The sequence below is a fragment of the Bos grunniens genome, chromosome 6 (assembly GCF_055505025.1).
Source record: "Bos grunniens cultivar Pamir isolate PY7600 chromosome 6, Bosgru_T2T1.0, whole genome shotgun sequence".
Lineage (NCBI taxonomy): Eukaryota > Metazoa > Chordata > Mammalia > Artiodactyla > Bovidae > Bos > Bos grunniens.
In genome coordinates, this window is record NC_141170.1 from 33,279,859 (window position 1) to 33,351,947 (window position 72,089).

A 72,089-nucleotide genomic window follows, 5' to 3' on the forward strand; every position below is an offset into this window, starting at 1 on the left:
TCTTACATAATATAATTGATTTGCGTGTAAAAGTTCATTGACTTTTAGATTGGTGACAGCGGTGATAAAACAGTAATAAACACACTGCATAATCTCGAAGTGTTCTATACTTTCCCCTTTCACCTGATTTCCACATCTGCTGACTATATGTGTAATCTATTTACTTTACGCATAGGAGTTATAATTTAACTTCTGATTGATGTCTTCTGGATATAAGCCTGAGCAATAGAAAAAGTCTTCAGTAATTGCTTAAAGTACTGCATATGCACAAGATGTCTATGCAATGGCTCTCACTTCTGCTGCTGCTACAACTGACTTGCTACTTTAATTCTGGAAGTTGTGGAAAGGTGCTGGTGTGGCCAATGGAATATAGTCATTGGATGAATATGAAGACAATTCTGGATGAACTTGTGACAAGGGGTCATGAGGTGACTGTTTTGACACCTTCAGTTACCACTTTCATTGATCCCAAAAAACCATCTTCTCTCAAATTGGAGACTTTCCCTCCATCTTTAACTAAAGAAGAAAGTGAGAATTTTGTCAAACTTTTTGTTGAGGCATGGATGCATGCGGTGAGAGACTCCTTTTGGAATCATCTTTCAATGGTACAAAGTTTATTTTGGGGATATTCTGATATTTTAATGAAGATGTGTAAAGAAGTTGTTTCAAATAAAAAACTTATGACAAAACTGCATGAAGAAAGGTTCGATGTCATTTTTGCAGATGCTGTTGGACCCTGTGGTGAGCTGCTGGCTGAGATACTTAAAATACCATTCATGTATAGTCTCTACTCCACACCTGGATCTTCAGTTGAAAAGAAGAGTGGAAGGCTTCCATTCCCACCATCCTATGTACCTGCTATGTTTTCAGAATTAAGTGATCACATGACATTCATGGAGAGGGTCAAAAATATGATATATGTACTGTATTTTGACTTCTGGTTCCAGGCATACAATGAGAAGAACTGGAATCAGTTTTACAGTGAAGTACTAGGTAAGTCATGTGTTTAGTTGGTAGCATTAAGTCCTATCTTTATAGAGCCTTGGAGTGTGTTTATATAAATATAAATTTACTGAAATTTGTCTCAAATAAGTGAAACATTCAAATAAAAATATAAAATACCCATCAATCTTATAAATATCATGAAATGAAAACACTTAAATTATAGGGTGAGGTACAACCTTGTAGTCCTTTACTAGTACTGGATACCAGGAAGTCATTAACCACAATTTGAAGCACGTAGGACTTTTGCAAGTGACTATCTATCAACTTACAAAATGTCTTTCTTTTTAACTTAAAAATGTAAGTCACTAAAAATCTCATAAAATGTTTTGGCAAATGAAGACATGTACACTGAGAATTAAACACATATTTGTAGCTCAAGTATCTAGGTAGCATTTAGAAATTGTTTCTACTTGTGAAGTTCAGTTTCCAAATAGTGTTATATATCATGTTATCCTATCTAATGTTGTATATTTGTCAAAGAACAGTTACATTGAAACATATTTGGTCACATCATCCCAAGGTCCTTTATAAAACTTACCTAATGTATATACATGGGCTTCCCTGGTGGCTCAGATGGTAAAGAATCCACCTGCGATGCAGGAGACCTGGGTTCCATCCCTGAGTTGGGAAGATCCCCTGAAGGAGGGCATGACAACCCACTCCAGTAGTCTTGCCTGGAGAATCCCCATGGATGGAGGAGCCTGGACGGCTGCAGTCCATGGAGTCGCAGAGTCAGACACGACTGAGTGACTAAGCATAATATATATATATATACACACACAGCAATATTCTCATTTGATCCAACATTTGTTGTTGTTTTTGTTTTTATTTTCACTTTCAGGAAGGCCCACTACATTAGTTGAGACAATGGGGAAAGCTGAAATGTGGCTCATTCGAAACTATTGGGATTTTTCATTTCCTCGCCCACGGCTACCAAATTTTGAATTTGTTGGAGGGCTCCACTGCAAACCTGCCAAATCCCTGCCTAAGGTCACCTACTCCTCGTTGTTATTCTTTGTTAACTTTGTGTTTTCAATAGGCATCATCCTGCATTCTTTATTTAAAATGTTTGATTGCAATGAGTCAGATGTGGGAAGCTGGATACAGTGAACTTCCAGTTAGAAATTGATATTTCTATGTCAACACAAGTATTTGAAACTTATTAACATCACAGAATAAACAGAACATGCTAGAGACTTTGAGAATATGTTAAATTATGACTTCACTTTTCAACACATAATGAAGTATCAGACATTTACAGTTATATTATTATATAAAAATATAGTAAATATATAATGCATATTTTAATATTAGCATAATGTTAGTTACAATTATAGTAGCATAATTATCCTACTATAGGATAATTATATATATAACTTATTTGGGGAGAGCTAATATAGAGAAATATATAGACAGTTTCTGCCACCTGACACTCCACCTAGAAAGACAGAATACAAGGAAGTCATAAAAAGTATGTAAAAGCATTATAAAAGAAAAGACCACTGTGCTAAAGAAACATCCAGCATGAATCATAGGAACATCTGAAAGATGTTCATGAATAAACAGAAGGAATAGGGTTGGGATGGAAGAAGATAGAAAAGAAAAGCAGGTAGAGTGATAATGACAGTTCCCAAGAAGTACAAGTTCAGTCTACACAAGAAGAGACTAAGTAAAGAGGCTGATAATGCTGGTAAGGTGAATTGGAAACAGATAATTATTAACATGAGAAACATCTAGCAGGAGCACCTGCAAGAACATTGAAAGGGATAAGAAAGAGATATGGTCACATATCCTTCAAAAAAAAACCAGGATGTAGTCATTGGGTTGAATTGTAAACGGTAGAGTGGGAAAGGAGAATATTCAGCAGGTTGTTCAAGATACAGGCAACATATTCACGGATAGGACAACACTAAATCTTATAATAGTAGCAACCTCATATTGTCATTGAGGGAAAAATTGTAAGTACATGTGAAACATCCAAAATGTCAGTAGCACCTAATGATCCAGAAGAAATACTAACTATCTTCATTATTCTTATTTTGTTACTATAATATACTATCACTAGCCCAATGTTTGCCAGGAATCTTACTGAAATTGAGATGACTTTCCTAATTGAGATTATATTACTCAGAAAGCTACTAAAGTAGATACTCCATTGTTGCTGTCTAGTTGCTAAGTTGTGTCCGACTCTTTTACGATACGACGGACTGTAGCCCACCAGGCTCCTCTGTCCATGAGATTTCCAAAGCAAGAATACTGGAGTGGGTTGGCATTTCCTCCTCCAGGGGACATTCCAGACCCAGGGATCAAACTTGCATCTCCTGCTTTGCAGGCAAATTCTTGTAACACTGAGCCACCAGGGAAGTCCTATGGAGTTTTTTAAAAATAAATTTAAAAAGTTTACTAAATTAAAAAAATTAAGTTAATGCAAATAATTCAATAAATTTAATAAAGTTTACTAAAGCAAATTTAATTTAACATATTAAAGTTAAAATTTTTAATTTAAAAAAAGAATATTTAAGGTTTGGCAATCAGGTGAGCAAGATGACTAAAATATTTTTGTAAGTTATAAGGCTCTAGCTAAAATGAACAACCTTCTTCAACAATATAAATGAATATATGTATAAATCTATATTTTCATAAAAATGCTTAATTACACTAAATCAGCTATAATGCAATATTCAGATGTAAAATAAGAAATATTAAAAGGTCACAATTTTCCTGAAGGTTAAAAAAGAATGTAAGCTAGAATTACAATTTTCATGATATATGTCATAATTCATATTTCATTATAGAAGTAGATAAAGATTAGAATTAAAGCACAAATTTTAGCATCATGTCTTCAAGGTCCATCTATGTTATTGAAATTGGCAAGATTTCCTTCTTTCTCATGGGATTTACCCATTAATGGGCACATAAGTTGTTTCTTAGCTATTGTGAATAATGCGACAATAAACACGGGAGCATATATATCTCTTTGCTATCCTGTTTTTATTTTTGTTTTTTGGCTGCATACCCAGAAATGGGATAACTGGGTCATACAGCAGATCTATTTTTAATTATTTTATGAACTTTCATTTTGTGTTCTCTAAGAGCTGAACAGTTTACATCCCCACTGACAGTGGGACACTTTTCTCTACCTTCTCACAACACATCTCTTCTTAGTTTCAGACTTTCTAACAGGTATGAGGTAATATCTCATTGTGGTTTTGAAATACATTTCCCTGATGATTAGTGTTATTGAGCATCTTTTCATATATCTGGTGGTCATTTGGACATTTTGTTTGGAAAATGTCAATTTGATAATCTGCCCATTCTTTAATTGAATTTTGTAGTATAAGTTCTATATATATTCTGGATATTACCCTCCTCGCTCAACATGTGATTACAAAACCATTTTTGTTCCATTCTGCAGGTTGAATTTTCATCTTGTTGTTTGTTTCTTTTGTTATGAAGAAACTTTTAAGTTTCACACAGTCCAATTTGTTGATTTTTTTCTTTTATTGTGATTGTGATATCAAAAAATCATTTTCAAAATCAAACATAGGGAGATTCATCCCTATGTTTTCTTGTAGGTAGGAGTGTCATAGTATCTGGTCTTATGTTTAAATCTTTGATTCATTTTGAGTTATTTTTGTGAGTGGTGTAAGATAAGGGCCTCATTTCATTTTTTTGCTTATGTTTATTCAGTTTTCTCAGAAAATAAAGAAGTGACTGTTATTTACCCATTGGGTATTCTTGTTTCCTTTGTTGAATATTGGTTGACTATATTCTCAGGATTTTGATTCTAAATCTTGAATGCTGTTCCATTGGTCAATGTGTCTATTTTTTGCCAGTACAATATGATTTGAAATATTGCAGCTTTGTAATATAATTTAAAATTGGGAGGTGTCTTTGAAATTGCCTTTGGCTCTGGGTAGTGTGAACATTTTCGGAGAAGGCAATGGCAACCCACTCCAGTGTTCTTGCCTGGAGAATCCCAGGGATGGTGGAGCCTGGTGGGCTGCCGTCTATGGGGTCGCAGAGTTGGACACGACTGAAGCGACTTAGCAGCAGCAGTGTGAACATTTTAACAATACTAATTCTTCTGATCCATTAACACAGGACAACTTTCTATTTATCTGTGTTTTCTTGTATTTCTAAAAAAAATGCTTGTAATAACTGTACAGATTTTTCACATCATTCATTAAATTTATTCCTAGTTATTTTCTTCTTTTGATGCTGTTGTGACTGGGATAGCTTTTTTCAGAAGTTACATTGTCAGTACATAAAAACAGAACTAATTTCTGTATGTTGATATTATCAGCATATAACCTTAATGCAGTTTTATTGAATTTATTAATTAATTCAGGTTTTTAGCTGAATCTATGAGATTTTTTGCACAAAAAAAATGTCTTCTGCGAAGAAAATGAAAATTTTATTTCTTCCTTTCTATTTAGGATGCCTTTCATTTCGTTGTCTTGCCTAGTTGCTCTAGCTAGGACTATGTTGAATCAATATGACATTTAGCATTCTTATCTTGTTCCTGATCTTTGAGAAAAAGCTTTCAAACTTTCACTGTTGAATATAATGTTAGGTCTGGGTCTGTCATGCATCTCTTTTATTACATTGTAACTCTTTTATTACATTTTTACAATGTAACTTTATTACATTGAGTTACGTTCTTTCTTCCCTATGTTGAGGGTTTTTATCATAAGAGAATGTTGTATCTTACCAAATGTTTTTTGTACATCTATTGAAATAATAAAGTTATTTTATATTTCATTCTATTCATGCTGCTGCTAAGTCACTTCAGTCATGTCCGACTCTGTGAGACACCATGGATGGCAGCCCACCAGGCTCCCCTGTCCCTGGGATTCTCCAGGCAAGAACACTGGAGTGGGTTGCCATTTCCTTCTCCAATGCATGAAAGTGAAAAGTAAAAGTGAAGTTGCTCAGTCGTGTCCGACTCTCTGCGACCCCATGGACTGTAGCCTACCATGCTCCTCTGTCCATGGGATTTTCCAGGCAAGAGTACTGGAGTGGGTTGCCATTGCCTTCTCCATCTATTTATGCAGTGTATCACAATTATTTGGATACACTGAAGCATCCTTACATGTTAGAGATAATTCCCACTTGGTCTTGGTATATAATTCTTTTAATGTGTTCTTGAATTTAATTGCTGATACTTTGTTGATAATTTTTGCACCTATACTATAGTCTGGACATTGGCCTGTAGTTTTTACTTTTGTACTGTTCTTATCTATTTGGTATAAGTGTAATGCTGGCCTTGTATCCTCTTTTTTAATTTTTAAGATTTTCTGAAGAACTGGATTAATTATCCTATACTGATTTATAGAATTCCTCAGTGAAGCCATCTGGTCCTGGTGTTTTATGTGTTGGTTAGTAGTTAGTTCATTCACTCAGTCATGTCTGACTCTTTGTGACCCCATGGACTGCAGCACACCAGGCTCCCCTGTCCATCACCAGTTCCTGGAGCTTGCTCAAACTCATGTCCATTGAGTCAGTGATGCCATCCAACCATCTTACGTGTTGGTAGGTTTGTGATTACTGATTTGACTTCTTTACTCATTATGGCTATTCAGATTTTCTATTTCTTCCTTACTCAGTTCTGGTAGATTGTGTTTTTAAAAAGTTATCCATTCTTCTTGGGTATATAGTTTGTTAGCATATAATTATTCATAGTAGTCCCTTTGGATCCTATATACTTTTGCAGTATCAACCTTAATGCATCCTGTTTCATTTATAATTGTATTTATTTGAGTCCTCTTTTTCTTTGTAAGTCTAGCTAAAGGTTTTTAATTTTGTTTACTTCTTTGAAAAGACAGAGAAAGATAAATATTGTGTGATATCACTTACATGTGGAATTCAAAAATGCTGACTCATAATAATAGAGAGTAATATGGTGGTTTCCAGGGGCTGCTGCTGCTGCTAAGTCACTTCAGTTGTGTCTGACTCTGTGTGACCCCATAGCCAGCAGTCCACCAGGCTCCCCCGTCCCTGGTTGCCATTTCCTTCTCCTTTGAAGGCCTGGTAGGTGGAAAATAAGAGAGATGTTGTTCAAGGATACAAACTTGTAAGTTTTCTTAGTAAATAAGCCCTAGAGATATAAGGTACAAAATAGTGAATATAGACTACAATATTTTATTATAATCATCATACTTGCTAAGAGGCCAGATGTTAATTTATCCAGCCACCAAAAAAAAAAAAAGAAATCATAATGATGAAAATTTGAAACATCAGTAAAATGGCAATCGTATTACAATAATAGATGTATCAATCATCATGTTTTACATCTTAGCTTACATAATGTAATATGTCAAATACATTTTCAACATTTTCTAAAAACATATGAATTTGAAATTAAGAATATCTCAGAATAGAGAGTTTTAGTAAATCTTACTCCCTTTTAAATAATTTTTCATACTTTTGCATATTTTCTTGCCATGAACTTATATTATTTTTTTAAGATATCAGAGAAAGATGAACCAGTCCATATCAGTAATTGATTTGTAGAGATAAGATGTATTACAATAACACTAATTGGATGCATTTTTTCACAAAATAGATGAAAAATTTTGGGTAGCAAGCCAATGAAGCAAAACATTGAAAATGAGTAACTTTAAATGCTACTACAGCTCACTGGAAATACAATCATTACCTGGATATACTATGAGAATCTTAAGAGAGTTCGGTGTCTTAATATTAAGACTGATATCACCAGGGTGAAATTATACTTTTGAAAAAGCTCATCAAATACAGTCTTCAAGGTTAAGTTTAAAAAATTCCTTCTTTTCTTTTTTAGATTATAAAATAGTTTTGTAAAGAAGTTTTACAAAATAATTAGTATTATTAAGTATACATTTTATGATGGAAGAATTGGGTCATTATTTTCCAGATAGAAAAGAATAATGAACCTAAAATAGAAGAAAGAACTAAGAAAATATGAGTATGTGATTTTGATCAAATATCTAGAAAAAATTTGCTCCTCTACATTTTAAAACTAGAGAACATTGATCACAGTAGACTTACTCTAGTATAGAAAGTAAGTTTTTAATTAGAAAGGATCAAGGATCACAAGACAAAATAATTCAGAAACAATTCCAGGCAAGTTCAGATTCGAAAGGAACTTTATTTAGTTTGAAATGAACTACTCAAAAGGTGACCTGATCTCTGCTGCAGAAAGCCCTGGGGCACCTTTCCCACTGTGGGGTAAGTGCACTCTGGGGGGACTAATGTAGGTGATACTGAGGGTCCTTCAACACAGTTGGATATAGCACATCGTACCATGACATCAATTATACAATATAGTTTTGACAAGGGGTGCCATATGTAAACAAACTCAGAAATATGGTGGCTCAAATAAATAACTATGCAAGTACATCTCTGGGTTATAAATAGGACTTACAGAACTGTTTCACAGAATTTCCAAAATACAATGTCAGACTCCTCCATGTCTCTGATTAGAAATTTAGATAAAGAGTTTGGGAAATTATGACAAAGTTGAAGGTAAGGGATAAGGATTACAGAGCTGAGTGAATGATAAACATAAAGTAATTCAAATAATAAATTTTTCATGTACTAATAGGGAAATGAAGTACTAATGATGAACCTAAAATAATTCTCAAAAACTCTGCCTGAAATAAATAAATGATTTAGTAGACGTAGAATAATAAGGAATTACAAGTGAATTAAATACTGCAGTGTAGCTTCTAAAAATCTGTTAGTAATTAACAACATAACTGAGGCAGAGGCTGAGTATAATACTGTTTAACAGCACCTCCTTGTCACTACTATGTACTGGCTCTATCTCATTTCCTGCTTATATGCAAACACCTTTGCACAATTATACATAATAAAAGAAATGACCTCATATGACCCATTTCCCTCCAAAGGGATGAAGTCTGTTTAAAAAACAAAAAAGTCATTACTGAAAATCATATACAGTTTACTCAAAATATTTTTTAGTGTTAAATACTTATTAGCACATGTGACCAAAGTCCAAGATGCGAAGTTAGCATGTTCAAGAACATAGTGGGGTGCAGGGAAAGGGAATCAGTCTATAAACTAGCTATATAGCATGCAGTAAGAATAATGTACACTTTCTAGTATAAAACTTGTCTATCTATACAGCTTAGCAATTCCTCTGGGTGAGATATTTGCACAAGTAAGTAAAAGCTGTATTCCCAGGACCCAAGAAGTTGGGCAACCCAAGTGTCCATCAAGAGACAAAACAATAAACAAAATGTCATATGCACAATGATGAAATATTGCTTATCTTTAAAAGGAAATTCTGACATGTCACAACACGAATGAACCTTACACTGAGTGAAATAAACCAATCAGAAAAAGACAAATACTGTAGGATTTACTGTATAAGAAGTATCCAGACTACTTACATTTGTAGAAACACAGGGTAGAGAAAGAGGAAACTGAGTTTCTTAATGAGCATAGACTTCCAGTTTTTCTCCAGAAAAAGTTCTGGAGATTGGTTGCATGGTGTGAATATACTTTACACTACAATACTATACATTTAGGAATGATTAAGAAAGTAAATTTTCTGTTATGTGTATCCTTCCACAATATTTTTTAAGAAGCTACTACTCTAGTTTCTTCAGACTATATCTTATTTTCTCCCTTTAGTTGCTTGCATCAATCCCTTCAATAATGTCTGCTATGCTGCTGCTCTTTTGTGATGGAACAAATTCTTTTTTTCACAGGAAATGGAAGAGTTTGTGCAGAGCTCTGGAGAAAATGGCATTGTGGTGTTTTCATTGGGGTCAATGGTCAGTAACATGTCAAAAGAAAGAGCCAATGTGATTGCATCAGCTCTTGCCCAGATTCCACAAAAGGTACACACAGTAACTTAATAGTGGACAACTATTTAATGAGTCTGTTAAACTTTATAAAAGGTCTGATTTTTCTGCCAGAAAGGTAACTAATATAGCTCCAATTTATCTCATATATATATATATATATGTATGCATTATATATATATATATATATATATGAATATATATGGCAGGTGCTATAGCCATGCAGGGACTGTCTTTGATAGATAATAATTTTAAATTATTACCTTTACCTTAACAGGTTCTATGGAGATACGATGGCAAGAAACCAGACACCCTAGGACCCAATACTCAGCTGTATAAGTGGATCCCCCAAAATGACCTTCTTGGTAAGACTTGGCAGAAAAAAAAATATTGAAAACATGAATAACAGCTGAGCAGAGGGATAGTACTTCAAAGGGAAACAAAGATATAGAGAATTATTGAAACACTCAAAAAGAAAACTTTACTGCTTCATTTCTATTTATTATGTTAGGGGAAATGGGGACGGTTGGCAGGGCTTCCCAATCTGCTCAGTGGTAAAGAATCTGCCTGCCAGTGCAAGAGATACAGGAGAAGTGGGTTCTGTCCATGGATCCCCAAGATCCTCTGGAGAAGGAAATGGCCACCCACTTCAATATTTCTGTCTGAAAAATCCCATGAACAAAGGAGCCTGGCGAGCTTCTCTTCATGGGGTCACAAAGAGTTGGAGAAGACTGAGCGACTTAGCATACACACCCATAACAATTGGCATTTTACTATACACAGTCATATCCCTTATGATCAGAATCTTTATTTTAGCTGTAATTATTTCTCACCATGAACGTTTCAATAACTTCTTGGATTGTTGTTCTGTCTCTGAATTCTTTCGTTACATCTATCTTTTCCCTTCTGTAGGGGTATGCTAAATGCTACTGAAAATAAGAGCTCTCCTTTTATTACCAGTGACTCTTCACTTTCTGTAAGAAAAAAAAAATTCATAATCATTTTTATGAGGTGATAAAACACTCCAAGATAAAAGGTTACTTTTCCTTCCTCTGGTTCCAGTGCCTCTACCATTACCCTTCTCTTCCCCGACACCATTCCTAATCAGACTAAATGACTCCACTACATCTTTAAGAGAATAATTTCTGACATGCTCTCCTCTTTTTTTGCACATGTGGTTTCTTTTACCCAGAATGCTCTTTCAAGTTGTTCACCTGCCAATCCTGGATTCATTTGTGAAGTCCAAGTGACTCAGCACTTCTTTCATGAAGTCTTCATTTACCCCTTCAGCAGATGCAGCAGTTACTTCTCTGAGTTCTCAAAGCAATTTAAAAGGACTTTCATATGTGTAATAACCTGTTGTTGAAGACACTGTTTCCTTCAGTTACCTTATAATGCACTTTTCTCAGTTTATTTCTAAGACTTAAAATTAATAATTTTATTGAAATTCACTCAATCTTAGGTCATCCAAAAACCAAAGCGTTTGTAACTCATGGTGGAAGCAACGGCATTTATGAGGCCATCTACCACGGGATCCCTATAGTGGGCCTTCCTTTGTTTGCTGATCAACCTCATAACATTGTTCACATGAAGGCCAAGGGAGCTGCTGTCAGACTGGACTTGGAAACAATGTCAACAGAAGATTTGCTCAATGCATTGAAGGAAGTTATTAATAATCCTTCGTGAGTATATTTTTTTTTACTAGATACTCTTTCTGGAGAAGTTCTCATATGAAGACTCATTAGTCTTCACATTAAGTAAGATTCACTCAATTCATATTGAGTCATCAATAACCTATTGTGCTGCTACTGCTGCTGCTGCTAAGTCGCTTCATTTATGTCTGACTCTGTGCGACCCCATAGACAGCAGCCCACCAGGCCCCACCGTCCCTGGGATTCTCCAGGCAAGAACATTGGAGTGGGTTGCCATTTCCTCCTCCAATGCATGAAAGTGAAAAGTGAAAGTGAAGTCGCTCAGTCGTGTCCCACTCTTCGCGACCCCATGGACTGCAGCCTACCAGGCTCCTCCGTCCATGAGTGTCACATTAATATTTTTTCATGGTTTTACAGGAAAGGTTTGTCAGTGGTTTAAAGACAGTGGAGAAATTTTGAAAGATCTAATCATTATAATGAGAAGAATCACTGAAATGGGAATAGAAGAATTAAGAAGTTTGAGAACGAAGTTAAAGTAGGGAAACATAGATGTCCACTTTACTTTCTTTCAGCAAGTGAATTCCAAAAATGTTTTAACCTCTTCTAACAATTTATTTTCAGTAAACAACCTTGATATAATCAATCTGAAATTCCCACTACATTCAATATCTTCCAAGTTTTCTATGCTATTATTTAGACCCGATCACTGATAAATGGTAAATAGTTAGTACTTTCTAATTAGCCAGTTTAAACTATGAAGATATTATTTATAAATGTAGGTGTATTCTTAGGCTTTTTGATTGCTGCCATTTTTGTCTTGTTTGGAAGAATTATAAAATTTAAACAAAATCGACTTGGAAGTGATATGTTGGGATAGTTCTCTTTTAAAAATTTACACAATTTTTAAATATTACTTTCCATGTAAAACTAGTAGAAAATATTGGTTCTATTTCCAGTGTTGTACAATGCATCCTTGAGCTTATATACTTCTCAGTAGTTTTTCCCTCCTACTCCCCCACCCATATATTTCTACCCCCCTAAATATGGTAACCAACAAATTGTCCTCTATGTCTGCAAGTCTGTAATAATATTTTGGTTCCATCACTGATAAATGGTAAAAAACTTTATTCAGTTACAGCTATGTAGATACTATTTACAAAGGTAGGTATAATCTGAGTTCCTTTCAATTGTCCTTGTTTTTGTCTTATTTGAACAGGTATTTTGGTTCAACATTTTGAACAGATATTACTATTTAAAAGCCAAATTTATGAAACCAAAAATATCTGATTTCCAAATCATTTCAGAATATACATGAATTTTAGTAACACAACTAAATTAACATCACAAATATGATGTATATGTTTCCCCTTTTCTTCATAATGTCTTTATAAAGAAAACATTTTGAGAATTTGTCAGTAATTGTAGCACAGTGTATATCTGTGTTTTATAAGCAGTGTTACGTAAATTTAATCTTAGTACAGCTATTGTCTTAAATGAACAGCAAAAATATTACATTCAGTTCAGTTCAGTTCAGTCGCTCAGTTGTGTCCGACTCTTTGCAACCCCATGAACTGCAGCATGCCAGGCCTTCCTGTCCATCACAAACACCCAGAGTTTACCCAAACTCATGTCCATTGAGTCAGTGATGCCGTCCAACCATCTCATCCTCTGTCGTCCCCTTCTCCTCCTGCCCTCAATCTTTCCCAGCATCAGGGTCTTTTCAAATGAGTCAGCTCTTCGCATAGATGGCCAAAGTATTGGAGTTTCAGCTGCAACATCAGTCCCTCAAATGAACACCCAGGACTGATCTCCTTTCGGATGGACTGGTTGGATCATCTTGCAGTCCAAGGGACTCTTAAGAGGCTTCTCTGACATCATAGTTCAAAACTATCAATTCTTAGGCATTCAGCCTTCTTTATAGTCCAGCTCTAACATCCATACATGGCTATTGGAAAAATCATAGCCTTGACTAGACAGACCTTTGTTGACAAAGTAATATCTCTGCTTTTTAATATGCTGTCTAGGTTGGTCATAACTTTCCTTCCAAGGAGTATGCATCTTCTAATTTCATGGCTGCAATCACCATCTGCAGTGATTTTGAAGCCCCCAAAAATAAAGTCAGCCACTGTTTCCACTGTTTAAATGAACAGCAAAAATATTACATTATTTTTCTCTTTTTTAAAAGAAATAAACCTTTCATTTGCCGATTTTATATAAATGTACATCTCTCTAGTATCTTTATTGATTTTTACTTAATAATGTAAAACTGGTGTCAAAAAATGAAGATGATTTATTACCTGCTATATACTGAATATTCATCATCTGCTACATATTGTATTTAGTAACATACTGTTGTTACCATTTTTGTGGCAGTTGTTCAGTCACTAAGTTGTAGCCAACTCTTTGTGACCCGATGGAATGCAGCATGCCAGGGTTCCCTGTCCTTCACTATCTCCTGGAGTTTGGTCAAACTCATGTCCTTTGAGTTGGTGATGCTATCTAACCATCTCATCCTCTGCTGCCTGCTCCTCCTTTTGCCCTCAATCTTTCCCAGCATCAAGGTCTTTTCTAATGAGTTGGCTCTTTGCATCACATGGCCAAAGTATCAGAGCTTCAGCATCAGTCCTTCCAATGAATATTCATGGCTGATTTCCTATAGGATTGACTGGTTTGATATCCTTGCAAGTTTGATCTCCTTGCAAGTTTGGTCTCCTCAAGTGATTCTCAAGAGTCTTCTCCATCACCAAAATTTAAAAGTATCAATTCCTCAGTGCTCTGCCTTCTTCCTGGTCCATCTCTCACATCTGTACTTGAAAAATCGTACTTTGGCTATATGGGTCTTTGTCAGCAAAGTGATGTCTCTGCTTTTTAATACACTGTCCACATTTGCTATAGCTTTCCTTCCAAAGAGCACGTATCTTTTATTTTCACGGCTGCAGTCACCATCCCCAGTGATTTTGGAACCTAAGAAAATAAAATCTGTCTGTTTCAACTTTTTCCCCTTCTATTTACCATGAAGTGATGGGACAGGATTCCACAATCTTAGTTTTTTGAACGTTGATTTTTAAGCTCTAGGTGACTACACCATTGTGGTTATCCAGGTCATTAACACCTTTTTTGTATAGTTCTTCTGTGTATTCTTTGGCTGCAAAGAATATAATCAATCTGATTTCGGTGTTGACCATATGGTGATGGCTGTGTGTTGAGTCTTCTCTTGTGTTGTTAGGAGAGGGTGTTTGTTATGACCAGTGCATTTTCTTGGCAAAACTCTATTAGTCTTTGCCCTGCTTTATTCCGTATTCCAAGGCCAAATTTGCCTGTTACTCCAGGTGTTTCTTGAGTTCCTACTTTTGCATTCCAGTCCCCTATAATGAAAAGCACATCTTTTTTGGGTGTTAGTTCTAAAAGGTCTCGTAGGTCTTCATAGAACCATTCAACTTCAGCTTCTTCAGCATTACTGGTTGGGGCATAGACTTGGATTACCATGATATTGAATGGTTTGCCTTGGAAATGAACAGAGATCATTCTGTCGTTTTTGAGATTGAATCCAAGTACTGCATTTCAGACTCTTTTGTTGACCATGATGGCTACTCCATTTCTTCTGAGGGATTCCTGCCCGCAGTAGTAGATATAATGGTCATCTGAGTTAAATTCACCCATTCCAGTCCGTTTCAGTTTGCTGATTCCTAGAATGTCGACATTCACTCTTGCCATCTCTTGTTTGACTATTTCCAATTTGCCTTGATATATGGACCTGACATTCCAGGTTCCTATGCAATATTGCTCTTTACAGCATTGGACCTTGCTTCTATCACGAGTCACATCCACAGCTGGGTATTCTTTTTATTTTGGCTCCATCCCTTCATTCTTTCTGGAGTTATTTCTCCACTGATCTCCAGTAGCATATTGGGCACCTACTGACCTGGGGAGTTTCTCTTTCAATATCCTATCATTTTCCTTTTCATACTGTTCATGGGGTTCTCAAGGCAAGAATACTGAAGTGGTTTTCCATTCCCTTCTCCAGTGGACCACATTTTGTCAGATCTCTCCACCATGACCCGCCCATCTTGGGTTGCCCCATGGGCATGGCTTAGTTTCATTGAGTTAGACAAAGCTGTGGTCCTAGTGTGATTAGATTGACTAGTTTTCTGTGAGTATGGTTTCAGTGTTTGTCCTCTGATGCTCTCTTGCAACACCTACCGTCTTACTTGGGTTTCTCTTACCTTGGGCGTGGGGTATCTCTTCAGAGCTGCTCCAACAAAGCACAGCCATTGCTCCTTACCTTGGATGAGGGGTATCTCCTCACAACCACCCTTCCTGACCTTCAACATGATATAGCTCCTTTAGGCTCTCCTGCACCCATGCAGCCATGGCTCCATGGACGTGGAGATGGTCCTCCCAGCCACCTCCCCTGGCCAGAAGCTCTATACGGTCAGCAAAAACAAGAACAGGAGCTGACTGTGGCTCAGACCATGAACCCCTTATTGCCAAATTCAGATTGAAATTGAAGAAAGTAGGGAAAACCATTAGAGCATTCAGGTATGACCTAAAGCAAATCCCTTATGATTATACAGTGGAAGTGAGAAATAGATTTAAGGGCCTAGATCTCATTGATAGAGTGCCTGATGAACTATGGAATGAGGTTCGTGACATAGTACAGGAGACAGGGATCAAGACCATCCCCATGGAAAAGAAATGCAGAAAAGCAAAATGGCTGTCTGGGGAGGCCTTACAAATAGTGGTGAAAAGAAGAGAAGTGAAAAGCAAAGGAGAAAAGGAAAGATATAAACATCTGAATGCAGAGTTCCAAAGAATAGCAAGAAGAGATAAGAAAGCCTTCCTCAGCAATCAATGCAAAGAAATAGAGGAAAACAACAGAATGGGAAAGACTAGAGATCTCTTCAAGAAAATCAGAGATACCAAAGGAATATTTCATGCAAAAATGAGCTCAGTAAACGACAGAAATGGTATGGACCTAACAGAAGCAGAAGATATTAAGAAGAAGAGGCAAGAATACACAGAAGAACTGTACAAAAAAAGATCTTCATGACGCAGCTAATCACGATGGTGTGATCACTCATCTAGAGCCAGACATCCTGGAATGTGAAGTCAAGTGGGCCTTGGAAAGCATCACTATGAACAAAGCTAGTGGAGGTGATAGAATTCCAGTTGAGCTATTCCAAATCCTGAAAGATGATGCTGTGAAAGTGCTGCACTCAATATGCCAGCAAATTTGGAAAACTCAGCAGTGGCCACAGGACTGGAAAAGGTCAGTTTTCATTCCAATCTCAAAGAAAGGCAATGCCAAAGAATGCTCAGACTACCGCACAATTGCTCTCATCTCACACGCTAGTAAAGTAATGCTCAAAATTCTCCAAGCCAGGCTTCAGCAATATGTGAACCATGAATTTCCTGATGTTCAATTTGGTTTTAGAAAAGGCAGAGGAGCCAGAGATCAAATTGCCAACGTCTGCTGGATCATGGAAAAAGCAAGAGAGTTCCAGAAAAACATCTATTTCTGCTTTCTTGACTATGCCAAAGCCTTGGTGTAGATCACAATAAACTGTGGAAAATTCTGAAAGAGATGGGAATACCAAACCACCTGATCTGCCTCTTGAGAAATTTGTATGCAGGTCAGGCACCAACAGTTAGAACTGGACATGGAACAACAGACTGGTTCGAAATAAGAAAAGGAGTATATCAAGGCTGTATATTGTCATCCTATTTATTTAACTTATGTGCAGGGTACATCATGAGAAACGCTGGACTGGAAGAAACACAAGCTGGAATCAAGATTGCCAAGAGAAATATCAATAACCTAAGATATGCAGATGACACCACCCTTATGGCAGAAAGTGAAGAGGAACTGAAAAGCCTCATGATGAATGTGAAAGTGGAGAGTGAAAAAGTTGTCTTCAGTTCAGTTCAGTTCAGTCACTCAGTCGTGTCCCACTCTTTGCAACCCCATGAATCGCAGCACGCCAGGCCTCCCTGTCCATCACCAACTCCTGGAGTTCACCCAGACTTACGTCCATCGAGTCAGTGATGCCATCAAGCCGTCTATCTCATCCTCTGTTGTCCCCTTCTCCTCTTGGCCCCAATCCCTCCCAGCATCAGAGACTTTTCCAATGAGTCAACTCTTCTCATGAGGGGGCCAAAGTACTAGAGTTTCAGCTTTAGCATCATTCCTTCCAAAGAAATCCCAGGGCTGATCTCCTTCAGAATGGACTGCCTGGATCTCCTTGCAGTCCAAGGGACTCTCAAGAGTCTTCTCCAACACCACAGTTCAAAAGCATCAATTCTTCAGCTCTCAGCCTTCTTCACAGTCCAACTCTCACATCCATACATGACTACAGGAAAAACCATAGCCTTGACTAGACCGACCTTTGTTGGCAAAGTAATGTCTCTGCTTTTGAATATGCTATCTAGGTTGGTCATAACTTTCCTTCCAAGGAGTAAGCGTCTTTTAATTTCATGGCTGCAGTCACCATCTGCAGTGATTTTGGAGCCCAAGAAAATAAACTCTGACACTGTTTCCACTGTTTCCCCATCTATTTCCCATGAAGTGATGGAACCAGATGCCCTGATTGTCGTTTTCTGAGTGTTGAGCTTTAAGCCAACTTTTTCACTCTCCACTTTCACTTTCATCAAGAGGCCTTTGAGTTCCTCTTCACTTTCTGCCATAAGGGTGGTATCATCTGCATATCTGAGGTTATTGATATTTCTCCCGGCAATCTTGATTCCAGCTTGTGCTTCTTCTAGTCCAGCGTTTCTCATGATGTACTCTGCATAGAAGTTAAATAAGCAGGGTGACAATATATAGCCTTGAAGTACTCCTTTTCTTATTTGGAACCAGTCTGTTGTTCCATGTCAGTTCTAACTGTTGCTTCCTGACCTGCATACAAATTTCTCAAGAGGCAGATCAGGTGGTCTGGTATTCCGATCTCTTTCAGAATTTTCCACAGTTTATTGTGATCCACACAGTCAAAGTCTTTGGCATAGTCAAGAAAGCAGAAATAGATGTTTTTCTGGAACTCTCTTGCTTTTTCCATAATCCAGCAAATGTTGGCAATTTAGAAACGAAGATCATGGCATCCGGTCCCATGACTTCATGGGAAATAGATGTGGAAACAGTGTCAGACTTTATTTTTCTGGGCTCCAAAATCACTACAGATGGTGACTGCAGCCATGAAATTAAAAGACGCTTACTCTTTGGAAGGAAAGTTATGACCAACCTAGATAGCATATTCAAAAGCAGAGACATTACTTTGCCAACAAAGGTCCGTCTAGTCAAGGCTATGGTTTTTCCTGTGGTCATATATGGATGTGAGACTTGGACTGTGAAGAAGGCTGAGTGCCGAAGAATTGATGCTTTTGAACTGTGATGTTGGAGAAGACTCTTGAGAGTCCCTTGGACTGCAAGGAGATCCAACCAGTCCATTCTGAAGGAGATCAGCCCTGGGATTTCTTTGGAAGGAATGATGCTAAAGCTGAAACTCCAGTACTTTGGCCACCTCGTGTGAAGAGTTGACTCATTGGAAAAGACTCTGATGCTGGGAGGGATTGGGGCCAAGAGGAGAAGGGGACAACAGAGGATGAGATGGCTTGATGGCATCATTGACTCAATGGACGTGAGTATGAGTGAACTCCGGGAGTTGGTGATGGACAGGGAGGCCTGGCGTGCTGCAATTCATGGGGTCGCAAAGAGTTGGATGCGACTGAGCGACTGATCTGATCTGTTTATTCTTGCTACCTCTTCTTAATCTCTTCTGCTTCTCTTAGGTCCTTACCATTTCTATCCTTTTTTTTGCCCATCCTTGCATCAAATGTTCCCTTGATAATGCCAATTTTCTTAAAAAGATTTCTAGTCTTTCCCATTCTATTGTTTTCCTCTAATTCTTTGCTTTGTTCACTTTAATGGCTTGGTACTTTGCATTCTTTGGAACTCTGCATTCAGTTAGGTGTATCTTTCCCTTTCTTCCTTGCCTTTGGTTTTTCTTCTTTTCTCAGCTATTTATAAAGACTTCTCAGACAACCACATTGCCTTCTAGTATTTCTTCTCTTTTTTTTTTGTTGAGCACATAGAACTTCTCCATTTTGGGTGCAAAGAATATAATCAATATGATTTTTACTCTGATCATTTGTTTCCAGATTATTGCAATCCTCTCAAAAACCCAGTGCGCCTCCTCTGTTTTGACAGAAAAGGGAGGAAAGTTGCCTCCATTGCTATTGCTTACAGTGTCATCTTGTAACACTTTGTGATTTAGAGTTCTTGAGCTATATCTCTTTATTCTCCCTTCTTTCTTGTCTATTAGTCTATTATCATTTCAACAGTAGAAATGAATGTAATTGCAATGCCTGGAAGTAAAATGTTGAGCCTTCTCCAGAGTCTTTTAGAACAAGAACCACAACAATGCTAGCAAATATTTACTACAAGTATACAACATGCTAGGCATGCCTCTAAGAATCAATACAATATTCTCAAAGTATCTCAAAAAAATTATCTCAAAATAATCAGATAAGGTACTGCAAGGAGATCCAACCAGTCCATTCTAAAGGAGATCAGCCCTGGGATTTCTTTGGAAGGAATGATGCTAAAGCTGAAACTCCAGTACTTTGGCCACCTCATGCGAAGAGTTGACTCATTGGAAAAGACTCTGATGCTGGGAGGGATTGGGGGCAACAGGAGAAGGGGACGACAGAGGATGAGATGGCTTGATGGCATCACTGACTCGATGGACATGAGTCTGAGTGAACTCTGGGAGTTGATGATGGACAGGGAGGCCTGGCGTGCTGCAATTCATGGGGTCGCAAAGAGTTGGATGCGACTGAGTGACTGATCTGATCTCATCTGAAGGTACTATTCCTATCCATTCCATAGAAAAATGAAAAACTGAGGAATAGATCATATCATGAATGACCCCTCCAATATAAAAATAAAAATGTTTTAAAAATATAATAAACTTAAAGCAAATAAAACTGTGGGACAAAAAGAATAAAAAAGCAGCCAACAGGATAAATGTCAGAATCAGGAGTCAAGCACAGACAATCCACTTCAACACTTTGGAACACTATTTCACTAAGGTAAGATCAGCCCTGCCTGGACATGTCTTGGAACCTCATCATAGACTTTCCTGCTATCTCTAGATTATGACAGCATTTTAACACATTTCTATCAGGTCTTTACTAGATAATTCAAACTTTGAACAACAAACCATGATTTTTGTTTTGTTGTTTTCTTTCCTTTTGGGACTTAACTCATTCCATTCTTTAAACTCCACAAACCCCTCCCATTTTCTTTCTTTCCTTTGTAGCTTGAAATGTTATACATTTAAGAAGTCCTAGCTCTTAAGCTAAGATATTAAGAATCACCTCACAGGAAAGTTATCTATTTTTCTTTAAGTCTGTAATGCATTCTTTGTTTCCATCTGCAAGAAAATTTCACAAATTTTCAATTATAGCTCATTCTATATATCCATGTCTGTTTGATTTTCCTTCAGCTACAAAGAGAATATGATGAGGTTATCAGCCATTCATCATGATCGGCCTGTAAAGCCCCTAGACCTAGCAGTCTTCTGGATTGAGTTCGTCATGCGCCACAAAGGAGCCAAACACCTGCGACCAGCTGTCCACAACCTCACCTGGCTCCAGTACCACTCTCTGGACGTGATTGGGTTTCTGCTAGCCTGCGTAGCAACTGGTGCATTTGTCATCACAAAGTGTTGCCTGTTTTGTTACCAGAAGTTTGCTGGCAAAGGAAAGAAGGGGAAAAAAGACTAGCTTTTTCTGAGACCTCAAGCAGGTTTGTCCCATAGATAGCACTCCTCCAATTTATTCCAGTTGGAAAAATTATGATAAGTTTCCCATCCTCTTGTGACAAAATATAAACTTCATTTTCAAGGGATTTTCTACTTGAGTTAGAAATATGGCTTGCCAAGGAAAAACACTGGCAAAAAATTGAATGAAAATAAAACTGTAAGCTTATATATTGAAATTTATTACTTTAATTCTAAGTAAGTAAGTGTTAGTCGCTCAGTCATGCCCGACTCTTTGCGACCCCATGAACTGCAGCCCACCAGGCTCCTGTGTCCATGAGATTTTCCTTACTTTAGTCAATGCATCTGCCAAAGCACTTCCTTCATGTAAAGGGCCAGGCAAGCCGGAATGGGCTCTAATATGTCCCACAAAATATTTTTTATCTCTGTGTTTAATCTCTTTCTTACTGGGAGCCTGGTTCGGGCATCACTTACCGGGGTCCAGCCCCGGTTGGATCCAGGGATTCCCTCAGGAGGACAGCATTGGCGACTGAGAGAAATAGAGAAAGAGATAAGGAAAGAATTTTGCAGTTAAGAAAATAGAGGAGAGAAAAGAGGCTGATATTCCTTGGTTTATGCAGAAAGCCAATAAAGCCCCAGATTGGGACTTGGTCTGTTCACATAGGCCGCAGGTGCCCTCTCAAATAGCTGAAGGTGTCCCACCTTAGGCACCTTCTAGAGTGGGTCTTAGAAGCCCAGGCAGGAAAGTGAACGCAGAGGGCCCTTGCACTCCAGGGAATCAGCCTGAAAAGGAAATAGAAAGAACAACATGGGGAGACCAAGCTTGATGAGCATGGCCCACACTTTATTTTCCAAAGTAGTTTTTATACCTTAAGTTGTGCATAGAGGATAATTGGGGGGTGGGGGGGTGGGTAGAGTCATGCAAGGTCAGCAGTCCTTGATCCTATTGAAGCCAGGCTTTCTTTCTGCAAACTTATCATATGCAAAAGCTTTAGGTGATTTACATTATCTTCTGGCCAGGAGGCTTGTTAACATTTTATGACCCTTTCTTCAGAAAACTTATCTTTCTCTAAAGGTGATTATTCTAAAGTCAGGTGCCACCCTCCAAAAACATTAGATAAAGTTGTATTCCTATAGGGCAAAAGTGTGGTAGGCTATAACAAGAAAAGAATTAACTCAAGGGTCCAAGGTTACAAACATTAAAACTACTACTTACATTTCTATATACCAACTATATTAATCAATACACTCCCAGGGACACAGTAGGTAAGGGATATGGAAACTTGGCAGCAAGCATTAGCTCAAAAAAGAAATCCTCTACTAGTTCTATTCTAATAATTTTAATTCTCTGAGAATCTCTGCATTATTAGAATATCTTAAGCTTCCCGTGCCTCTCGTGGTTGGGAGGCTATGAACAATCACATGCATAGCTGCAGGAGTCCGAACAAACCTGTCAGGCAAGCTAGAAAGTCATCAGAGGGGTTTGAATTGAAACACTCCTATTATGCCCAGGAGACTTATTAACTAGAGCTCTAAATTGATTTTCTTCAGAGAAAGGTGGTCAGGGATAGCCCCCTGTTAGTGTCAGAAAAGCTGGTGAAAGTCGTGAAATAGTATAACAGACAAATTTTGGTTTTGGGGTAGATGCTCAGGCAGGTCCAGGGGGCCTCTCAAGCCCTGACTCACCTTGCCCATCAGGGCTCTCCCGCATGACCTTGTCATGGGTGGGAACTCCCGTGCTGGCTCCTGGCAGAGTGGGTTGCCATTTCCTTCTCCAGGGGATCTTCCCAATCCAGGTATCGAACCCGGGTCTCCTGCACTTCAGGTAGATTCTTTATCGACTGAGCTTCTAAAGTTATACTAAAAAGAAATTAACAAATGTAATTATATTTAACATATCAAGAGTAAAAACAAGGACAATAGCAAGTCTACTCATAGCATCCACATTATTTTGTAGATTTTCAGAATTCGTAACTTCATTTTGATGTAGAATTTTTAGTTTCTCCTTGCTATAGAAATTGCTCAATAATTGGAATTCTGTAAAAAGATATGTCTTTTAATTTTATTTGAGAGGTCATTAACAGTTCTTCATTTTCACTGTGCACTCAGCCTCAGCATCACTTCTTAAAGTTATGGCAAGACATTTGACTTCATCCAATTTAACTCATTTCCCAGAACAGTGTTTGTGGAATTAGAAATACAGCAACTACTACCTATTTCCTATTATAAGACTGAGATATTTGCAAAAATTTTTAATTTCATGACCTAATTCTCTTTTCTCATTCACTTTTTAGTCATCTATTATTTTCACTCCTTTGATAATGAATGTAAGTTCTCAAGTGTATATTAAGAAAATATATAGCCTGTACTATATATAGGGACTATATAAAGGGACTTACTGAATTTCCATTCTCTCCTAATGAACCTGACTATATCTACAGATTGTATCTATATACATATCTAAATCTATATATATTCTTATGAAACTGGACACAACACCACTTAGCTACTTGCAGATATGATGTGATATTCCTTGGGTTTGTTGAGTACAGATTGAATTAAATACTATTACATTATAATATATTTTGAACCACACTTTAGATCAGTATTTATCATTGTTTTGTCTCTTTCATCAAGGCGCTAATGCCTTGTCCCTCCCACAACACTTATACATAAGTATTCAATCCTTTATCATGACAGGAAATAATATAGACATCATTTCCTTTAAACCTAGGCCCACTATGACTGACCTAATCAGAAACAATGAGTACAATACAAAAATTACAAATTTTAGGACAAATTAGTGAATCAAATGAAAGCAATCTGAGATCACTTATGAAAAATGTGCACCAGGAAAACAGTTTATGATTAAAGCGGTGTAGGTGTGGAAACACATTCTTATCTTATTAATTAAGAAGACCATCATCCACATTATATGATATTCTTCAGCCTAAGGCATAATTGATATTAAAAATAAACTGAAACATTGAGACTTGGGAAATTATAGGAAAATTTACTGTAGAATTTTTTTACAGAACCTCTTTAGATAATTGATACATTTTTTAAGAAAAATAGAATTAATATCCCTTTCCTGGATCACAGCCTTGTTGCCACAAAGGGACTTATATAACTAAATGAAGCTATTAGCCATGCCATTCAGGACCACCCAAGATGTATGGCTCATGGTGAAGAGTTCTGACAAAATAAGGTCCGCTGGAGGAGGAAATGGCCACCTACTCCAGTATTCTTGCCAAGAGAATTCCATAAACAGTATGAAAAGGCAAAAAGATGTGAGACTAGAAGATGAGCCCCACAGGTCAGAAGGTGTCCAATATGCTGCTGGGGAAGAGACGAGAGCTATAACTAACAGCTGCAGAAAGAATGAAGTGGCTGGGCCAAAGCAGAAGCAACACTCAATTGTGGATGTTTCTGGTGGTAAAGTCAAGTCTGATACTCTAAAGAACAATATTGCAAGAGAACCCAGAAAGTTAGGTCCATGAATCAAGGTAAATGGGACATGGTCAAGCTAAAGATGGAAAGACTAAATTAGTGAGCTAAAATGAACAGGTTTGGTGAATTTAATTCAGATGACCATTATATATACTATTGTGGGCAAAAATCCCTCCCTAGAAGAAATGGAGTAGCCCTCATAATCAACAAGAGTTTAAAGTGAAGTACTTGGATGCAACCTCAAAAATGAAGAATAATCTTAATTTGTTTCCAAGGCAAACTACTCAACATCAAATAATCCAAGTCTATGCCCCAAACACTGATGCCAAAGAAGCTGAAGTTGGCTGGTTCTATGAAGACCTACAACCAATTCTAGAACAAACACCAAAAAGAGATGTCCTTTTTATCATAGGGGATTAGAATGCAAAAGTAGAAAGTCAAAAAAGTAACCTGGAATAACATACAAGTTTGAACTTGGAGTAGAAAATGAGGCAGGCAAAGGCTAACAGAGTTTTATCAAGAGAACATGCTGATCATAGTAAACACCCCTTTCCAACAACCCAAGAGACAATTCTACACAAGGACATTGCCAGATGGTCAATACTGAAATCAAATCGATTATGTTCTTCGCAGCTGAAGATGAATAAGCTCTATACAGCCAGCAAAAAGAAGCAGAAATTCAAAAAGGCAAGGTGTTGTCTGAGGAGTCTTTACAAATAGTTGAAGAAACAAGAGAAGAAAAAGGAAAGGAAGAAAGGGAAAGATAAACCCAACTGAATGTAGAGTGCCAGAGAACAGCAAGGAGAGAAAAGAAGGCCTTCTTAGCCGAACAATGCAAAGAAATAGAGGAAAACAATAGAATGGGGAAGACTAGAAAGCTTTTTAAGAAAATTGGAGATATCAAGGGAATATTTCATGCCAGGATGGGCATGATAAAAAACAGAAATGGTAAGGATCTAACAGAAGCAGAAGAGAGTAAGAAGTGGCAAGATTACACAGAAGACTATACAAAAAAGGTCACAATCATCCAGGTAACCACAATGGTGTGGTCACTCACCTAGAGCTGGACATCCTAGAGTGAGAAGTCAAGTGGGCCTTAAGAAGCATTACTGTGAATGAAGCTAGTGGAGGTGATCAAATTCCAGCTGAGTTATTTAAAAATCCTAAAAGATGATGCTGTTAAAATGTTGCACTCAATACATCAGCAGATTTGGAAAACTCAACAGTGACCACAGCACTGAAAAATGTCAGTTTTCATTCCAATCCCAAAGAAAGACAATGCCAAAGAATGTTCAAACTACTGCACAATTGCACTCATTTCACATGCTAGTAAGGTTATGCTAAAAAATCCTTCAAGCTAAGATTCAGCAGTACATGAACCAGGAACTTCCAGATGTACACTTGGGTTTTGAAGAGGCAGAGAAACCAGAGATCAAATTTCCAACATTCATTGGATAATAGACAAAGCAAGGGAATTCCAGAAAAAAATTTTCTGCTTCATTGACTATGCAAAAGCCTTTGACTGTGTGAATCACAACACACTGTGTAAAATTATTAAAAAGATGGGAGTAACAGACCACCTTAACCTGCCTCCTGAGAAACCTGCATGCAGGTCAAGAAACAGCAGTTAGAACCAGACATGGAACAACTGACTGAGTCAAATTTGGTAAAGAAGTATAACAAAGCTGTATGGTGTCAGCCTGTTTATTTAACTTATAAGCAGAGTACAATATGTGAAATACCAGGCTGGATAAATCCCAAGCTTGGAGAAATATCAATAACCTCAATGATGTGGATGATACCACTCTAATGGCAGAAAGTGAAGAGGAATTAAAGAACCTTTTGATGAGGGTGAAAGAGGAAAGTGAAAAAGGTAGCTCGAAACTCAACATTAAAAAAAACCTAAGATTTTGGCATCTGGTGCCATCAGTTAATGGAAAATAGAAGGGAAAAAGGGGAAGGAGTGATAGAATTTATTTTATTTTGGATGATGACTACAGCCATGAAATTAAGAGATGCTTGCTCATTGGAAGGAAAGCTATGTGAAACCTACAGTGTATTGAAAATCAGAATCATCACTTTGCTAACAAAGTTGTGTATAATCAAAGCTATGGTTTCTCCATAGCTATGATGAAAATGCTTGAGACCTTGAGTGTGGTCTGGAAGAGGTGACCACCACCAATGTTGACACTTAGACATTATCTCAAAAGTCAACATGATGAGTGTGCCATAGTCCCTCTCCCAGCTGGCCAAGTACTCTGGCCCCACCTACTCTACACGACAGACTTACATTATGTCTGGACAACCACACAAGGGAGAGGACACAAGCTTAGGCTGCACATGAGCATACCTACACAGGTGGTGTATGGGACCTCTGTGAGCACACACACCTCACTGCCTTCAGTACTCTCCACCCATGGCAAAAGGAAAATAATTACTGTGAAAATAGCCTGATCAAGCCTAACTCTCAGGGCTTCTACTCCAGCAAGCAGTGAATAGACTCTGCTATGATAGGGTGGCAACAGCTTGGAGCAGAGAGGGTATCCCACCTTACATCCTTCTGGGTTTTAGACACTTAAGCAGCAACAATGCCCCCTATCAAGGTGATAACACCCAGCACACACACCCTGATGGAAGACATAATGGGCATCCATTTCTAAATCAGCCTTCATACCAAAGACATTGAAAACATGCAGTCTACACAGGGATACTCACACATAAAAACACCCTTTCAAGACCACAATACAGAACTGTTTCTCCTAAATTCAGAGAGGCAAAGTTAAGTGAAATGAAAAAGAAGAGGAAACACTCCCATTAAAAGAGCAAGAGAAATCCCTTGAAATAGCAAATGATGAAACAGCCATTACCAGTCTATCAGGTACTGAGCTTTAAAAGGAGGTAATAAAAGTATTAATTAAATTAAGAAAACGTTATAGATAAAAACACTGATCATTATAACATGTAGTTAGAAAATATAAAGATCAACCAATGAAAAAGAATTAAATTTGAGATAAAAAGCAATTTATAAACAATGAATAGCTAACTAAATGACACAGAAGAAAAAATAAGTCATCCGGGAAATAGAATAGTGCCCATCAACAGATAACTATCTTAAGAAGATGTAGGATATATGTACAAATAATATTACTCACCCTTAGAAAGTATAAAATTTTTCAATTTGCAGCAACACGGATGGAACTAGAAAGCATTATTCTTAGTGAAATATGTCACACAGAGGAAAAATACTACACCATTTATACGTAGAATCTAAAAAATAATACAAATGAATCTATATATGAAATAGACTCAGATTCACAGACATAGGCAATAAATAAAATCATGCTTACCAAATAGCAGGAAGGGAGCAACCAATTAAGAGTATGGAGTAAGAGATGTAAACAAATAATCACAAAAATTGATAATCAAAAGAATCTAATGGATAGCAGAGGGAATTATACCCAATGTCTTATAATAATGTGTAATGGAATATAACCTACAGAAACACTGAATCATTAAGTTATACCTCTGAAACTAACACAAAATTATAAATAAACTACACTTCAAGGTACATAGGTAGATAGAAACAGATAGGTAGATAGAAAATTTTACTCCTGGAACCTCTGACTCTTTTTTGGCTGTACTGTGGCTTTGTTGCTGCGCAGCCTTTCCTCTAGCTGCAGGGCGTGGGGGCTGCTCTCTAGCTGCAATGCACAAGTTTCTCGTTGATGTGGCTTCTCTTGTTGGGGAGCACAGGTTCTAGGGCAGTAGTTGCAATGCATGGGCTCACTATTTGTGGTTCCCAGGCTCTAGAGCACAAGCTCAATAGTTGTGGTGTACCAGCTTAATTCATCCCACGACATGTGGGATCCTCCTGGATCAAGGATCAAACCTCATGTCTCCTACATTGCCAGGCAGATTCTTTACCACTGGGCCACCAGGGAAACCCCAAACCTCCTACATCTTAAATGGCAACATGACATATTCCATGGACAAGCTCTTACACAAAGAAAGATTAACCACTGAAAATGATACTTTAAAACAACTATTTAGTGTCTAGAAAATGCCCTAAAAAGACATGCAGCAAATAAAGACACATTTGTTCCAGAAAAATACACTAACAGTAAAGTTGCTGAAAGCCTGTGATGTTTAAACCCAAACTGCTCCCTCTCATACTATCCATTAGCAGAAAAATAGATTCCACTCTAAGTAGGTTCAGAAAGAACACTTGGCTCTCACTACCTGCAGCTCCTATTTGCGTGTTATTGTATCTTCATAGAAGGATCAAGCCACTTGAATTTCTCTCTCACACACACACCCTAGCTGTGTGTTACAGTAGCTAAGTTCCAGACAAGTATGACCAACAAAGTTCCCCCTTCTTCCACACAACCCCAGTCATAGGGCAGTTGTTTGCTCAGTTCATTCATAGAATGGAGGCTCTGTGATGAAAAAGGCAAGCTAAAAATAAACCCTACTGTTTACAATTAAAAGAGGGATGTCACAGAGAAGGAAGTGTGCCTTGATCTCTATCCCCAGGTCTGGAAGCCAAGGTGCAGAGTTTCATGATAGGGAGACTTAGGACATAAAGTGAAAGTCGTTCAATCATGTCCGACTCTCTGCAACCCCATGGACTATATAGTCCATGGAATTCTCCAGGCCACAATACTGGAGTGGGTACCCTTTCCTTTCTCCAGAGGATCTTCCCAACCCAGGATAGAACCCAGGTCTCCCACATTGAAGACGGATTCTTTACCACCTGAACCACAAGGGAAGCACAAGAACACTGGAATGGGTAGCTGTTCCCTTCTCCAGGGGATATTCCCGACCCAGGAATCGAACTGGAGTCTCCAGCATTGCAGGTGGATTCTTTACTAATTGAGGTATTAAGTAAGCCCTAGGACATAAAAGCCATTCTCAAAGCACTCACTTTATTTTTTTATCAAACTGTGGGAAGTTCAAGCCTATAATTACTCACAAACTATGAAAGATACGTTGGTAAGCAGTTAAGAGGAAGCTGATTGCTTCATGACAGATACAAGCTAAACCACTGGCAAGCTAGTTTATCAGAGAAAACCAGAGAAAGAAACAGCTAAGGAGAGCCTTCCTGAGGTCTAGCTAAAAGACAAAGAATACAAATAAATAAAATTAGAAACTAAAATAAAGAATATAATAGACCATAGGTTACTATTGTGATATTCCTACAAACTGGAGAACTTAGAAGTAATGGATAAATTCTTGTAAGCATGAAACCTATCTTCAGGCAACTATGCTTAAAGAAGAAAAGTATAATGACAATGTATTATAATAATATTCAATTTAATAGAGCCTATAAATAAAAGATAGAAATAATATTTTACAAAAGTAACAAATGGAAAGTTTGGAGTTGAGAATTACTATATCTGAAATGAAAAATTCACCAGAGGGAGTCAATAGTAGATTTTAAGAAGCTGATGAAAAAGCCAGGAAATTTAAACATATTATAGATCAATTAGTTAACATAATCAAATGAACAGACAGAAAAAAAAGAATAATGAACAGAAGTTTAGAGAGTGGTGATACATAATAAACCACAGTAACATACTCAGGAGGAGAGAGCTAGAAGAGAAAAGGTGCAGAGCAAAATATTTTATTTTAAATGTGTGAAAACATTCCAGTTATGATGCAAAATCCCAACTACACATCCCAATTGTCCAACTAATTTCAAGTAGGATAAATATTGGAGAGCCATACACAGACACTAGTGAAATGTTGAAAGCTAAAGCAAAAAGTCTTGAAGAACTAAAAGAGAAATAATTCCTTTTTACAAGTGAATGTGAAGATAATGCTTATTTCTCATAAGAAATAAGGAATGCTCCATGGCAGTGGGATGACCTTTTAAAGTGCTGAGAGTCAAAACTTTCAGCCTAAAATTCATTATCAAGCAAAACTATTTTTGAAATATGAGTGAAAAATATAGTCTTGTGTGCTCTAACTCCAAAAGAAAATTTATTGCTGGGAAATGTGCTCTACAGGAAAAACTGAGAGAAGTCCTATGGCTGAAGAAAGCAAACCCAGACTACAATTCTAATCCCCATGATAGACCAAAGAGCAGTGATAAAGACAAGTAATTCATAAAACAGTAGAAGTGCATGTATCTTTTCCTTTCTTCTCTTAACAAATAAAAAAGCAAGCATGTAAAATATGTATATAGTTGCATTTCCAGGCATATGACACATATGACACTCATCCTGGGATGAGATAGTTTTGAATGCAGTGCTCGCTGTTGCTGAATAGGCGATCACAACGTGCATTGTGCTTCTTTCGTTGGGAATATTTGAATCTTGTCTGAATGCTCATAACGGATCAGAAATACAGATTTTGATAGCAAAGCGACATTAGTCGTGAGCTCTTGTGAGGAAAGTCATTGGCTTTATCCTCTTTAGAGTTAGACTGTTGGGGTGGGTATAAAAGATGGGGTCTGTAAAATCTTTCTTTCTTAGAAATTTATTTCCTAGTTCTGTAGAAATGGTTGTATTAGATGTTCTCTATCATTTAATAATATACTTGTGGACTAAAAGATATAAGTGCTGTATAAAATCAACCAATTATGTTAAACTAGCATATCTGCCTTTATTGTGTTTGTCATTAGCCTGAATAGAAAGGCCTTTAAAATTGATTTTTTTTTAGCATTTGAATGCATTTTGTTTGGTATTATATTTATTCAATAAAGTATTTAGTGCTAAGTGTGAACTGGACCCTGTTGCTAAGCCCCAGCAAGCAATCATCCTAGGTAGGGTTAAACCCCCAGTAAAATTGCCATATTGCACATGTCTTAATGAAGTTTGAATGTTAAATAAATTGTATATTCACTTTAAAAAAAATAAAAATAATATATTTGAGAGGTGGGAGGAATGCAGCAGTGGTGAAAAGTGAAGTGAAAGTGTTAATCACTCAGTCATGTCCAACTCTTTGCAACCCCATGGACAATAATAGCCTACCAGGCTCCTCTGTCCATGGCATTCTCCAGGCAAGATACTGGAGCAGTGGTACAGGAAGTCAAGAAACACCTGGAGTAACAAGCAAATTTTGCCTTGGAGTACAGAATGAAGCAGAGCAAAGGCTAAGAGAGTTTTGCCAAGAGAATTCACTGCTCATAGCAAACACCCTCTTTCAAACACACAAGAGAAGACTCTACACATGGACTTCACCAGATGGGCAACACCGAAATCAGATTGATTATATTCTTTGCAGCCAAAGATGGAGAAGCTCTATACAGTCAGCAAAAACAATATCAGAAACTGACTGTGGCTCAGATCATGAACACCTTATTGCCAAATTCAGACTTAAATTGAAGAATGTACGGAAAACCATTAAACTATTCACATATGACCTAAGTTTAATCCCTTACCATTATCCAGTGGAAGTGAGAAATAGGTTTAAGGGACTAGATCTGATAGAGTGCCTGATGAACTATGGACGGAGGTTCATGACACTGTACAGGAGACAGGGATCAAGACCATCCCCAAGAAAAAGGAACGCAAAAAAGCAAAATGACTGTCTGAGGAGGCCTTACAAATAGCTGTGAAAAGAAGAGAAGCAAAAAGCAAAGGAGAAAAGGAAAGATATTTCCATTTGAATGCAGAGTTCCAAAGAAGAGCAAGGAGATATAAGAATGCCTTCCTCAGTGATCAGTGCAAAGAAATAGAGGAAAACAACAGAATGGGAAAGACTAGAGATCTCTTCAAGAAAATTAGAGATACCAAGGGAACATTTCATGCAAAGATGGGCTCGATAAAAGAGAAAATGGTATGGACCTAACAGAAGCAGAAGATATTAAGAAGAGGTGGCAAGAATACACAGAAGAACTGAAAAAAATAAAAATAAAAAAAGATCTTCACAACCCAGATAATCACGATGGTATAATCACTCACCTAGAGCTAGACATCCTGGAATGTGAATTTAAGTGGGCCTTAGGAAGCATCACTATGAACAAAGCTAGTGGAGGCAATGGAATTCCGGTTGAGCTATTTCAAACCCTAAAAGATGATGTCGTGAAAGTGCTGCACTCAATATGCCAGGAAGTTTGGAAAACACAACAGTGGCCACAGGACTGGAAAAGGTCAGTTTGCACTCCATTCCCAAAGAAAGGCAATGTCAAAGAATGATCAATTGCACTCACCTCACACGCTAGTAAAATAATGCTCAAAATTCTCCATGCTAGGCTTCAGCAATATGTGAATCATGAACTTTGAGATGTTCAAGCTGGTTTTAGAAAATGGAGAGGAACCAGAGATCAAATTGCCAACATTCACTGGATCATCAAAAAAGAAAGAGAGTTCCAGAAAAACATATATTTCTGCTTTATTGACTATGCCAAAGCCTTTGACTGTGTGGATCACAATAAACTGTGGAAAATTCTTAAAGAGATAGGAATACCAGACCACCTGACCTGCCTCTTGAGAAATCTGTATGCAGGTCAGGAAGCAACAGTTAGAACTGGACATGGAACAACAGACTGGTTCCAAATAGGAAAAGGAGTATGTCAAAGCTGTATTTGACCCTGATTATTTAACTTACATACATATTCTTGCCTAGAGAATCCTGTGGACAGAGGAACCTGGTGGGCTGCTGTCCATAGGGTCACACAGAGTCGGACACGACTGATGTGACTTAGTATGCATGCATGCACTGGAGAAGGAAATGGCAACCTACTCCAGTATTCTTGCCTGGAGAATCCCAGGGACAGAGGAGCCTGGTGGATTGCTGCCTTTAGGGTCACACAGAGTCAGACACGACTGAAGCAACTTAGCAGCAGCAGCAGCAGCAGAGTACATCATAAGAAAGGCTGAGCTGGATGAAGCACAAGCTGGAATGAAGATTGCTGGGAGAAATATAAATATCCTCCAATATGCAGATGACACCACCCTTATGCAGAAAGTGAAGAACTAAAGAGCCTCTTGATGAAAGTGAAAGAGGAGAGTGAAAAAGTTGGCTTAAAACTGAACATTCATAAAACTAATATCATGGCATCCAGTCCCATCACTTCATGGCAAATACATGGGGAAACAGTAGAAACAGTGGCAGCCTTTATTTTTGGGGCTCCAAAATCACTGCAGATGGTTACTGCAGCCATTAAATTAAAAGATGCTTACTCCTTGAAAGAAAAGTTATGACCAAACTAGACAGCATATTAAAAAGCAGAGACATTATTTTGCCAACAAAGATCCAGATAGTCAAGGCTATGGTTTTTCCAGTAGTCATGTATGGATGTGAGAGTTGGACTATACAGAAAGCTGAGTTCTGAAGAATTGATGCTTTTGAACTGTGGTGTTGGAGAAGACTATTGAGATTCTTGATTTTGGAGCCCAAGAAAATATTTTTATATTTTTATTTCACTCTTTCACTTATTTAAAACAAATTTCTGTGAATTTATATTTATACAAACTCACCCTCCTAGGTACTAGGAAAGATAGGACTTAATGCTACAAACTAAAAACATGACTTACCTAGCTATTGCTTGTTTTTTAGTCACTAAGTCTTATATGACTTTTGCCACCCCGTGGACTGTAGCCCACCAGACTGCTCTTCCTATTGGATTTTCCAGGAAAGAATACTAGAATGGATTACCATTTCCTTCTCCAGGGTATCCCCCTGACCTAGGGATCAAACTCACATCTCCAGGTGGATTCTTCAACACTGAACACCAGAGAAGTCCATACTTACTTAGTTCAGTTCAGTCAGTCATATCTGACTCTTTGTGACCCCATGGACTACAGCATGCCAGCTTCCTGTCCATCACCAACCCCTGGAGTTTATTCAAATTTATGTCCATTGAGTAAGTGACGCCATCCAACCATCTCATCCTCTGTTGTCCCCTTCTCCTCCTGCCTTCAATCTTTCCCAAATCAGGATCTTTTCCAATGAATCAATTCTTTGCATCAGGTGGCCAAAGTATTGGAGTTTCAGCTTCAACATCAGCCCTTGCAAAAAATATTCAGGACTGATTTCCTTTAGGATGGACTGGTTGGATCTCCTTGCAGTCCAAGGAACTCTCAAGAGTCTTCTCCAACACCACAGTTCAAAAACATCAATTCTTCAGCGCTCAGCTTTCTTTATAATCCAACTCTCACATCCATACATAACTACTGGAGAAACTGTAGTTTTGACTACATGGACCTTTGTTGGCAAAGTAATGTCTCTGCTTTTTAATATGCTGTCTAGGTTGGTCATAACTTTCCTTCCAAGGAGCAAGTATCTTTTAATCCTGGCTGCAGTCACCATCTGCAGTGATTTTGGAGCCCAAGAAAATAAAGGCTGTCACTGTTTCTATCGTTTCCCCATCTGTTTGCCATGACATGATGGGACCCAATGCCATGATCTTAGTTTTTTGAATGTTGAATTTTAAGCCAACTTTTTCACTCTCCTCTTTCACTTTCATCAAGAGGCTCTTTAGTTCACTTTCTGCCATAAGTGTGGTATCATCTGTGTATCTGAGGTTATTGATATTTCTCCTGGCAATCTTGATTCCAGCTTGTGCTTCATCCAGCCAAGCATTTCTCATGATGTACTTTGCATATTAATTAAATAAGCAGCATGATAATATACAGCCTTGATGTACTTCTTTCCCAATTGGAACAAGTCTATTGTTCCATGTCCGGTTCTAAGTGTTGCTTCTTTATCTGCATCCAGATTTCTCATGAGGCAGGTAAGGTGGTCTGGTATTCCCATCTCTTTAAGAATATTCCACAGTTTGTTGTGATCTACACAGTCAAAGGCTTTGGCATAATCCATAAAGCAGAGGTAGATGTTTTCTGAAATATCTTTGCTTTTTCTTTGATTCAACGGATGTTGGCAACTTGATCTCTGGTTCCTGTGCCTTTTCTAAATCCAACTTGAACATCTCGAAGTTCAAGGCTCACATACGTGTTAACTTATCTGGCCACAAAGTAGAAATTATAATTATATGTCATGATAGAGGTTAGAACCATCATTAAAATGGCAATCATATTATAATATATAGATGTATCAGTCATCATGTTATATATCTTAACTTAATAAATATATTTCATCCTTTTCTAAAAGTATATAATTTGAAACTAAGACTATCCCTGTATGGAGAGCTTTAATAAATATTATTTCCCTTTATATAAATTTTCATACCTTTGCATATTTTCTTGCCATGAGCTTATATTATTTTCATAAAGATATCAGAGGATGAAGAGAATCAGTCCACATCAGTAATTAATTTGTATAGACAGTATGTACTATAATAATCCAAAATGGATGCATTTTTCACAGCATAGATGAAGCAGCATTGGGTAGCAAGGCAATATGACAAATCATTGAAGATAAGTAACTTTAAATTCTACTACAGATCACTAGAAATAGAATATTACCTGAATATATCATGTGAGCATTAAGAAAGTTCAGTGACATTATATTAAAATTGATATCAACAGATGAAATTATACTTTTGAAGAACACTCACATTGGAGAAGGAAATGGCAGCCCACTCCAGTGTTCTTGCATGGAGAATCCCAAGGATGGGGGAGCCTGGTGGGCTGCCGTCTATGGGGTCGCACAGAATCGGACATGACTGAAGTGACTTAGCAGCAGCAGCAGCAGCACCAGCATCAAAACAGCCTTTAAGGTTAAAGTTTGAAAAAGTGTTTTATTTTCTTTTCTTTGTTAAAATATATTTTTGCAAAGAAGTTTTACACAATAATTAAAATCAAAAAGTGTATATTTTATGATATACAAATTTGGTCATTATTTTCCAGAGATTAAACAGAAGAAAATAGTTTTAAAAAGATGAGTACATGGTCGCTAAGAGTCGGACAGGATTGAGTCGGACAGGATTGAGCGACTTCACTTTCACTTTTCACTTTCATGCATTGGAGAAGGAAATGGCAACCCACTCCAGTGTTCTTGCCTGGAGAATCCCAGGGACAGAAGAGCCTGGTGAGCTGCCGTCTATGGGGTCGCACAGAGTCGGACACGACTGAAGTGACTTAGCAGCAGCAGCAACAACATGGTTTTAATCAGATATCCAGAAAATAAATTTTGCTCCTCTAAATCTTAAATATAAAACTTTGAGAAATATGGAATTATTCCTGTATAGAAAATAACATGCTTTTAAACTAGAAAGGATCAAGGATCACAAGACAAAATAATTCAAAAACAGTTCCAGGAAACTAAGTATTCATTCACCAGGAGCTTTATTTACTTAGAAGTGAAGTACTCAAAAGGTGACCAGATCTCTGCTGCAGAAAGCTCTGGGTTACCTCTCCCACTGTGGGGCAGGTGTTCCCTGGGTCTCAGGTGATGATGATTGTCCCTCACGGCAGTTACACATAGCACATCCTACTGTGACATCAATTATAGGATTTCAGGACAAAGGGTGCTGTATGTAAAAAAACTGAGCAATGCCATGTTCTGAGTCATTCAGTTGTGTCCAGACTCTTTGCTACCCCATGGACTCTAGCCCACCAGTCTCCTCTGTCCATAGGAATTCTTCAGGCAGGAGTACTAGAGTGGGTTACCTTTCCCTCCTCCAGGAGATCTTCCCAACCCAGGGATCGAACCCAGGTCTCCTGAATTGTAGGTGGATTCTTTACCATCTGAGCCACCAGGGAAAGCCAAATCCAGCAATACAGTCACTCAAATAAGTAACTACGCAAGTGTAGCTCTGGGATACAAACGCAAGTCATAGGACTGTTTCATAGAACTTCTAAACAATAAAACCAGACTCCTCAGTATCAGTGACTAGTAATATAGACAGAGAGTTTTGGAAATTATTAAAAATTTTAAGGTAAAGAATAAGGAATAAGAATGGTAGACATAAGCTGATTAAATTATATTTTTTTCATAGTGCTAATAGGGAAAAGAAATATTAATGACTAATTAAAATAATTCTCAAAGGAGGGTCTCAAATAAATAAATGATTTAGTAGAACAATAATAAAAAAGAATTAAAAGTGAGTTGAATCCTGCATTGTAACTTCTTTCCAAGAATCTATATTAGTAACAAACAACATGATTGATGAAGAATGTGAATATAATATTGTTTAACAGTATCTCCTTGTCAGCTCTGTGTACTTGCTTTATTTCATTTCCTGCTTATACACAAACACATTTGCACAAATATACATAATAGAAGAAATTGACCTCATATCACCCATTTCCTTCCCAAGGAACTCAAGGATGATTTATGTTAAAAACAGCCATTATGGATTATAATATGGAGTTTCCTCGATAAATTTTAACTTCTTTAGTGTTAAATACTTATTAAGACACTAACCAATGTCCAAAGTGTGAAGGCAGCATGTTCAAAAGACATGGCTTTGTAGGAGGGAAATTGGGGGGGCGGGGTGTTGGAGGGGTTAGGGAGGGAAATCACTCTATAAACTAGCTATATAGCATATTGTAGGAATAATGCACATTTTCTAATATAATGCCTGTCTACATATGTGGCTTAGTAATTCCTCTTCTAGGTATGTATCCAAAAGAATTGAAACTAGGACCACAGCACTTACATAAAAGCTCTATTCACAGGAGCTAAGAGGTTGAAGCAACAAGAGTGTCCATCAACAGATAAAGCGATAAACTAAATATCATATACACAAACAATGAAATATCATTCACCCATAAAGGGAAATTCTGACACATGTCACAACATGAATGAATCTTATGCTAAGTGAAATAACCCAGTCAGCAAAAGACAAATACTATACAATTCACCTTATAAGAAATACCCAGTCTAGTCACATTTGTAGAAACTTAGAGTAGAAAGAGAGGCTTCCTGGGTGGCTCAGACAGTAAAGAATCTTCCTGCAGTGAGGGAAACCTAGATTCAATCCCTGGGTTTGTAAGATCCCCAGAAGAAGGGAATGGATACCCACTTCAGGATTCTTGACTGAAGAATTCCATCTGATTTTCTCTCTTTAGTTGCTTGTAGAAATTCATTCAATAATGTTTGCTACACTACTGCTTTTTTGTGATGGAACAAAATTTTTCATAGGAAATGGAAGAGTTTGTGCAGAGCTCAGGAGAAGATAGTATTGTGGTGTTTTCTTTGGGGTCAATGGTCAGTAACATGTCAGAAGAAAGTGCCACTGTGATTGCATCAGCCCTTGCCCAGATTCCACAAAATGTACACACAGTAACTTAATACTGGACAACTATTTAATGTCTGTTAAACTATAAAAGATCTGACTTTAGACATTTTCTACCAGAAAGGTGAAATATTACAATAGTTACCACTTATCTCAGATATATATATATATATATATATATATAAACCAAATATAAATGACAGGCTAGTTATATCATTACAAAGAGTGTCTTTGATCCATAATACTTTTAGATTAACATTGTAATAAAAAAGAATGATATTTGAAGAAACAGTGTAAATTTTGGAATTATAATGGTAACGTGGGCAGGAAAAGAAACCACTGTATTCCGCTGTGTCACTTGTTCTCTTTCCTTGAAAAGCTTCTCTAAAAAAAAAAAATTAATTGAAGGATAATTGCTTTACAGAATTTTATGGTGTTCTGTCATACATCAACAAGAGTCAGCCATAGGTACACCTATGTCCCCTCCCTCCCAGACCTCCCTCCCATGTCCCTCCCTACCCTCCCCTTCAGCCTGTCACAGAGCTCCTGTTTGAGTTCCCTGAGTCATACAGCAAATTCCCATTGGCTATCTGTTTTACACAGGATATTGTTAAGTTTCTATGTTACTCTCTCCATATATTTCCCCTTCTCCCTCCTCTCCTCCCACCTTCTCCATAGGTCTGTTCTCTATGTCTGTTTCTCCATTGCTGCCCTGAAAATAAATTCATCAGTGCCATCTCTCAGATTCCATACATATGTGTCAGTATATGATATTTGTATTTCTCTCTCTGACTTACTTCACTCTGTATAATGGGCTCTAGTTTCCTCCACCTCATTAGAACAGATTCAAATGTATTCCTTTTTATGGCTAAGTAGTGTTACATTGTATAAATGTATGTCATTTGCTTCAAGGAATCCTTCAGCAACCTCTTTGTTATTTAGTAATGTATTTTTTAATCTCCACGAGTTTGTGTTTTTTGCCAACTTTTTCACTCTTCTCTTTCACCTTCATCAAGAGCCTTTTTAGTTTATCTTTACATTATGCCATTAGAGTGTTTCTTCCAGGATCATCTGCATATCTGAGGCTGGTGATATTTAGAAATATCAACAACTTCAGATATGCAAATAATACCACTTTAATGGCAGAAGGCAAAGAGAAACTAAAGAGCATCTTGATGAAAGAGAAAGAGGAGAGTGAAAAAGCTGGCTTAAAACTCAGTATTCAAAAATCTAAGATCATGGTATCTGGTCCCATCACTTAATGGCAAATAGAAGGCGGGCAGGGGGGAAGTAGAAACAATGACAGATTTTCTTTTCTTCAGCTCCAAAATCAATACGGACGGTGACTGCAGACATGAAATTAAAAGATGCTTATTTCTTGGAAAAAAGCTATGACAAACCTACACTGTGTATTAAAAGTCTGAGACATCACTTTGCAGACAAAGCTTTGTATAATCAAAGCTATGGCTTTTCCAGTAGTCACGTATGGATGTGAGAGTTGGACCATACATAAGAAGGCTGAGCAGCAAAGAGTTGATACTTTTGAATTGTGGTGCTGAGAAGACTCTCCACAGTCTTTTGGACAGCAAGGAGATCAAATCAGTCAATTCTAAATGAAAGCAACCCTGAATATTCAGGGACGGACTAATGCTGAAGCTGAAGCTCCAATACTTTAGCCACTTGATGCCAAGAGCCGACTCATTGGGGGGGGGGGGGGGGGCGGGGAACCTGATACTGGGACCTTCTGGGAGAAATGTGGTAAAGAATCTGCCTGCTAAGCCAGGAGACCCAAGAGACACCAATTTGATCCCTGGGTCCGGAAGATTGCCTGGAGAAAGAAATGGAAACCCACTCTGGTATTCTTGTCTAGAAAATTCCATGGACGAGGAGCTTGGTGGGCTATAGTCCATGGGGTCACAAACAGTCGGACGCAACTGAGTGACTGAGCACACACACACACACTGATGCTGGAAAAGATTGAGGGCAGGAGAAGGGCATGACAGAGGATGAAATGGTTGGATGGCATCACCAACTCGATGGATGTGAGTTTAAGCAAATTCCAGAAGATACTGAAGGACAGGGAAGCCTACCGTGCTGCAGTTCACAGTGTTACAAAGATTCGGACACAACTTAGTGACTGCTGCTGCTGCTGCTAAGTCACTTCAGTCGTGTCCGACTGTGTGACCCCATAGACGGCAGCCCACCAGGCTCCCCTGTCCCTGGGATTCTCCAGGCAAGAACACTGGAGTGGGTTGCCATTTCCTTCTCCAACGCATGAAAGTGAAAAGTGAAAGTGAAATTGCTCAGTCCTGTCCGACTCTTAGCGTCCTCATGGACTGCAGCCTACCAGGCTCCTTCATCCATGGGATTTTCTAGGCAAGAGTACTGGAGTGGGGTGCCATTGCCTTCACTGAACTTAGTGACTGGACAACAACAATAATGAAATATAACCTACAAAAATCCTGATTTGCTATATTATACACCTAAAACTAACACATGATTGTAAATCAACTACACTTAAAGATTGATAGATCAATAGATAGGTAGATAGAGGATAGATAGATATGTTACAAACCAAAGGGCTTTTAAACCATGGCCTCTGGGTCATATCTTGGCGGCAGCCATTTGTGTTTCTACTGGTGAGGTTAAATGTATATAACACAAAGTTTGCTCTTTTAACCATTATAAATTATATAGTTCAGTTAATAAGTTTACATGATATGCAACTATCACCTCAAGTTAGATCAAGAGTATTTTCATCTCCCAAAAGAAACTATATACCCATTATATAGTTACTTCCCATTCATTCATTCTTCAACCCTAGCAAATTGCCATCTACATCCTGCTGCACGTATTAAAGCAGCAGAATGTTGAGAAATTTCAAAACACTTTGAATCTCCCATTTCTTAAATGCTAACATGACATATTTTATGGACAAGCTCTTACATGAAGTAAGAATAGTGAAATTATGCTTTAAAACAACTAAAGTGTCTAGAAATTCACTTAACAGCATCAAAACAAACAGCCCACTCAAAAAAATGGTCAGAAGATCTGAATAGACACTTCTCCAAAGAAGACATACAGATGGCCAATAGGCATATGAAAAGATGCTCAACATTGCTAGTTATTAGAGAAATGCAAATTAAAACCACAGGGAGATATCACCTCACACTCATCACTATCATCAAAAAAATTCACAAATAACAAATGCTGGAGAGGGTATAGAAAGAAGGGAACCCTGCTACACTGTTGATAAGAATGTAAATTAGTACAGCCACTATGGAAAACAGTATGGAGATTCCTTAAAGAACTAAAAACAGACTTACTATTTGACTCTTCAATCCCACTCCTGGGCATATATCCAAAGAAAAACATGATCCAAAAAAAATGCATGCACCCCCAATGTTCACTGCAGCACTGTTGACAATAGTCAAGACATGGAAGCAACCTAAATGTCCATCAACAGAGGAATAGATGAAGAAGACATATATATGTACAATGGAATATACTCAGCCATTAAAAAGAAAATGATGTGATTTGCAGCAACATTAATGGACACAGAGAAAGTCATACTGAGTGAAGTAAGTCAGACCAAGAAGGAGAAATATCATATGACATCTCTTATATGTGGAATCTAAAAAAAAATTATACAAATGAACTTACAAAATAGAAAAAGACTAACAGAAAATGAACTTATGGTTGCTGAGGGAAGGAGATAGTTAGGGAGTTTGGGAAGGTCATGTACACATTGCTATATTCAGAGTGAATAACTAACGAGGACCTATTGGATAGCACATGGAACTCTACTCAATGTTATGTGGCAACCTAGATGGGATGGGGATTTGGGGGAGGAAGGATACACGTATATGTATGGCTGAGTCCTTTAGCTGTTCATCTGAAACTACCACAATATTGTTAATGGCTATACCCCAATACAAAACAAAAAGTTTAAAGTTTGAAAAAAAGAACCAATAATAATATTATGTCTAGAGATTTTCCTAAAGATACAGTAAATAAAGACACATTTATTCCAGAAGAGTATACTAACAGTAAAATCACTGAAAGCCTATGCCATTTAAACCTTAAACTGCTCCCTCTTTCACTGTCCTTAATCAGAAAAATAGATTCCACTCTAAGCAGGTTCAGAAAGAACACAGAGCTCTCACTCCTTACAGTTCCTTTGACTGCTATGGTATCTTCTTCGACAGGTCAAGTCACTTGAATTTCTCATACATACACATCTCAGCTGTGTCTTACAGAGGCAAAGTTCCAGACAATTGTGGTCAACAAGGTTCTCCCATCTTCCACCCAGCCAGACTCATAGGGCAAAGGTTCTCTTTAGACAAAACATATTGAGAATACTGAATCGCAAATAGTCATTTCCCCAGCTCATTCATATAATGGAGGTTCCAGGACAAAAGAGGCAGACTAAAAATAGATACTACTGTTTACACCTAAAAGAAAGATATCACAGAGAGGTGTGCCACTGTCCATATCCCCAGTTCTGAAGTCAGTGTTCAGGGAATTTGACCAGAGGGGGACATAAAACATAAAACTCAGAGCTCCAAGCTATTCTCAAGACACTCACTTTATTTGAATCAGACTGTGGGAAGGAAGGTCAAGCCTATGATTGACCACAAGTTATGAAAGATTTGTTGGTTAAACAGTTAAGAGGAAGCTAATTGTTTCATGACAGATACAAGCTAAACCATTGGCAAGCTAGTTTATCAGAGAAAAACAAAGAAAGACACAGCTAAGAAGAGTCTTCTGAGATCAAAACAGACCTCAAACATTGACTTCCAAAAACATCCTTGCAAATGAAAATGAACTTCTGGAAGTCAGATTCTGGAGCAATTTATGCTTCCAAGATATTAACATAACCTATAGCACAATCAGTCAACAGTTGATGAAAGTTAACAGTAAGAAAAGAGACAGTCAAAAGGAGGCCCCTACTAAAACTACTGTCAGCCCAGGGAATGTGAATATGCCCAAGGCTGCACCCTCCAAATAGCCCCCAACAGAGGCTTCACACTGTAGGGGAAAGAGACTTCACTAAAATAGTCCATTTAGTTATTGAACAAATAATAGTAATAATTAATGGAACTGGAAAAGACCAGTATCCAGAGTTGCTATACTCATTATCTAAACGTCAGAGCTTAACAAAAATTTCACAGTACATAGAAACAGGGAAATGTAACCTACATGGGGAAGAAAAGCAATAAGCAACTGCCTCTGAGAGGGACTAATAGTTCTAACAGGTAAAAACTTCATACTAGCTGTCACAAACTGTATTCAATGACCCAAAGGGGATTATCAAAAACAAAAACAAAAAAACAGTCAAATAAATAAAATGAGAAGCTAAATATATATGTATGTATAAATATATGCATACATATATATAAATGATCATAAGAGAATATTATGAATCATTATATTCTAAAAAACTGGGGAACTTATAAGGAATAGATAAATTTCTAAAAACATACAATGCATCTTCTGTAAAACAAGCTTAAAGAAGTAAAGAAAGGTATAAAAACAATGTCCCATAGACAGAGTCTATAAGTAAGAGATATAAATCATATTTTTCAAAAGTACCAAATGAAAATTTGAGTTGAAAATTACAATAATTGAAAAAATTCACCAGAGGTAGTCAGTAGCAGATTTGAAGCAGCAGATGAAAAAGCCAGCCAAGTTAAGATAGAGCAGTAAGATAATATAATCAAAAGAACAGAGATAAAAATGAGTAGAAAAGTGAAAAGAAGGATAGCAAATTGTGGAATACAATTAAACACACTAACATACGCAAAATAGGGGTGCCATAAGAAAAATGAGTAAAGCAAAATATTCAAAAATATAATGCTAGAAAATATCCTAAATATGATGGCAAATACTAATCTATACAGCCCAGTATTTCAATCAGTTCAAAGTAGGATAAACATAGGAGAGCCATACATTAACACTAGTAAAATGTTGAAAGCTAAAGGCAGAAAATCTTAAAGCACCAAGAGAAAATAATACATCCATACAAATGAACTGCAATAAGATATTACTTATATTTCATCAGAAAGTATGGAAGCTCTATGGCAATGGGATGACATATTCAAAGTGCTGAAAGACAAAACTGTCAGTCAAAAATTCTATGTCAACAAAGCTATCTTTAAAAAATGAGGACAAAATATAGATAGTCTTCTGCCCCTCATGCCTTCCCCTCCCCTCCCCCGGCCAAAAAATAAAAATAAAAAAGACTTCATTGCTGGGAAATCTGCCTTACAGGAAAACTGGAGAAGTTCTTCAGCCTGAGATGGTAAAACTAGCCTGCAGTTCTAATCCACATGATAAACCAAAGAGCACTGGTAAAGATAAGTAATTCTGTAAGACAATACAAGTACATACTTTGTCTCTTTCTTCTCTTAACAAGTACAAAAAATAAGCATGTAAGTCATCTACATAGTTGTATTGTTAGACATATGACATATAGTTAATATATTTGTCAAAAGCAAGATAAAGTAGGTGGTGGTAACAAGCTGTATTAAAGAAAGGAACGATGCTATATGATAACATGAATACATGCAAGCAAACAGAAAATAAGAATAGGTAACTAAAAAGTATCATAACCACTGAAATAATATATACTTATTCTCATTTTTGCCTCATTTTGCCTTAAAAAAAGGACAAAATTATGTAAATACTAGTATACAATACATACACTATTAGGTAATTACATGTATGAATATAGCATGTATAACAATGACAGCACAAAAGTTTGCAATAGAATAGAGCTTTTAGGAATATTTTTTTCTGTATTGAACAGGGATTAAGTTAGTATAAAAACAACAAAATTCTGATAATTTATCATGTATATATAATAAACCATAGAACAATACAAAAATAATTTAAAATCATTAAATGAATTGAGATGTTGTGCTAGTAAGTATTCATTTAATGCAAAAGAAAGACATCAAAAAAAAAAAAACCTAAGCAAATAAAATGACACGCAGATAAAAGTAAAATGACAGATATAAATCCAAGAGTAGCAATATTAACACCAAATGTAAATAAATTAAAAATTCAATCAAAAGACATATATTAAAGATTATAATAAAAATATTCAACTATGTTACTTAAAGATACAGTATAAATTCAAAGATACAAATAGGTGGAAATAAAAGAATAGAGTAGAATATATATCATATGAACAGCAACCATAAAAATACTGGAAAGACTATATTAATATCAGCCACATAAACTTTAAAACCAAAAATGTTGCTATAGATGAAAAGACACATTTTATTATAAAAGTGTGAATCTTTCAGTGTGAAGATATATCAGTTATAAAGATACACGTACCTAACATCAAGACCAAAACGCATGAAGCAAAAGCAGGTGGAAATTAAAGGAGAAACAATCCAACATTAATACTGGAACACTTTACTCACTTACATTTAATAATGGGTAGAAAACTAGGCAGGAGATCAACAAAGGAAACAGAAGAATTCCGTAACACTATAAACCAATTAGACTTTAAGAGACATCTATAGAATACCCCATTCCAAAAAGAGTAAAATACACAATCTACTCAAGTGCACATAAATATTTCCCAAGATACACTATCACTAGTGTGAATTTTTTAAGTCTCAATAAATTTTAGAAATTCAAATCACAAGATGAATGGCCTCTGGCCACAATGCAATAACAAAAAAATTACAAAGAAATTGAGAAATTCACAAATATATGGAAATTAGATAATATTCAAAAAAAGCATCACAGATGAAAGCAAAAGAAAAATTAGAAAATAATTTAAGAAACAAAGTGAAAAACAAAAATTATGAGAAAATACTGTTCAGAGGGTCATTTAAACCCTAAACGTCTACATTAAAAAATAAATATTTCAAATCAATAGCCTAAATTTATACCTTAAAAAATCAGAGTATGGAGAAAGACAGGTTCCAATTCAAGATGGTGTTTATGAGTATAAATTGCTACACAGTCTGACCCAGCAAAATTCACACTCTTTTGCAGGAATGTTTTTTGAAGTTGGTGTTATGTCGAAGAATAAAGTATGCCAAAGAGTATTCTGCTTGTTTTTGTCTGAGTGTCCAGTCTCACATTTAGATCTTTTTAATTCATTTTGAGTTTATTTTTGTGTATGGTGAGAGAGTGTTCTTATTTCATTTTTTTCATATGTAGCTGTCTGGTTTTTCCAGCACCACTTATTGAAGAGACTGTCTTTTCTCCATTGTATATTCTTGCCTCCTTTGTCATAGGTTAGATGAACATAGGGTACATGAGTTTATTTCTTGACTTTCTAGGAAACAATTCACAGAGATTTTTTTCATTCTTTTCTCTCTGTATGTGCCTAGTTGTTCAATCCTGTCTGACTCTTTGCAACCCCATGGCTCCTCTGTCCATGGGAATTCTCCAGGCAAGAATACTGGAGTGGATCGCCATGCCCTTCTCCAGGGGATCTTCCTGACCCAGGAATCGAACCGAGGTCTCCTGCATTGCAGGTGGATTCTTTACCAGCTATGCTACCAGGTAGCTTTCTCTCTATCAACTGAATAATATCAAGACATTTGTTTTCAAGTTTGAAGATCCTTTCTTGTGCTTGATTGAGCCTATTGTTGAATTTCAATATCAATTGCATTTTAAATTTCATTTATTTATTTTTCAGTTACAGAATTTCTGTTCAATTGCTTTTATAATTTCTTTTTCACTTATCAGCTACTTGTTTTGTTCAGGCATTGTTTTTCCTGACACTATTGAATTATGTGTGTCCTCTTTAATCCCACTGAACTTTCTGAAAATAATTATTTTGAATTATTTCCTGGTAACTCATAGATTTTCATTTTGGGGGGTCAGTTACTAAAAAATTATTATGTTCCTTTGGTAACACAATAATTGTCTCTGCCCAGAGGGAACTGTCACATTTCTAGCCTTTTTGGACTCATTTTATTGGGAAAAGACTTTCACCTGAAGTTGGCTGTGAGACAAATGAATGAGTGAGGTGTCATGTCTGTTCCTCAGAGTGCATGGCTGCATAATCTCTGTGTGGCTATCACACAGATCAGCATCTGTGAAGACTGCATGGGTCTTCAGTGACCAAGGCTACAGAGATAGTTCTTGATGGTTGCAGCAGTAACTAGAGCTACTGGGGTCCTTGGCAGCGAAGTCTGCTGGCATCCTACTGCTGGGGATCTCCACCTGTGTCCATGGCACATAGTTGTAACTGAGGAGATCCTTCTAGGCATCAGATACAATGTAGTGGCACTGAGAGTGGCAGTGAAGCAAAGATCCTGAAATTATGTTCATGTGTAACTACTATACTGCCTTGGCCCTGATGTGCAAGAGTACATGCTGGAGCAGTGGTGTCAGAGTCTAAGGTACAAGCATGTGCAGATTTGTGATAGAACTTAGGTGTGTGGCTGGTTTGCTTCAGTGACTTGCAAGGGGAAGGGGTAGGTGCAGCAGTGGTAAAGGGCCTGAGGTGACAGGTGGCTTAGGCCCAGGGAACTGAATGCTATAGCAGCTCAGGCTGAGGATAGTGCATCAAAATTCCAAAACCTATGCCAGGGGAAGTATCAGAGCAGCACGATCCAGCGATGGCATGTTAAAGCCAATGTCAGGACCCAGGGGATGTGGTACAGAAAAGCAATGGTATGGCCCCAGTAACAGTCGGTCAAACTCTGACTTAGAACCCAACAAGGGGGTTTAGAACAGCCTGGGTAATGGCCAAAGACATGACTGCAAGTATAAGATGAGGTCTACAGCTGTAGCAGCACAGCCCCAGTTATGTGGTGGTGATTTAGTCACCCTGTTGTGTCCAACTCTTGTGACCCCATGGACTACAGCCTGCCAGGCTCCTCTGCCCATGGGATTTCCAGGCAAGAATAGTGGAAAGGTTTGCCATTTCCTTCTCCAGGGGATCTTCCCAACCCAGGGATCGACCATGTCTCCCACTTTGCAGGTGGATTCTTTACCAACTGAGCTGCCCGGGAAGCCCAACCACAGTTACAGCAGGAAAAGAACCGACTTGGAACCTGGGGGCGGGGTGCAGTTCAGCAGCTCCTCTCACATAGACCACAAGGCTTGTGGCATCCCAAACAGAGAAAGCCAGGCACAGGACTGACAGGGCCCCAAGAGTCAGGTCTCACCACAGGGACAGTTCTAGCTTCAAGAAAGACACAGCAGCAGAGACTCGGCAGCTCTGTGGCTGAACTCAGAGCTGGATAAGACTGTGGAAGTCCTCAGTAACAAAGGCTGTAAACACCTATGATAGTGAGGCTTGCTGGTCTTCTCTGACACTATTCTTCCCCATGGAGGGAACTTACTCTGACAGAATCTCTGCTGGTGCCAAGTTGTCCTGAACTCTGTGTGCTCAGTAGCTCAGTCAGGTCCAACTTGGTGCAACCCCATGGACTATAGCCCACAGGGCTCCTCTGCCCATGGAATTTTCCAGTCAAAAATACTGGAGTGATTTGTCATTTTCTACTCCAGGGGATCTTCCCAAACAGGGATTGAACCTGCATCTCTTGCATCTGCTGCATTGGCAGGTGGGTTCTTTATACCACTGAGCCACCTGAAAGTGAAAGTAGCTCAGTCATATCCAGCTGTTTGCGACCCCATGTACTATGCAGTCCATGAAATTCTCCAGGCTAGAAAGCCTTATTCTGGCCGTTCCCTTCTCCAGGGAACTTCCCAACTCAGAGATTGAACCCAGGTCTCTCACACTGCAGGTGGATTCTTTACTGAGCCACCTAGGAAGTCCCAATACTACCCTTGATCTTAGCCAGAAGACCCAGAATCTCTGAACTGGAGGATGGGGTAATGCAGGTAAAATCAGCCCCATGTTTTCTATATGACCATTCTCAGATTTCAATCGTGCCAGGTTTCTGTTGCTTTTTCATTATAGTCCAGAGCTTTCCCAACATATTGTTCACTGTTGGACACGACTGAATGACTTCACTTCACTATTTATAGTTTTCACTATTTCTCTGTGGGAAATACAAGTGTTGAAACCTTCAAACTGTCTATCTTGCTGTGTGCGTGCATGCTTCACTCATGTTTGACTCTTTGCAACCCTACGGACAGTAACCCATCTATCTTATTGATGTCACCTTAACTCTTTAACTCTGCTTGAAGGAGAATGCAGACATTCACTTGCTACAGTTTTAAGGCTAGTCTTGTCTCTTACATAACATAGTGGATTTGCATGTGTAAACTCATCGACTTTTAGATCAATGACAGTGCTGACAATACTGAACACACTGTATAATCTAGAAGTGTTTTACCCTTTGCCCTTTCACTTGCTTTCCACTGCTGTTGACAATTAATATAATGTACTTATTTGAGTTGCATTATATTATAAATATATAAACTCCCATATTATAAATCAGGAATTATAATTTAACTTCCTGATTGATTTCTCCTTTTATATACGCATGAGCACTGGTGAAGGGATGCAGTAATTTTGCAGGAGCAAAATGTCTATGAAGTGGCTCTCATTTCTGGTACTGCAACAGATGACTTGCTACTTTAGCTCTACAAGTTATGGAAAGGTGCTGGTGTGGCCAATGGAATACAGTCATTGAATGAATATGAAAACAGTTCTGGACGAACTTGTCAGGAGGGGTCAGGAGGTGACTGTTCTGACACCTCCAACTTCCATTCTTGTTGATCCCAATGAATCACCTCCTATTAAATACGAGACTTTTCCTTTGGCAAGAGGAGACTGGCAGGTTGCATTCTATGGAGTCCCAAAGATTCAGACATGACTGAGGAACTAAGCACAGCACACAGCACATTGTAAGAATTTTATCAAGCATGTGGCCAGCACATAGACATATCTGGCAAAAGATTTGTTTTGGACACATTTTTCATTAGTAAGAAGTTTATACTGGGAATTTTTTGATGTTTTTAAAGATCTCTGTAAAGATGTTGTTTCTAACAAGTGACTGATGACAAAACACAGGAATCAGGTTTGATGTTGTTCTTGCAGATGCCGTTGGATCCTGTGGTGAGCTGCTCACTGAGATACCTAAAGTACCTTTATTTGTACAATCCCTGCTTCTCATCTGGTGATTCAACTGAAAAGATTAATGGAAAACTTCCATTCTTACCATCTTATGTACCTGTTACGTTGTCTGAATTAAGTCATCATATGACATCCAGAGAGAGGGTCAAAAACGTATGTACTTTATTTTGATTTTTGGTTCCAAATGTTTAATGAGAACACATGGAGTAAGTTTTACAGTGAAATACTAGGTAAGTCATGTTTTTAGTTGGTAGCATGAAATCTTATTTTTTCTAGTTCGTTTGAAGGTGAATTCACATAAAGTCACAGGAATTTGTCTCCTCTAAGTAAAATGAGGAAATGAAAATATAAAATGATCCAGCAAGCTCATAAATATTATGGAAACTTTTATGGAATACTGGAAATAGAACCCTGTGTTCCGTTACTGGCATAGAACACTCCAGGAAGTCATAAGCCACAATTTGAAGGATTAAGACTTCTCCAAAAAATAATATATCTACCTTACTAAACTTTCTTTTTTAATTTAGAAAGCATCACTAGAAACCTCGTAAAATTTTTGATTAATGAAGACATGTATATTGAAGGGTTACACAGGTGTTTGTAGCAATAGTATCTAGGTAGCACTTAGAAACTGTTCCTACTTGTTTGTTCCTACTTGTTCCTACTTGTAGCTCAGTTTTCTTATTATATTACACTATATTATATATTATGGGCTCCCAAGGTGGTACTAGTGGTAAAGAACCTTAATGAAGGAGACTTAAGGGACATGGATTCAATCCTTAGGTCAGGAAGATCCCCTGGAGGAGGGCATGACAGGGTTCAGCAAACTCATAAATATTATGGAAAAAATTATGGAATATTGAAAGTAGAACCCTGTGTTCCATTACTAGTATAGAACATTCCAGGAAGCCATAAACCACAATTTGAAGGATTAAGACTTCTGTAAGCAATTATATATCTGCCTTACTAAACTTCAGTATCTACCTTACTAATACTCCAATATTCTTGCCTAGAGAATCCCATGGACAGAGGAGTCTAGAGAACAACTAGTCCACAGGCTCACAGAGAGTCAGACATGACACAAGCGATTTAGCATGCATGCATGCGTATTGCATATTATACATGCACATACGTATTTGCTTTATCAAAAAACAGACACTTTGAAACATCTTTGGCCAAAACATTCCAAGCCTTTTCCCAAAACTTACCTAATATACGCATGTGAAAAGATAGTCATTTCATCAAAGATTTGTTTTTGTTTTTCCTTTCAGGAAGACCCACTACAACATTTGAGATAATGGGGAAAGCTGAAATATGACTCATCATGGCACCTATTGGAATTTAGAATTTCCTCTCTCAGTGCTACGAAATTTCGAATTTATTGGAGGCCTCCTCTGCAAACCTGCCAAATCACTGCCTTTCTGGATTTATTTCTCCACTGATCTCCAGTAGCATATTGGGCACCTACAAACCTGGAGAGTTCATCTTTCAGTGTCCTATCTTTTTGCCTTTTCATACTGTTCATGGGGTTCTTGAGGCAGGAATACTGAAGTGATTTGCCATTCCATTATCCAGTGGGCCACATTTTGTCAGACCTCTCCGCCACGATCCGTCTGTCTTGGGTGGTCCTACACAGTATGGCTCATAGTTTCATTGAATTAGACAAGTAATAAAGTATTACTTAGCTTTTAGAAGAAAATTCTGACACACCACACAACAGATGAATTTTACTCTAAATGAAATAAGCTAGTCCAGAAACACAAGTACTAGAGAAGACCAGAGTATCCAGCCTAGTCAAATTTGTAGAAACATAAAGCAGAGTGATGGCTGACAGAGGTTGAGGAAAGAGGAAAATGTAGTTTCTTAATGACATAGACTTCAATTTTTGCCAGATGAAAAAGTTCTGGTGATTGCTTTCACTATATGAATACACTTAACACTACTGAACCATACCTTTATGAATGATTAAGAAAGCTTTTGACTGTGTGGATCACAATAAACTGTGGAAAATTCTGAAAGAGATGGAAATACCAGACCACCTGACCAGCCTCTTGAGAAATGTGTATGCAGGTCAGGAAGCAACACTTAGAACTGTACATGGAACAACAGACTGGTTCCAATAGGAAAAGGAGTATGTCAAAGCTGTATATTGTCACCCTGCTTATTTAACTTCTATGCAGAGTACATCATGAGAAATGCTGGGCTGGAAGAAGCACAAGCTGGAATCAAGATTGCCAGGAGAAATCTTAATAACCTCGGATTTACAAATGACACCACCCTTATGGCAGAAAGTGAGGAGGAACTAAAAAGCCTCTTGATGAAAGTGAAAGAGGAGAGTGAAAAAGTTGGCTTAAAGCTCAACATTCAGAAAATGAAGATCATGGCATCTGGCCCATCATTTCATGGCAAATAGATGGGGAAAGAGTGTCAGACTTTATTTTTCTGGGCTCCAAAGTCACTGCAGATGGTGACTGCAGCCATGAAATTAAAAGATGCTTACTCCTTGGAAGGAAAGTTATGACCAACCTAGATAGCATATTCAAAAGCAGAGACATTACTTTGCCAACAAAGGTCCATCTGGTCAAGGCTATGGTTTTTCCTGTGGTCATGTATGGATGTGAGAGTTGGACTGTGAAGAAGGCTGAGCACCGAAGAATTGATGCTTTTGAACTGTGGTGTTGGAGAAGACTCTTGAGAGTCCCTTGGACTGCAAGGAGGTCCAACCAGTCCATTCTGAAGGAGATCAGCCCTGGGATTTCTTTGGAAGGAATGATGCTAAAGCTGAAACTCCAGGACTTTGGCCACCTCATGCGAAGAGTTGACTCATTGGAAAAGACTGATGCTGGGAGGGATTGGGGGCAGGAGGAGAAGGAGATGACAGAGGATGAGATGGCTGGATGGCATCACTGACTCGATGAACATGAGTCTGAGTGAACTCTGGGAGTTGGTGATGGACAGGGAGGCCTGGCGTGCTGCGATTCATGGGGTCGCAAAGAGTCGGACATGACTGAGTGACTGAACTGAACTGAATTGAAGATGGCAATATCTTTTAAAAAGCTACTATTCTAATAATTGCATAATATATCCAACTTTCTCTCTTTAGGTGTTTGGACCAATCTTTTCAATATGTTAGCTATGGCTGTTGCTCCTTTGTGATGAAGTGTCTTGCTGATCTTGTTTGTGACGCCAGTTTTCTCTCCATTCATACAGCTCACAGTGTTCGCTGAACCCAGGGGAGGCAAGGCACAAGCTAAGAGCCTAGAAGGAGACTCAAGGAGCCATAGTAACTGCAGACAGGTTACTATGTCTCCTGACTGGCACAGCAGCCATAAAACAGCTTCTCTCCTGGCTTATGCAGCACCTGTAGCAGCAGCCATAACATAACCATAACCTAGCCATAACATTACCTCATGTAACAACCATGGGTCACGCCAATGTAGCCCCAGTGCAGCAGCAGCCAGGGCCTTCATGGTGAGGCTCCTACAGGTCTATTTCACAAAGAAGCCCATGACCAGTAAGTACCTCCTGATATGCATATGTAGTCCTACATCTGTTACAGATCTCATCTGTTACATAACCGTGCAAACTCATTGTTTACAGAACATGGGTGAGAGAGCATGAGAGCATGGGGCAAGAGGGCCTGACTGGAGTCATCTTATTAATTTCCTCACATGAAGCAAATTTTTTTTCCACAGGAAGTGAAAGAGTTTGCCCAGAGCCCTGGGGAAAAGGATATTGTGGTGTTTTCTTTGGAGTCAATGGTTATTAACAGAAGAAAGGGCCAATATGATAGCATCAGCTCTTGCCCAGATTCCACAAAAGCTACCTTTTTAGGTAATTTAATAGTGGAAAAATATTTAATGAGTCACTTAAATAATATAAAAGGTGTGATTACAGACAATTTCTGCAAGAAAGGTAAATTACTATGATAGTTCCAACTTTTCCCAGATATTTATAAAAGCCAAAATATATATGACAAGTGCTACACTGGCGTGAAAATTCACCTAGAGCCAGGCATCCTAGAGCCAGACTTGAAGTCAAGTGGCCTTAGAAAGCATCACTATCAACAAAGTTAGTGGAGGTGATGGAACTCCAGTTGAGCTATTTCAAATCCTGAAAGATGATGCTGTGAAAGTGCTGCACTCAATATGCCAGCAAATTTGGAAAACTCAGCAGTGGCCACAGGACTGGAAAAGGTTAGTTTGCATTCCAATCCAAAAGAAAGGCAATGCCAAAAAATTCTCAAACTACCACACAATTGCACTCATCTCACACGCTAGTAAAGTAATGCTCAAAATTCTCGAATCCAGGCTTCGGCAAAATGTGAACTATGAACTTCCAGATGTTCAAGCTGGTTTTAGAAAAGGCAGAGGAACCAGAGATCAAATTGCCAAATCTGTAGATGACGGAAAAAGCAAGAGAGTTCCAGAAAAACATCTATTTCTGCTTTATTGACTATACCAAAGCCTTTGACTGTGTGGATCACAATAAACTGTGGAAAATTCTGAAAGAGATGGAAATACCAGACCACCTGACCTGCCTCTTGAGAAACCTGTATGCAGGTCAGGAAGCAACACTTAGAACTGTACATGGAACAACAGACTGGTTCCAAATAGGAAAAGGAGTACATCAAGGTTGTATGTTGTCACCCTGCTTATTTAACTTCTATGCAGAGTACATCATGTGAAACCCTGGGCTGGATGAAGCAAAGCTGGAATCAGGATTGCTGGGAGAAATCTCAATAACCTCAGATATGCAGATGACACCACCCTTATGGCAGAAAGTGAGGAGGAACTAAAAAGCCTCTTGAAGAAGGTGAAAGAGGAGAGTGAAAAAGTTGGCTTAAAGCTCAACTTTCATAAAACGAAGATCATGGCATCTTGTCCCATCACTTCATGGGAAATAGATGGGGAAACAGTGGAAACAGCGTCAGGCTTTATTTTGGGAGGCTCCAAATTCACTGCAGATGGTGACTGCAGCCATGAAGTTAAAAGACGCTTACTCCTTGGAAGGAAAGTTATGACCAACATAGATAGCATATTAAAAAGCAGAGTCATTACTTTGCCAACAAAAGTCCATTTAGTCAAGGCTATGGTTTTTCCAGTGGTCATTTATGGATATGAGAGTTGGATTGTGAAGAAAGTTGAGTGCTGAAGAATTGATGCTTTTGAACTGTGGTGTTTTAGAGGACTCTTGAGAGTCCCTTGGTAGGCTACAGTCCATGGGGTCGCTAAGAGCCGGACACGACTAAGCGACTTCACTTTCACTTTTCATTTCATGCATTACAGAAGGAAATAGCAACCCATTAAAGTATTCTTGCCTGGAGAATCCCAGGGACAGAGGAGCCTGTTGGGCTGCCGTCTATGGGGTCGCACAGAGTCCGACATGACTGACGCGACTAAGCAGCAGCAGCAGCAGAGAGTCCCCTGGACTGCAAGGATATCCTACCAGTCCATCCTAAAGAAGACCAGTCCTGGGTGTTCACTGGAAGGACTGATGCTGAAGCTGAAACTCCAATATTTTGGCCACCTCATGCGAATGACTCATTGGAAAAGACCCTGATGCTTGGAGGGATTGGGGGCAGGAGGAGAAGGGGATGACAGAAGATGAGATGGCTGGATGGCATCACTGACTCGATGGACATGAGTTTGAGTAAACTTCAGGTGTTGGTAATGGACAGGGAGGACTGGCGTGCTGCGATTCATGGGGTTGCAAAGAGTTGGACAAGACTGAGTGACTGAACTGACTGACTGACGGTAGTTTAGAGTATCTTTTATTAACAATACTTTGGATTAACATTATCAAAATGGAAAATATCTAAGAGATCCAGTATGAATTTTGATATTATAATGGAATTGTGGGAAGGAAGATAAACCATCAAATTCTGCTTTGTCATTTGTTCCATTTCATTGAAAGACTCTTGAGGACACAGTAAACATACAAATATTCTGAAGAGTTAAATTTTAACAGTAAGTGCAGTAGCACAAAGGCATTGTGCAATAGTGATAAGAGTCTGGAAGGCATCATGCAGACTGTACTTGCCAGATAATCCTGGCCCCTTTCATTTCCCCTAAATTTTAAAGTAGCCCTATCACTGTGCTTTGCACGGTGCTATTCAGAGAAAGGATGGTCAGGGCTCCCCAAGAGACCTCCAGATCCCATCCAGGCACAGTGACTTAGAGACAGGGAAACATCAGCTTCCCTGGTGACTTGGTCCTGACAAAGTCTGAATCAGGAAGATCAAAGAGAAGACAGGGTCCTGCCCTTAAGTAAACTCTGTGCATGATAAGGTCTGGCCCTTGATGGACTCTGCTTCTAACCTGTCACATTGCTCCTCCTGATTGAGGAGGGAGAGGGACTGTAAGAAGGAATCAAGCATAAGGAAAGTGGCATGGAAAAGATTCAGCAGCCTCTTTCTCCATAAAATAGAGTGGTACCTTATTTTCTAATACATAAAAATCCCCTGGGGTCTTTGTATATTTTGAACTACTTTTATAATTTGTTTTCTGATATTGTAATCTTCTCCTAATGACCTGTGCTGTGTCTTTGCTGGTAGAGTTACTTTACAGTCCCAGAGCAAATAGAGGTTAAACACTATAAATTATAACCCAGTGTATGAGAATTGATTGGGAATTCCAAAACCCATACCTTACTTTTGTACTGGGCGTAGAAACTACAGATTGCCACTCTCACTCCTTTGTGGTTCATTGTTAGTGTGTTCATGGTCCGCTGGATCAATTTTATTACCACAAAGTTGGAACTTTTACAACAGCCTTACTGATACTTAGAAATTACAGGAAAAAAGTCTTCTTTTATAAATGTAAACATCATTTGTTTATGCCATCATGTGTGAATGGTCATGATTATATTCCATAGCTGATTGAATACAGTAATAAGTATGTAAAATGTAAGTATTCCTACTGATGTCAGAGCATTAGTAGTTATCGTTGCTTAAGATCACGCATCCTTTCTTCCTTACATGACATATGGAAGACATTTAATGTTATCTTTTATCTCTTGAATTCTAATGCTATAACTTTAAACTCATTGAATAAGGTATTTTTGTTACCCTAACAGGTTCTGTGGAGACATGATGGCAAAAAGCCAGACACCTTAGGACCCAATGCTCGTCTGTATAACTGAATTCCCCCAGAATGACCTTCTTGGTAAATATTGGCAGACAAATCCTAAAAACATGATTAACAGCTGAGCAGAGTGATAGTACTTCAATAGGAAATAAACGTATCAAGTGTTTATTATTAAGACATTCAGAAAGAAAATTTTACTTCTGTGTTTTTACTCCCAACTCTAGAGGGGCGAAGGAAAACATATCATAGTTGGCACTGTATTATATACCTGGTCCTGTCCCTTATGCCCCAAATTAAAATATCCTCATTTTGCCTGTAATTGCTTCTAACTATGAATAGCTTAATGGGTTATTGTTCTACCTCTGAATGCTTTCCGGAGTATTCTAAATACTACTGATAAATAACTGCTCCTTATTTATTACCAGTAACTCTCCATTTTCTACAGAAATAAAATCCACATCATTTCCATGAATAGGTAGCATATTTCTTAATAAAATGAAGATTCTCTTTTCTTTGGTTCCACAGTCACTACCATTACCCTCTGTGTGATCTTGACACCATTCTTATCAGACTAAATGACCTCCTTAATCTTCTAGAGAATATATTTCTGAATGCTCCCTTTTATGCATATATGGTTTCTTCTACCCAGGGTGTTCTTTAAGTTGTTCATCTGCCAATCTTGAATTCACTTGTGAAGTCCAAGTGACAAAGCACTTCTTTCATGAAGTCTTCACTTATCTCTCCAGCAGACAGGAGTTTCTGGCTGTGTGGTCTGAAAGCAATTTAAATGCAGTTTCCTGTGTGTAACCATCTGTTATCTTAAAAACATTGCTTTTTACAGTGCCTTATAATGCCATTTCTCATTTTATTCTGAATTATAAGTGATAATTTTACTGAAAGTCACTCAACGCTAGGTCATCCAAAAACCAAAGGCTTTATAACTGATGGTGGAACCAGCGGCACGTACGAGGCCATCTGCCATGAGATCCCTATGGTGGGCTTTCCTATGTTTGCTGATCAACCTGATAACATTGCCTGATGGACCACGGCACACCAGGCTTCCCTGTCCTTCACCATCTCCCAGAGTGTGCTCAAACTCCATTGAGTTAGTGATGCTATCCAACCATCTCATCCTGTCGTCTCCTTCTGCTTTAACTCCCCACTGTCATCAGTAGGCAGATCGTTCAGACAAAAAAATCAATATGGCAATAGTGATCATAAATTATACAATTGACCAGTCAAACTTAATTGATATCTTTAGTATTAATACATTACACTAAAAAAATCAGAACATACATCTTCAGTCTTTGCAAACTGCAGGATTTCTGCTGCTTTTTCATTTTAGTCCAGAACTTTCCCAAAGTACTTAACATGGGTTTGCACTTGGTCATTTATTGTTTTTGCTGTTTCTGTGTGGGACACAATGTTGTGACCTCATAACCCTCCACCTTGTTGATGTCACCTTATCTCTAATTCTGTGTCAAAGCGACTGCAGACTCAAGAGCCTCTCACTTGCTATTGTTTTACACTAGTTAGTCTTCTTTCTCACAGAATATAATTGATGTGTGTGTACAAGATGGGTGACAGCACTGGCAAATGAATACTAAACACACTGTATAATCTCGAAGTGTTCTGCACTTTGCCTTTTCACTTGATTTCCACATCTGCTGACTATTCATGTAATCTACTTTTTTAAGGAATAGGAGTTATACTTTAACTTCTGGTTGATGACTTCTGGATATAAGCCTGAGCAATAGCAAAAGTTTACAGTAATTAATTTTAAAGGACTGCATATGAGCAAGATGTCTATGAAAAGGCTCTCGCTTTTGCTGCTGCTACAGCTGACTTGCTACTTTAGCGGTGGGAGTTGTGGAAAGGTGCTGGTATGGCCAGTGGAATTTAGTCACTGGCTGAATATAAAGACAATTCTGGAGGAACTTGTCACGAGGGGTCATGAGGTGACTGTTCTGATATCTTCAGCTTCCACTATTCCTAATTCCAGCAAACCATCTACTATGGAATTTGAGACTTTTCCTGTATCTTTAACAAAAACTGATTATGAGAATTTTATAGAACGTCTTCTTGAGGAATGGACGTATGTGTCCAAAGATTCCTTTTGGTCCTATCTTTCAACAGTGAGAAGTTTATTTTGGGAATTTTTTGATACTACTTTAAGTATATGTAAAGACGCTGTTTCCAACAAGAAATTAATGACAAAACTGCAGGAATCAAGGTTTGATATCCTTATTGCAGATGCTGTTGGACCCTGTGGTGAACTGCTGGCTGAATTACTTAAAATACCATTCGTGTACAGTCATTACAGCTCACCTGGCCACATAATTGAGAAGAATAGCGGAAGACTTCCACTCCCACCATCTTATGTACCTGTTATGCTTTCAGAATTAAGTGATCGCATGACATTCATGGAGAGGATCAAAAATATGTTTTATACACTTTATTTTGAGCTTTTCTTCCCAACGTACAAAGAGAAGAAGTGGAATCAGTTTTACAGTGAAGTACTAGGTAAGTTGGGCTTCCTGATGGCTCAGTGTGGTAAAGAATCTACCTGCCAATGCAGGAGACACAGGTTTTATCCTTTGGTCAGGAAGATCCCTTGGAAAAGGAAATGGCATTCCATTCCAGTGTTTTTGCCTGTGAAATCCCATGGACAGGGAAGCCTGTTGAGCTATAGTCCACGGAGTTGAAAGAGTCAGTTACCACTTAGCAACCAAACTACTAGGTAAGTCATGTTTTTAGTTGGTAGCATTAAGTCCTATTTTTCCTATTGCCTTGGAAGTTGAGTTTGTCTAAATACAAATTCACAAAAATTTATCTCAAATAAGTGAAACAGTGAAATAAAAAATATGAAATGACTCTCAATCTAACAAATATTATGCAAACACTTAAATTATAGGGTAGGGTAAAGCCCATTACTCATATCAGATACCAGGAAGTCATTTACCACAGACTGAAGTACCCAGGACATCTGCAAGTGACTATCCAACTTACAAAACTTCTTTTTTTAACTTAAAGTCATTACGAATCTCATAAACTGTCTTGATAGATGAAGACATGTACATGGAGAGTTATACACATATTTGTAGTATAAGTATCCAGTTAGCTTTTAGAAATTGTTTCTGCTTGTGTAAAAACAGATGTATTTCAGATATACTTTATTATCCTATACTATGCTACGGTATATATTTATCAAGCAACAGACACATTCAAACATCTTGGCCACAACATCCCAAGCTCCTTTACACAAATTATCTTATATACACATATGACAATTGTCTCATTTGATCAAACATTTGTTGTTGTTTTTCTTTTTACTTTCAGGAAGACCTACTACCTTATCAGAGACAATGGGGAAAGCTGATATGTGGCTCATTCGAAGCTACTGGGATTTGTCATTTCCTCGTCCACGACTACCAAATGTTGAATTTGTTGGAGGGCTCCACTGCAAACCTGCCAAGCCCCTGCCTAAGGTCACCTACTCCTCCTTGTTGTTCTTTGTGAACTCTGTGTTTTCAATAGGAACATTCTGTGTTCTTTATTTAGAACGTTTGATTACAGGTAGTCAGATACGGGAACCTGGATAAAGTGACCTTCCACCTAGAAAGTGATGTATTTCTATATCAACACAACTATCTGAATTTCATTATCATTACAGAATAAACTAGAGAACATGGGACACTTTGAAAATACATCAATTAAATTACAATTTCATTATTCAACACATAGAGAAGCATCATTCATTAAAGGACACATATTTTTATATAAAAATATATATTTTATATGAAAATAATAGTCATATTATCATCTGGTGATGCCATCCAACCATCTTATCTCACTATAATCAGTTACATTATAATTGTATTATCATTATTAAAGGATACTTTTGTATATAGCATATTCCAGAAGTGAGTGCTAATATAGGCAAGTGGTGTAGGCACAGTTTCTACCACCTGACAGTCCACCTGGAATGATAAAACACAATCAAGTTGTAAAAAATGTTATAATATGGCAAGACCAAAGTGCTAAAGAAATATTCAGCATGAATCATATAAAGTATCTCTGATTCATAGATAATTATGAGATCTGAAGGATGCTCAGGAATAAACAGAGGAATAGGGCAGGGGTGGAAGAAGAGATGGGCTTCCCTCTTAGCTCAGTTGGAAAAAGATATAAAAGAAAGGTAGGTGGAGTAGTGATGACAGTTGCCCAAAGTCCAAGTTTAGTCTAGATAGAAAAAGGCTGAATAAAGAAGAAGATGATGCTGTAGAGGTAAGTTGAAAACAGATAATTATAAACATTTGAAACATCTAGTAGGGGCATTGGGAAGAATAGTGAAAGGATTAAGAAAGAAAGAAAGAGATGACGGCGGTGGTTTAGTCTCTAAGTTGCGTTGGACTCTTGCAATCACATGGACTGTAGACTGCTAGGCTCCTCTGTCCATGGGATTCTCCAGTGTGAATACTGGAGCGGGTTGCCATTTCCTTCTCCAGAGGATCTTCCCAACCCAGGAATCAAAGCCAGGTCTCCTGCATTGCAGGCAGACTCTTTACCGACTGAGCTATGACGAAAGCCCTGAGAAAGAGATAGTCATATATTATTTAAAAATTAAAAGCAAGATGTAGTCACTGGGTTGGATTGTAAATGGTAAAGCATAGGAAGAGACCGTTTAGCAGATTATTGCTACTACTACTACTAAGTCGCTTCAGTCGTGTCCGACTCTGTGCGACCCATGGACTGCAGCCTACCAGGCTTCTCTGTCCATGGGATTCTTGAGGCAAGAACACTGGAGTGGTTTGCCACTTCCTCCTCCAAAGATTATTGTTAGATATAGACAATAATGAGTGAAAACTAGAGTACGGTGTTCACAGAGATATCACATTAACTCATTTTTTCCTTTATTTTAAATTAATTAATTTGTTTTAATTGGAGGATAATTACTTAACATCTTTGTGATGGGTTTTGCCATACATTGACATGAATCAGGATGATTTACTTTAATTAAATCTCTGGGCTGGGAATAAAAACATACATTTATATGTACATTCATTTATATTGTTGGAAATGGGCATTTATTTTAGTTAGTGCTATGGTGAAAAGCAGGAGAAGGCAATGGCACCCCAAACCAGTACTGTTGCCCGGAAAGTCCCATGGATGGAGGAGCCTGATAGGCTGCAGTTCATGGGGTCGCTAAGAGTCGGACACGACTGAGCGACTTCACTTTCACTTTTCACTTTCATGCATTGGAGAAGGAAATGGCAACCCATTCCAGTGTTCTTGCCTGGAGAATCCCATGGACCGAGAAGCCTGGTAGGCTGCAGTCCATGGGGTCGCACAGAGTCGGACACGACTGAAGCGACTTGGTGGCGGCGGCGGTGGTGAAAAGCCTTAAAACCTACAAAAATACTTTAGTATTTCATCTTCTTCATCTGATCGCCAAAGACTTAAAAGTTCCTAACATTACAAAAGTTTATATTAAATGCTGCTGCTGCTAAGTCACTTCAATCATGTCTGACTTTTTGTGACACTATGGACTGTAGCCCAACAGGCTCCTCTGTCCATGGGATTCTCCAGGCAAAAATACTGGAGTAGGCAGCCATTCCCTTCTCCAGGGGATCTTCTCGACCCAGGGATCAAATCCTGGTTTCCTGCACTCCAGGCAGATTCTTTACCATCTGAACCGCTAGGAAAACCCAAACAGTGCTAAATTATACTAAATCAGATACAAAAAAAATATTTACTTAGAAAATAACAAATATAATAAGATCACAGTTTTCTTGAAGATTAAAAAAGCATAAGCTAGAATTACAATTTTCAGGATATATATCATAGTGTATTATTTGATTATAGGATAGAGTAAGGATTAAAATGACAGACACATTTTAGCATAACGTCTTCAAGGTCCACCCATGTTGTCGAAAATGGCAGGATTTCCATCTTTCTCATGGGTGAATGACATTTCATTCGGAGCACGTGTGTCTATGTGTGTGTGTGTGTGTGTTCACATTTGTGTGTATCTATGGAAACATCTTTAAGTAATTCATCCATTGGTGGGCACTTAAGTTTCTTCCCTTAGCTAATTGTGAATAATGCTGCAGTCAACATGGAGCACATATACCTCTTCAATATCCTGTTTTTATTTCCTTTGACTGTATACCCAGAAGTAGAATTGCTGGATCATACAATAGATCTATCTTTAATTGTTTTAGGAACCTTCAATTTATGTTCCATAAGGGCTAAACCAATTTACATTCCCACTGAGAGTATACAAGCATTCACTTTTCTCCACATTCTCACAACACTTTTCTCTTCTTGGTTATAGACTTTCTAATTGGGGTGAGGTAATATCTGATTGTGATTTTGAAATACATTTCCCTGATGATTACTGATGTTGAGTATCTTTTCCTATACCTGGTGACCATTTGGAAATCTTCTTTGTAAAGTGTCTATTTTGTTCATCTGCCCATTCTTTAATTGAATTTTGTTGTATGAATTGTGCATATATTCTGGATCTTAACCCCTCATTCAATATGTGGTTACAAAACTTTTCTTCCATTCTGTAGATCACATTTTCGTCTTGCTGATTATTCTTTTGCTGTGCAGAAGCTTTTAAGCTTGTTGTAGTCCCACTTGTGATTTTTTCCTTTTGTTGTGGTCTTGATGTCATTAAAAAAAACATCATTTTCAAGACCAGTGTCAAGGAGTTTTATCATTATATTTTCTTTTAGGGATGTTATGGTATCTGGTCTTATGTTTAAGTTATTGACTCATTTTGAGTTGTTTTTGTGAGTGGTATAAGATAGAGGTCTCGTTTTTTGCTTTTTTGTTTTTTTCATATGTTTATCCAGTTTTCTCAGAAAAGAAAGAAGTGACTAACATTTCCACAATTGGTGTTCTTGTTTCCCTTGCTCCCTTGTTGAATATTAGTTGAACCCTGTATGCTGTTCCATGGTCTATGTGTCTATTTGGGGGCCAGTACACTATTATTTGAAATACTGAAACATTGTGGTAAATGTGAAATTTCAAGGTGTGGTTCTTTTGGCTTTTGGGGTATACCAGACCACCTGACCTGCCTCTTGAGAAACCTGTATGCAGGTCAGGAAGCAACACTTAGAACTGTACATGGAACAACAGACTGGTTCCAAATAGGAAAAGGAGTACATCAAGGCTGTATATTGTCACCCTGCTTATTTAACTTCTATGCAGAGTACATCATGAGAAACGCTGGGCTGGAAGAAGCACAAGCTGGAATCAAGATAGCTGGGAGAAATATCAATAACCTCATATATGCAGATGACACCACGCTTATGGCAGAAAGTGAGGAGGAACTAAAAAGCCTCTTGATGAAAGTGAAAGTGGAGAATGAAAAAGTTGGCTTAAAGCTCAACATTCAGAAAACAAAGATCATGGTATCTGGTCCCATCACTTTATGGGAAATAGATGGGGAAACAGTGGAAACAGTGTCAGACTTTATTTTTCTGGGCTCCAAAATCACTGCAGATGGTGACTGCAGCCATGAAATTAAAAGATGCTTACTCCTTGGAAGGAAAGTTATGACCAACCTAGATAGCATATTCAAAAGCAGAGACATTACTTTGCCAACAAAGGTCTGTCTAGTCAAGGCTATGGTTTTTCCTGTGGTCATGTATGGATGTGAGAGTTGGACTGTGAAGAAGGCTGAGAGCCGAAAAATTGATGCTTTTGAACTGTGGTGTTGGAGAAGACTCTTGAGAGTCCCTTGGACTGCAAGGAGATCCAACCAGTCCATTATGAAGGAGATCAGCTCTGGGATTTCTTTGGAGGGAATGATGCTAAAGCTGAAACTCCAGTACTTTGGCTACCTCATGCGAAGAGTTGACTCATTGGAAAAGACTGATACTGGGAGGGATTGGGGGTGGGAGGAGAAGGGGACAACAGAGGATGAGATGGCTGGATGGCATCACTGACTCAATGGACGTGAGTCTGAGTGAACTCCGGGAGTTGGTGATGGACAGGGAGGCCTGGTGTGCTGCCATTCATGGGGTCACAAAGAGTCAGACATGACTGAACTGAACTGAATATGGTGGTTGCCAGTACTGAGAGGTGGAAGAACAGGGGAAATGTTGTTTAAGGATACAAATTTGCATTTCTTAGTAAATAAATGCTAGAGATCTAAGGTATAGAGTAGTAGCTATGCATACATGCTCAGTAATGTCTGACTCTTCGCGACCCTGTGAACTATAGCCAGCCAGTCTCCTCTGTCAATGGGATTTCCCAGGCAGGAATATTGGGGTGGGTTGCCATTTAAAATTTGGAATTATTCTAGTACAGAAAGTAACCTTTTTTTTTTAATCAGAAAGGATCAAGGACCACAAAGCAAAATAATTCAGAAACAATTCCAGGCAAATACGGATTCACCAGGAGCTTTATTTAGTTAGAAGTGAATTACTCAAAAGCTGACCAGACCTGGAACCTTTTCCTCTGTGGAGCAGGTGCTCCCAGGGGGACTCACTGAAGTCATGTTGAAGTTTCTTCACCGCAGTTAGACATAGCACATCCATCTGTGACATTAATTATGCAAGTTCAGGACAAAGGCACATGTAAAGAAACACAGTCATATGATTGCTCGAATAAGCAACTATACAAGTGTAACTTTGGATTATAAATAGAACTCACAGAACTATTTCATACAACTTCCAAACTATAATACTTGACTCCTCAAGTCAGTAGTTAGTAATTTAGACAGAGTTTGGAAATTATGACAAAGTTTAAGGTGAAGAATAGGATTACAGAACTGAACAAATGACATAAAGTGATTCAGATCATATTTTTTTTCATAGTGCTCATAGTCAGGAAATGAAATATTAATGAGTAACCTAAATAATTCTCAAAAAGTCTGTCTGGAATAAATAAATGATTTAGCATAATTATAATAACAAAGAACCAAAGGGGGTTGAATCAGGCAAGTAACTTCTTTCCAAGAATCTATGTTAGTAATTAATATCAAGATTAATGAAGAGTCTGAGGATAATATAGTTTAATAATATCTCCTTGTACTGAGTACTGGCTCTATCTTATTTCCTGCTTATACAGAGACACATTGCACAAATATATATAATGGCAGAAATTGACTTCATATCACCTATTCTTTTCCCAGGATCTCAAGGATGAAAATGCTTTTTTAAAAAAAAATCATTATAAAAAATAATATAAAGTCCCTCAAAAAAATTTCTTTAATGATTTTTAGGTTGAAAATTTATTAGCACAACTGACCAAAGTCCAAGATATGAAGTTAATATGTTCAAGAGAGTTGGGGGGGTGGGGTGGGTGAGGGATGGAAATCACTCTATTAGCTAACTGTATAGTATGTGAAAAGAATAATGTGAACTTTCTAATATAAAACCTGTCTACACATATAGCTCAGCAATTCCTTTTCTGGGTTTGTTTCCAAAATAATTGAAATTAGGTTCCCAATGAGATACCTGTACAACATATGCATGAAAGCTCTATTCACAGGAGCCAAGAGGTTGAAGCAACCCAAATGTCCATCAACAGAGGAAGCAATAAACAAAATGTCATGTATACAAACAATGGAATATTACTCACCGTTAAAAGGAAATTCTGACACATGTCACAACATGAATGAACCTTACATTAAGTGAAAATAACTAGTCAGAAAAAGACAAATACTGTGCAATTCAACTTATAAGAAGTATCCAGACTAATCTCATTTGTAGAAACAGAGTAGAATGAAACTTGCCAAAGGCTAGAGAAAGAGAAAAGTAGAGTTTCTTAACGATCATAGACTTCCAGTTTTGTCAGATGAAAAAGTTCTGGAGATTGGTTGCACAATGTGAGTATACTTAATACTACTATACTACACACTTAGGAACAATTAAGAAGTAAATTTTATGCCATGTGTATCTTACCACAATATTTTTGTAAGAAATCACTACTCTGATATCTCAAGACAATTTCTGATTTTCTCTCTTTAGTTGCTTGTAGCAATCCCTTCAATAATGTCTGTTATGCTACTGCTCTTTTGTGATGGGCATATTCTTTTTTCACAGGAAATGGAAGAGTTTGTGCAGAGCTCTGGAGAAAATGGTATTGTGGTGTTTTCTTTGGGGTCAATGGTCAGTAACATGTCAGAAGACAGAGCCAAGGTGATTGCATCAGCCTTCGCTCAAATTCCACAAAAGGTAGATACAATAACTTAATCATGGACAACTCTTTAATAAGTCTGTTAAACTCTGTAAAGATCTGATCTTAGACATTTTCTATCAGAAAGGTAAATAATATGATAGCAGCAATTTATCGCATATATATACATATATATGTGTATATATAAACCAAAATATACACTGCAAGTGCTACGGCAGTACAGGGAGTGCCTTTGATCCATAATAATTTTAATTACTCAACATAGCAATAAAAAGAATGATATTTAAGAGACACAGTGTGAATTTTGGTGTTATTAATACAATGGTAGCATGGGCAAGAAGATTAACCAGTAAATTCTGCTTTGTCACTTGTTCCTTTACTTTGAAGGATTTCTGAGGACACAACACACATACAGATGCTCTCAGGAGTTAAATTTTAACAGTAAATGTAGTCATGCAATATTGATTCAAGTCAAACAATTTCACTTTTCATTGCTTTTGGAACTAGGGCTTAATAATTTGTAATTTAAGAGAACATACTTCTTCAGCAGCACTGATTAACTTATTTTTAAAAAATTATGCTGTTGTTGTTTAGTCATTAAGTCATCTGAATCATTGCAGTCCCATGGACTACAGCATGCTAGGCTCCCCTGTCCTTCACTATTACCCAGGGTTTGCCCAGATTCATGTCCATCGATTTATTGATGCTATCTAAACATGTCATCCTCTGCCAGCCCTTCTCCTTTTGCCATCAACCTTTCCCAGATCAGGGTCTTACCAATGAGTTATCAGGTGGCCAGAGTATTGGAATTTCAGCATCAGTACTTCCAATGAATATTCAAGATTGGTTTCCATAGGATTGACTGGTTTGATGTCCTTGCCATTCAAGTGATTCTCAAGAATCTTCTCCAGCACCACAATTCAAAAGCATCAACTCTTCAGCGCTTAACCTTCTTTAAGGACTTCCCGAGTGGCTCAGATGGTAAAGCGTATGCCTACAATGCAGGAGACCTGGGTTCGATCCCTGGGTCAGGAAGATCCTCTGAAGAAGGAAATGGCAACCCACTCCAGTACTCTTGCCTGGAAAATCCCAAGGATACAGAAGCCTGGTAAGCCCCAGTCCATGGGGCTGCCAACAGTCGGATACGACTGAGAGACTTCACCTTATCTTATCTTACCTAACCTTCTTTACTGTCCAACGCTCATATTCATACATGATTACTAGAAAAAAATATAGCTTTGATTATATGGGCCTCTTTTGGCAGAGTGATGTCTCTGCTTTTAATACTTTATCTAGATTTGTCATAGATTTTCTTCCAAGAAGCAAGTGTCTCTTCATTTCATGGCTGAAGTCACCATCCACAATGATTTTGGAGCCCAAGAAGATAAAATATGTCACAGCTTCCACATTTTCCCCATATATTTGCCATGAAATGATGGGACCAGATGCCATGAACTTATTGCTTTGAATGTTGATTTTAAGACAACTTTTTCACTTTCATCTTTCACCCTCATCAAGAGTCTCTTTCAATTCAGTTCAGTCACTCAGTCGTGTCCGACCATTTGCAACCCATGAATTGCAGCACACTAGGCCTCCCTGTCCATCACCAACTCCCGGAGTTCACTCAGACTCACGTTCCTCGAGTTTGTGATGCCATCCAGCCATCTCATCCTCTGTCATCCCCTTCTTCTCCTGCCCCCAATCCTTCCCAGCATCAGAGTCTTTTCCAATGAGTCAAGTCTTCACATGAGGTGGCCAAAGTACTGGAGTTTCAGCTTTAGCATCATTCCTTCCAAAGAAATCCCAGGGCTGATCTCCTTCAGAATGGACTGGTTGGATCTCCTTGCAGTCCAAGGGACTCTCAAGAGTCTTCTCCAACACCACAGTTCAAAAGCATCAATTCTTCGGCGCTCAGCCTTCTTCACAGTCCAACTCTCACATCCATACATGACCACAGGAAAAACCATAGCCTTGACTAGACGGACCTTTGTTGGCAAAGTAATCTCCGGTTTTCAATATGCTGTCTAGGTTGGTCATAACTTTCCTTCCAAGGAGTAAGCATCTTTTAATTTCATGGCTGCAGTCACCATCGGCAGTGATTTTGGAGCCCCCCAAAATAAAGTCTGACACTGTTTCCACTGTTTCCCCATCTATTTGCCATGAAGTGATGGGACCAGATGCCATGATCTTCGTCTTCTGAACGTTGAGCTTTAAGACAACTTTTTCACTCTCCACTTTCACTTTCATCAAGAGGCTTTTTAGTTTTCTTCAGTTTCTCCCATAAGAGTGGTGTCATTTGCATATCTGAGGTTATTGATATTTCTCCTGGCAATCTTGATTCCAGCTTGTGCTTCTTCCAGCTCAGCGTTTCTCCTGATGTACTCTGCATATAAGTTAAATAAGCATGGTGATAGTATACAGCTTTGATGTACTCCTTTACCTATTTGGAACCAGTCTGTCGTTCCATGTCCAGTTCTAACTGTTGCCTCCTGACCTGCATATAGGTTAGCATAGTCAGTGAAGCAGAAATAGATGTTTTTTCTGGAATTCTTTTGCTTTTTCTATGATCAAATGAATGATGGCAATTTGATCTCTGGTTCCTCTGCCTTTTCTAAACCCAGATAGCACATCTGGAAGTTCTTGGTTCATGTACTGCTCAGGCTGAGCTAAATGATTTTTGAGTATTACCTTGCTAGCATGTGAAAGGAACATAATTTTACAGTAGTTTGAACATTCTTTGGCATTATCCATCTTTGGGTTTGGAATGAAAACTGACCTTTTCCAGTCCTGTGGCCACTGCTGTGTCTTCTAAATTTGCCGGCATACTGAGTGCAGCACTTTAACAGTATTATCTTTTAGGATTTGAAATACCTCAGCTAAAATTCCACTAGCTTTCTTCATAGTAATACTTCCTAAGGTCCCATTTTCTTCACACTCCAAGATGTGTGGATCTATGAGTGACCATACCATCATAGTTATCCAGGTTACTAAGATCTCTTTTGTATAGTTCTTCTGTGTATTCTTGCCACCTCTTCTTAATATCTTCTGCTTCTGTTGGGTCCATACCATTTCTGTCCTTTATTGTGCCCATCTTTGCATAAAATGATCCCTTGGGATCTCTAATTTACTTGAAGAGATCTCTAGTCTTTCACATCCTATTGATTTCTCTATTTCTTTGCATTGTTCACTTAAGAAGGCCTTCTTATCTCTCCTATCTATCCTCTGAAATTCTGCATTCAGTTGAGTATATCTTTCTTTCCCTTTCTCCCTTGGCCTTCACTCCCCTTCTTTTCTGCATTATTTATAAAGCCTCCTCAGATAACCACTTTGCCTTCTGGCAAATCCTTTTCTTTGGGGTTGTTTTGATCGCTGCCTCCTGTACAGTGTTACACACCTCTATCCACAGTTCTTCAGGCACTCTGTATATCAGATATAACCCTTGAATCTATTCATCACCTCCACTGTGTGATTATATGGGATTTGATTTCTGTCATACCTGAATGGCCTAGCAGTTTTCCCTGCTTTCAATTTAAGTCTCTCTTCAATTCAAATCTGAATTTTGCACTAAGGTGCTCATGATCTGAACCACAGTCAACTCCAGGTCTTGTTTTGCTGACTGTATAGAGCATCTCCATCCTCAGCTGTAAAGAACATAATCAATCTGATTTCGGTATTGACCGTCTGGTGATGTCCATGTATAGAGTCATCAGTTGTTGGAAAAGGATGTTTACTATGACCAGTGTGTTCTCTTGACCAAAGTCTGTTAGCCTTTGCCTGCTTCTTTTAGTACTACAAAGCCAAACTTGCCTGTTACCCGAGATATCTCTTGACTTCTTACTTTTACATTCCAATGCCTATGATGAAAAGACTTCTTCTTCATTATTTTGTGTGTGTGTGTGTGTGTTAATTCTAGAAGGTCTTGTGGGTCTTGCTGAATCAATCTTTAGCTTCTTCAGCATAGTGCCTGGGGCATAGACCTGGATTGCTGTGATGTTGAATGGTTTGCCTTGGAAATGAACCAAGA

The 72,089-nt window shown here is 38.1% G+C and overlaps 2 protein-coding genes and 1 pseudogene across 2 annotated transcripts in view; all 3 read left to right on the forward strand.

Annotated features, from left to right (window-relative positions):
- Window positions 1-212: 212 nt before the first annotated feature.
- On the forward strand, window positions 213-31,562 carry LOC147370554 (UDP-glucuronosyltransferase 2B4-like). The gene is made up of 6 exons (XM_086407624.1): window positions 213-993; window positions 1,847-1,995; window positions 9,726-9,857; window positions 10,099-10,186; window positions 11,284-11,503; window positions 20,974-31,562. The coding sequence occupies exons 1-6, from the start codon at window positions 264-266 to the stop codon at window positions 21,251-21,253; spliced, it is 1,599 nt and encodes a 532-aa protein (XP_086263750.1). The 5' UTR covers window positions 213-263; the 3' UTR covers window positions 21,254-31,562.
- An 18,706-nt stretch (window positions 31,563-50,268) lies between these two features.
- On the forward strand, window positions 50,269-58,946 carry LOC147370555 (UDP-glucuronosyltransferase 2B31-like; annotated as a pseudogene).
- Window positions 58,947-59,673: 727 nt separating this feature from the next.
- LOC147370556 (UDP-glucuronosyltransferase 2B4-like) overlaps window positions 59,674-72,089 on the forward strand; it is a 20,252-nt gene continuing 7,836 nt past the window's right edge. The window contains exons 1-3 of the mRNA XM_086405531.1: window positions 59,674-60,430; window positions 61,247-61,395; window positions 67,972-68,103. Of these exons, the coding sequence (XP_086261657.1) occupies window positions 59,701-60,430; window positions 61,247-61,395; window positions 67,972-68,103 (1,011 nt within the window). The 5' untranslated portion in view covers window positions 59,674-59,700. The remainder of the gene's footprint in view (window positions 60,431-61,246; window positions 61,396-67,971; window positions 68,104-72,089) is intronic.

What these genes read in the sequence shown, in the direction of transcription:
- LOC147370554 (XM_086407624.1), top strand. Translation starts at nt 264, where the DNA reads ATGCACAAGATGTCTATGCAATGGCTCTCACTTCTGCTGCTGCTACAA. An exon ending in TTGCCCAGATTCCACAAAAG is followed by an intron (nt 9,858 to 10,098) that starts GTACACACAGTA and finishes TTACCTTAACAG; the next exon opens with GTTCTATGGAGATACGATGG. An exon ending in GAAGTTATTAATAATCCTTC is followed by an intron (nt 11,504 to 20,973) that starts GTGAGTATATTT and finishes ATTTTCCTTCAG; the next exon opens with CTACAAAGAGAATATGATGA.